At 37.3% G+C, this 72,089-nt stretch overlaps 1 protein-coding gene across 3 annotated transcripts; it reads right to left on the reverse strand.

Moving 5' to 3' along the window:
* Nucleotides 1-28,415: 28,415 nt before the first annotated feature.
* LOC6049223 (chondroitin sulfate synthase 1) lies at nt 28,416-58,156 on the reverse strand. 3 transcript variants are annotated; one of them, XM_038266793.1, is made up of 9 exons: nt 57,289-58,156; nt 44,150-44,644; nt 33,349-33,537; nt 32,755-33,069; nt 32,582-32,694; nt 32,210-32,522; nt 31,994-32,139; nt 31,586-31,931; nt 28,416-29,523 (listed from the first exon to the last, which is right to left on the reverse strand). In XM_038266793.1, the coding sequence occupies exons 2-9, from the start codon at nt 44,283-44,285 to the stop codon at nt 28,451-28,453; spliced, it is 2,631 nt and encodes an 876-aa protein (XP_038122721.1). In that variant the 5' UTR covers nt 44,286-44,644; nt 57,289-58,156; the 3' UTR covers nt 28,416-28,450. The 3 variants fall into 3 exon arrangements, with proteins under 3 accessions (XP_038122721.1, XP_038122719.1, XP_038122720.1); XM_038266791.1 differs by having other exon boundaries at nt 31,994-32,151; nt 57,289-58,155; XM_038266792.1 differs by lacking the exon at nt 57,289-58,156 and adding an exon at nt 45,086-45,106 and having other exon boundaries at nt 28,451-29,523; nt 31,994-32,151.
* Between the last annotated feature and the right edge of the window lie 13,933 nt (nt 58,157-72,089).

The following is a 72,089-nucleotide window of genomic DNA, read 5'->3' on the forward strand; positions in this document are numbered from 1 at the left end:
GGAATCGATTCCTCAGATAATTTTACATAAAAGTCTCCATATTGACCATTGTCTTAAGTCCAATCCTTGGGAAGATACAGCGGTTTTAAAAATAAAAATGTTGAAAAAACGGGATTTTTTGTGGTTTTTGGCATTTTCTATATGACAGACTTGGTTTTTCAGTCTCGTAAATATTTTTACCGGAAAGCTCGTCCGATTTCCCATAAGTTTGCCTTTGACAGCTTTTTTATTTATATCGTTTTTATATTTACGTAATCAAATTTACTATCCTGGTTTCTACCACACTGAAAAAAATATTCTCTTTTCAGTTATAAGCAATGTAATTTAGCTTATATCTGAAAGCCCTTACATCCAATTGAAATGCTGTCAAAGGCTTTCTGTTAAAAATATTTACGGACTGAAAAACCAAGTCTGTCATATACAAATTGTCAAAAACCACCAAAAATCCCGTTTTTTTTAACATTTTTATTTTTAAAACCGTTGTATCTTCCCAAGGATTGGACATAGGACCAGGGGCGCCGACTAGTCCAAAATGTTGGGGGGGCATGGTTATTTTCCGAAATCGATAGGTAAGAGTGGCGATTAGATGTTAAAGTTTCTTGTATATCACGAATTTTAATAATTTTATTACGATGTGATACGATTTTTTTTTTCATCCGGAATCCATTTTTTTTAAGAAAAAGATTGATAAATTATCGTGATTGAGAATGTTAATTTGGGGGAATTTTTTATATGTTTGGAAGGCAAATTCCTTTTCGTTGGCATATTTTCACTTATTTTCTAGAAGTAACATTGAATAATAAAAATAATCAGATATTTAAAAATTCAACAATACAAATATTTTAAAAATAAAAACAAAAGTAAAAAGCAAAAGTTTAAAACATCATAAATTTAAAAATACAAATACATGTATTTAAGAATTTAAGAATTTAAGAATTTAAGAATTTAAGAATTTAAGAATTTAAGAATTTAAGAATTTAAGAATTTAAGAATTTAAGAATTTAAGAATTTAAGAATTTAAGAATTTAAGAATTTAAGAATTTAAGAATTTAAGAATTTAAGAATTTAAGAATTTAAGAATTTAAGAATTTAAGAATTTAAGAATTTAAGAATTTAAGAATTCAAGAATTTAAGAATTTAAGAATTTAAGAATTTAAGAATTCAAGAATTCAAGAATTTAAGAATTCAAGAATTTAAGAATCCAAGAACTCAAGAATCCCAAGAATCCTAAGAACCCAAGAATCTAAGAATCAAGAATCCCAAGAACTCAAGAACTCAAGAACTCCAAGAATCCCAAGAACTCAAGAACTCCAAGAACTCCAAGAACTCAAGAACTCAAGAACTCAAGAACTCAAGAATCTCCAAGAACTAGAATCCCAAGAACTCTAAGAACTCCAAGAACTCAAGAACTCAAGAACTCCAAGAACTCAAGAACTCCAAGAACTCAAGAACTCCAAGAACTCCAAGAACTCAAGAACTCAAGAACCCAAGAACTCCAAGAACTCAAGAACTCAAGAACTAAGAACTTCAAGAACTCAAGAATCCTAAGAACCCAAGAACCCAAGAACTTCAAGAACTCAAGAACCTAAGAATCCTAAGAACTCAAGAACCTAAGAACTCAAGAATCCCAAGAACCTAAGAACTCCAAGAACTCCAAGAATCCCAAGAACTCCAAGAACCTAAGAACTCAAGAACCTAAGAACTCCAAGAACTCAAGAACTCCAAGAACTCCAAGAACTCCAAGAACTCCAAGAACTCCAAGAACTCAAGAATCCCAAGAACCTAAGAATCCCAAGAACCCAAGAACTCCAAGAATCAAGAACCTAAGAATCCCAAGAACTCCAAGAACTCCAAGAACCTAAGAACCCAAGAACTCCAAGAACTCCAAGAACCCAAGAACTCCAAGAACTCCAAGAACTCAAGAACCCAAGAACTCCAAGAACTCAAGAACCCAAGAACTCCAAGAACTCAAGAACTCCAAGAACCCAAGAACTCAAGAACTCAAGAACTCAAGAACTCAAGAACCTCAAGAACTCCAAGAACTCCAAGAACCTAAGAACTCCAAGAACTCAAAGAACTCAAGAACCCAAGAACTCAAGAACTCAAGAATCCCAAGAATCCTAAGAACTCAAGAATCAACCTAAGAACCCAAGAACTCCAAGAACCTAAGAACTCAAGAACCCAAGAACTCAAGAACTCAAGAACCTAAGAACTCAAGAATCCCAAGAACTCAAGAACTCAAGAACTCAAGAATCCTAAGAACCTAAGAATCCCAAGAATCTAAGAACTCAAGAACTCAAGAACCTAAGAATCCTAAGAATCCAAGAACCTAAGAACTCAAGAATCCCAAGAACTCAAGAACTCAAGAACTCAAGAACTCAAGAACTCCAAGAACTCAAGAACTCCAAGAATCAAGAATCCCAAGAACTCCAAGAACTCAAGAATCCCAAGAATCCTAAGAATCCTAAGAACTCAAGAACTAAGAATCCTAAGAACCTAAGAACCTAAGAACCCAAGAATCCTAAGAATCCCAAGAATCCCAAGAATCCCAAGAACTCAAGAACTCCAAGAATCCTAAGAACTCAAGAACCCAAGAACTCAAGAACTCAAGAACTCAAGAACTCAAGAACTCCAAGAACCTAAGAATCCCAAGAACCTAAGAATCCCAAGAACTCAAGAACTCAAGAATCCCAAGAACTCAAGAACCTCAAGAACTCAAGAATCCCAAGAACTCAAGAACCTAAGAACTCAAGAACCTCTGAATCCCAATAAGAACTCAAGAACTCAAGAACCTAAGAACCTAAGAACTCCAAGAACCTAAGAATCCTAAGAACTCAAGAACTCAAGAACTCAAGAACTCAAGAACTCAAGAATCCCAAGAATCCCAAGAACTCCAAGAATCCTAAGAACCTAAGAATCCTAAGAACTCCAAGAATCCAAGAATCCTAAGAATCCTTAAGAATCCTAAGAACTCAAGAACTCAAGAATCCTAAGAACCCAAGAATCCTAAGAATCCTAAGAACCCAAGAATCCCAAGAACTCTAAGAATCCCAAGAATCCCAAGAATCCTAAGAATCCCAAGAACTCAAGAATCCTAAGAACCCAAGAATCCTAAGAATCCTAAGAATCCTAAGAATCCTAAGAATCCTAAGAACCCAAGAACTCAAGAACTCAAGAATCCAAGAACTCCAAGAATCCTAAGAATCCAAGAATCCCAAGAACCCAAGAATCCTAAGAATTCAAGAACCTAAGAATCCCAAGAATCCCAAGAACTCAAGAACTCAAGAATCCCAAGAACCCAAGAACTCAAGAACTCAAGAATCCAAGAACTCAAGAATCCCAAGAATCCAAGAATCCTAAGAATCCCAAGAACTCAAGAACTCCAAGAACCAAGAACTCTAAGAACTCAAGAACTCAAGAATCCCAAGAATCCCAAGAATCCCAAGAACCCAAGAACTCCAAGAATCCCAAGAACTCCAAGAACTCAAGAACCTAAGAACTCAAGAACTCAAGAAGAATCTCAAGAACTCCAAGAACTCCAAGAACTCAAGAACTCCAAGAACTCAAGAATCCCAAGAACTCCAAGAACCTAAGAACTCCAAGAACTCTAAGAACTCAAGAACTCAAGAATCCCAAGAACTCCAAGAACTCAAGAACCTTAAGAATCCCAAGAACTCCAAGAATCCTAAGAATCCTAAGAACTCAAGAATCCCAAGAACTCAAGAACTCAAGAACCCAAGAATCCCAATAAGAACCTAAGAATCCCAAGAATCTAAGAACTCCAAGAACTCAAGAATCCCAAGAACCCAAGAATCCCAAGAACCCAAGAACTCAAGAACCTAAGAACTCCAAGAATTAAGAACTCAAGAACTCAAGAACCTAAGAACTCTAAGAACCCAAGAATCCTAAGAACCCAAGAATCCCAAGAATCCAAGAATCCCAAGAATCCCAAGAACTCAAGAACTCTAAGAACTCCAAGAATCAAGAACCCAAGAATCCTTAAGAACTCCAAGAACCTAAGAACTCAAGAACTCCAAGAACTCCAAGAATCTAAGAATCCCAAGAACTCCAAGAACTCAAGAACTCAAGAACTCAAGAATCCCAAGAACTTAAGAACCTAAGAATCCCAAGAATCCTAAGAACCTAAAAGAACTCTAAGAACTCCAAGAACTCAAGAATCCCAAGAACTCCAAGAATCCCAAGAATCCCAAGAATCCCAAGAATCCCAAGAATCTAAGAATCCCAAGAACTCCAAGAACTCAAGAACCTTAAGAATCCCAAGAACTTCCAAGAACCTAAGAACTCAAGAACTAAGAATCCCAAGAACTCAAGAACTCCAAGAACTCCAAGAATCCCAAGAATCCCAAGAACTCCAAGAACTCCAAGAACCTTAAGAATTTAAGAATTTAAGAATTTAATTTAAGAATTTAAGAATTTAAGAATTTAAGAATTTAAGAATTTAAGAATTTAAGAATTTAAGAAAACCAAAAACGTTTTAAAATGGATTCCCAATACTCAATAATGCTGATTTCCTGAAAATTTTCTGTTTTTAGTATTATTCTCTACTCCCTGATTTTTGGCATATTTTGAGCCTTTTTTGAGGGTGCAGTTAAAATTTTTTTAGCCTTTATTTAAATCGATCATAGCTTGTGTTTTTTAAAGATTATAATGTGGAATTGCCTCAGATTAGGTTTTAATTTGTCGGTTTTTCAGTAAAGCGGCGCGCTAGTTTTCAAAAATTTACCTTTTTTGAAACAATTGGATTTTTCGGCAAAAATTGGTATATAATGGTTAATGGTTAACAAATGTATTCGAAAGCTTTTCAAATCTTTTCTAAAATTACCCAAAAAATTATCGAATTTATCAGCATTTTTGTAAATGCCAAGCAGTCAACAAATGACCATTTTGAAATGTTTCAGTTTATATTCGCTAAATCCTGATCTACAATGGCAAATCGCAGAATGTTGCGTTTGAAAACTTGATGATTGTTTTCGCAAGAGTTTGCGTAAGTTTGATTGTAGATGAAGTGCTATGGAAAAAGTACATTGGTTTTGTTTTTGGAACAACATGTACAGATAGAAATCTTATGAGCAAATCCGTTAAATCTATGTTGACGACATCTCTCAAATCATTTACCGATGCCTCTGTGCTCTTGTACTAAGCTTACTGATTTTCCTATAGAGCACAGCGGTATAGATAAAACGTTGTCGATTTAGAAAAAAATGCATCTAAATCCAGAAAATTGTAAATGATTTTGTTCAAAAAATTTCAGCGATTTCGGAAACAACAAATGTTTTTGAACTATTTTACGGATTCGCTTACAAAAATTCTATGCGTGTGTACAAGCAATGTTCCGTTTAAGTTTTAGATATTTTTTTCAATTATTTCTGTGATTTTTTTATATTTGATATAAGAATATTTTCCTTCCAAAATTTCTGGGGGGGGCACAATGTATGGGCTGCCCCCCCAGCCAAATTTTAGGGGGGGGCAAAAAGTACCGTGCCCCCCCAAAGTCGGCGCCCCTGCATAGGACAATGGTCAATACGGAGACTTTTATGTAAAGTTGTCTAGTGAATCGATTCCCACTACCGGTTTTTGAAATTTTTGACGTTTAGACCACTTTTCAAAAAAACAGTTTTAGTAAATGATTTTTGTATTTTTTAGGAGAGACATACCATCCTGCATTTTTCGTCAGTCTTTTAGTAACATTTTAGGCTACTTCCTCAAAAAATTTGAACGAAAAAAAATCGTGACAACAACTTCAAATTTAAGTTTTAGACTTAAAAATCAAAAAATCTCATAGATGTGGCTTGTATTTTTGTTTCAGTGTATTTTTTCAGAAAGCCCGTCCAATTTCTTACAAGTTTGTCTTTGATCACTTTTTGATACGACGCAACGGCTTCGAGATACAGTAATTTTTTAAATTACAGAATACAAAAATATTTAAATACCTTACGCCATTCTCAAATGTTATTCTCGAGTACTATTTGCTCCATATGCACAAAAATGGCTTATATAGGCCTAGGATAATATGTCTACAAAGTTTCATTGAAATCGGAGAGGGTCGGGTACAAAAGTATCAGAAAAATTCCTGATTTGAGCTGGAATTGCTCTATATAAAGAGTGATAGCAATTCACGGAATGGGGAAATCTGTAAAAGTCAAAAGATGAGGCATTGAGAGCTGCACAAAATAGCGTTCTCAACTCAATTTTGCTCAAAATGCACGTGCGACAAGAAGACGACTTGACGAATTGTGCAACATATTTTGAAGAATCTATTGGTTGATTGTGGAACATTTTTTTGAGGGATTTCAAAATACTGACTTGAGTGACATTGGCATCACTTGCAGATTTTACAACATTTCAAACCGAGTGACTTGTCCAAATTGCTTCCACGGAACGGTTCCCCAGCATTTCTCCATCGGCTCCAATCCTCCTTCATCCCTTCGGCCCGAGAAGGATAACACATCTAATCTTTTCCGCATTTATAATATTTTCCGGCTGGGTGCGTATCAACACCACAATTTCGTACGACCCCCTCAAGCAGGGTTGGAGGTGTGAAAATTGACCACTAAAAGCCTCGAGACTTGGGCCTCTTTTGTCCGCAGCCGGAATCCAATAGCATTTTCCGGAACATCTAACGAGATTGGTCATTTTGGGATGCAGGCAGGCGCCTTCGAATTTCACTTGCACCCGCACAATGGCCCGGGTGACTATGCAGCAATTTAGGAACCGATTAAGGTGCAATCGTCTTGCAGAATTGATGTGGGGTAGGGGAAGTGGGGAGAAATTGGAAATGGAAATTGAAAGCGATTAAGGCGATGTGCACCACAGGGAGTATCTTTGCGTCTAGTGAGCTGGCACTAATGCAACTGTCGAAAAGGATTAGGAACGTCTGGGAAAGCAACAGGAGATGTTGGGATACCTTAAACGGGGTTTATAGAAGGACATTTGCTAAATTGATTTTAAGTTGGTTCAGGATGCAAGATTTTGTACTCGTTTAACATCACTAAAATAAGAAAATAACAGTAATTTGACATGGTCTAACCCATTGTTCACAGCTTGTTCGAAATTTTTAACCCTTTTCGATCGAAACAGCCCCTCCTAACAACTCCTAAGCACATGCTTCAGCCACCACCAATTATCGTCGCCAAAAGGCCCATATTGCGACCGATATGTTCGCTTTTCCTCGCCAAAACTTGCGTTAAGGACATCAATAAACGATTCATCCCCTTGCCTAATCGCACTGTAAAGTGCCCTTTTTTTGCTACTCCGCACGCACTTGCGTGCAAAAATAGCAAAATACTTTAAAATCTTTTCTCCCCCCTCAAATTTTAAAAATGTTCACCTTGATTTATGGCCACTGCTTTTTTCCCCTCAGCCGCTGAATCAATTTAGGACCGATTTTGGCCTCGCGCGACATTTGTAACAATAATAATTAATTTTAGCGTTTGGCACTTTACGCGATCAGCACACACACAAATCAAACAATAAAATTGCAATCCATTGAAAAAATATCTGGAAGATGAAAAAAAAAAAATCACGCGTTATTTGGAAGAGGGCGAAATGTGTTGTTGAGGTCAGGGGCTGGAAAACACTTAAGAAAACAGTGTGCCAAATATGGTGGCAAATTTAAATTTGACGATTTATGGGTGCTGTTATTATGTGTGAGTTTTTCTTTCAATTTTTTCTAAGTGGAAGGTTAGATGGCTTTTGATAGGGGGTAAGTTTTTTGTTCGTGTTTGATACTTGGGTGTTGAAATGTATGTTTTTGCAATTCCGTCGTGAAACTACTCACTTTTCCTGTCATTCTTGAACGACGAAATAGCCTACTTTTCTGTACCAAAAATAAAAGAATCGAATAGCAACACATTCCATAATAAATGCTGAAAAGTTCTAATTTTCAGCACTCAAATGGGTGCTGAAAAGTTGAACTTTTTAGCACTTGTTTCGAAAAGTAACATTTTCAACATTTTTTGATTTAAACAATTTATTGACAAAATACATGAAAATTTAACATAAAATTTCACTCAGTGTGTGTTGTTTGGAATTGCAAAAAATGTTGTATGAAACTCGTTGAAAAACTTGATTTTTTCAGCACTCTTCGTATTTATCCAACTCGGTGAACCTCGTTGGATAAATGTACGACTCGTGCTGAAAAAATCCTATTTTTGCAACTTGTTGCATAAATTACTACTATGTGGGTAAATTTATTGGTTTCTCGCTTTTGTTATTTAAGTAGGACCAATTCAAGAAAAAAAGTTTATTTTTGCCTGGTAGTCCTTCACTGAAGTTGAGAGGAGAGGAGAATTAATTTTATTTAGGAATAACCTGTTGATGGTAAAATAACTACCATAAACTTATTATTAAACTTATTTTATTTATGTAAAAGTATATTTCTTAAATATAAAATTGAGAGCAACATTTGAAAAAGGCGGCAATTTAACAAAACTCGAATATTATAGCCGGGACCGTGGTGTAGGGGAAAGCATGGTTGCTTCTCACCCAGTCGGCTTGGATTCGATCCCAGACGGTCCCGGTGGCATTTTTCGAAACGAGATTTGTCTGACCACGCCTTCCGTCGGACGGGGAAGTAAATGTTGGTTCCGGTCTAACCCAAAAGGTTAGGTCGTTAGCTCCGTCCAGGTGCAGGAGTCGTCTCCCTGGGTCCCGTCTCGGTGGAGTCGCTGCACAGCTAAAAAAGTAGTAATGCAGCTGCGTGTAAAAGTGCCGGGTGTAAAATAAATTTTGCATTATTTTATGCAATTTTATGTAATTTTACGCCCTGAAATATGTAGACCATCAGTATGGGAAACCTACTTGACCGAAATGTCAAGCTGATATATGCGTTTATCCTAACAGCTTTTCATCGGTCTGATGGCCGAGTGGGCTATGACGCCAGTCCATATTGATGGTGCTGGGTTTGAATCCCGTCGGTTGCAACTTTTTTTTGTGTGTTGCAACAATTGTACATGCAGTGTGTAATATTAAGTGTTTATTTTGACGAAGGTGATGTGCATGCTTTTGCATGCGATTTTACCATCTGATTTTTTGCTGTGTGGCAGTTGGCAGTTGGACTCACAATCCAAAGGTCGTCAGTTCGAATCCCGGGGTGGATAGAAGCTAAAGTGTAAAAAGAGGTTTGCAATTGCCTCAACAATCAAGCCTTCGGACCCCAGTTTCGAGTAGGAATCTCACAATCGAGAACGCCGTTAAATAACTGTTCAAAGAAACCATTTTGGAAAAAAATATTTTTATACATGTTTTAGATTACAAAAGTGCCATCTTTTGAGCTGTGGTTGACAAATTGTTTAAAATAAATTTGGCACACCCAAAACTGGCAGCGCTAGTCCGAGAGAATGATGGTCTCGAGTCGAGAGAATAGTGGTACCATTCACGGACGCAGAGAACACAGCTCGAGATGGGCGATAGAACTATTCTCTCGAGGTTCATTTGCAAAAAAAGTTCATCCGTCAAACAAAAAACCAAAAGTGTCGACAACGGGAATCGAACCAGAGACCTTTGACAAACCAATCGAATGACTTAGCTGCCTCGGCCACCACAGCTTGGTGACCATGGAGAAGTCAGAAGTCGATGTATGACACTTGTTGGAGATTTATTGATTCAACTAACGAATGAACTCATTTGTTATGATGGTGTGAGTTGGTACCATTATTCTATCGATTTTGGCACTGAGCCCTCAATAAATTTTGAGAGAACGATTATCTCGATTCTGAATTTTGGGTGCAGTGTTGTAAATTTTTCAAAAAAACATAATTTTTGGAAACGTAAAATTTGATATCGAGCACCGTGTTAAAAACATGATTTTTTACCTTTAGAAGGTGTCACCTATCTTGAACTCCCCTGAAAAAAAAATCAAAAAATTCAGAAAATGTCTTACATTTTCGATTAAAAGTCATTGAAGTTTGAACCAATGCACAGTGGGCGAGATCGCAAAATCAAACGGGCACTTTGAGCTCTTAAAGCTCTAAAAATCGAACATTTTTGTTTTATGACAAAAAAGAGGGAAATTTGAAACATAAGTATCTCGAAAAAAGCGCAGGTCAAATTTTGCATTCGAAAAGCGATAGGGATATTTTTCTTTAAATTCGTAATATTGTGCATTTAGCTCGTAACTGGATTTTTTGGCATCTTCTCACGGTCATTGGAAACGGTCGTGGATAGACCTAGGGGTTCCCAGTTGGAGTGCAAAAGTTCAATTTATACACACCCAAAATTCAGAATCGAGATAATCGTTCTCTCAAAATTCTCACTATTCTCTCGACTCGAGACCATCATTCTCTCGGACTAGCGCTGCCAGTTTTGGGTGTAGAAAAATTATGGATTAAAATTTTTGTTTTTATCACTTCAAGCAAAACAATGAGCCAATGTGGATATGTAAACAAGCAGGCTGTCCTGCTCATGTCAGTGGATGTTTATATTTGATATGAGCAGGACAGCCTGCTTGTTTACAAATCCACATTGGCCTATTTACATTGTTTTGCTTGACTTCTCCGACATCTGGAATAATTGTTTGAACATGCTCGCAATTCTTTTATTCGGTTGGAAAAATATTATTTTTCTTGAAAAAACATGAAACATGATCATCCCTAATTCTTGCTCGATGCTGCCATCATGCGACCGCGTGTTCCGTTTGTTTGTCAACAATGCTGCAGCTGGATGGTGAGACGAAGTGAGGGGGGGAGACGACGGTCGTTTCCAACGACCGAGTCCATCTAGGAACTGATCGTACAATATCTGAAAAAATCAAATTTTCAAGAGAAAGTTAGAGACAACCCTAACAAAATTCGGAAATTGTCCAACTATTTTTTTTCATGTGAGGTTACCCGTTGAATCCGAATCTGCCATCAGAATTGAGCCAATGTGTCAAAATATCGATGTTTGGTCATGTTTGTTTTATAGAGCTCTTAAAGTGTCTGGAACATCACTTTTCTCTAAAATTCGACGCTGAATTTCTATGTCCAAAAACTGATTTTAAAAGGATTGCTCAGATGCTTACTCCAAATGTGATCGTAGTAGGCGTAGATTGCGAGATTAAATGTTGATGTATTCAACAAAATTGCTTGGATTGGCAAGGCCAAAAAAACTTTCCAAAAGACAAAAAAAAAACAAAAATATTCTCGAAAAGTTGGATTTTTGAAATCATTCATAAACCATGTTAATTTTCAACAAATCCAAAAGTTGTCCTTTTCCATTTGCAACAACTCTTCTGAAGATACTAAAGCTCCACATCTTTTTTTTCGGAACATCCATTTTCTACTTTATTTTAAGATCTGGACCACTGTGCAATGGTTGCTGAGATACAGGTTAAAATTAACCTTCTGAAAGGGATAAAAACACTTATTTTTGACTTTTCTAAAATTGGGCTCAATTTTCAAATGTCGTATAAAAGCTGACGTTTGAGCTTCGATCTTTCGATTTTCAGAAGTCTGATATGATCGGTCGATAATTGATCGATTGTTGTACTCACAAAATTCGACTAGAAGAACTCTTTTCAGACGAGTACTTTTGAAAATGACTCTTAGACAAAATAAAGTACACTCTTGCAGAGTCTTCTGGAGCTGCATTTTAGGCCGTGAGTTCTTCAGCAAATGAATAAACACTCAAATAAATCTACAAAATGATCTTGGAATTGTTTCCCACGGTTGTAGGGGAAATTCTGTTATGTTTAGCAGGTTAAGTACTCCATCCAATTAGCTCGTTTTTTTTTTACACTGGAGTAAAAATGGCAGAGGTTTATAAACTATTTTTTGTATTCTTTTTCTATTAAAATTACGATTTTTTCCAAAGTACGCCATCAAATTGAGCGACACTAATTTAAATAGTTTAAAAATCATCACCATTTCAAGCTGTAAATCATGGAAAATCAAGTATTTTTTGGAATTTTCAAAAATGCAAAAAGGGGTTGTACCGTCCCTCCGTAACATTATATTGAAAAATGGAACTCGCACTTGTGATCAGGGACTAAAATTACCGCTTAGGACAAAGTTTAACGCTTATCGATGATGGGTCGAGGGGTACGTTGGCCCATTTCAGAAACATCATAAAGTTTTTCTTATTCGATCAAGCATAATTTATTGCTCTTCTTTCAAACAGAAAAAAATCCTTTCCGCTTGAGATGTTATGAAGGTTTACTAAATTTGTCGAACGACATCGACTTAAAATATAATGTGTCTTCCATCTATGTCATGTTCAAGAACACATTCCAACAAAACTCTCAATTTGCTCTATTCAAGTCAATCAATTAGAGGTGCGTAGCCACACATTTCAGGTCACATCTTAACTCTCATTTGTTTCAACACGCCACAAATCCCAAATCAACCAAATGGACCACCCGTGACGACTACTGATATGCGGTGAAAATCCCCCGCCGAGATTGATCAACCAACTGGCCAACCAAACATCCCTCGGCACGATGTCAAATGAGATGGCATTAAGGTACGCTATCGTTAAGGGGAAATCTAATCCGCTGTCCAATTTTTGAGTTCGATGTTTTTAAACGTAAACATATTGGTCATGTTTTGAGTTGCTGCTGACATGTTCTACTTTACGACGAAAACGACGAAAATCACAGAAGCGTATCAATTTAAAAGGATCAATCACCATGGGGTGAAGGGATAATCAAACAGGACTTGGGAAGAAGAAGAATCAGTTCAAGAGCAACCTTCCACGCGTCTAATGACCATTATTGGATACCTTATTTTTCTGGTTTCTTTATCTCTCTCTTGAGATTTGATTGGTCCACCCCGGTTGATGAATTTCGATTTCGATCTGACAGGTGATATTACATCATTAAACCTGCCGAACACGGTTCAGCCTCTAATCAATCATCATTTGTCCTGGTCACCCTGGTGACGATTGGTCTTTCTTGCGTTATCTTCTTTGGAAAAAAAACTTTTGGTACAATCATCTCCTCACGTTCGTGGTTAAGGGATTAGGTTACAAAAGCGTTCCCGGTTTGAAAAAAATATGGAGAAAGAGGACATAAATCAGCCCTTTATGAAGTGCTAAGAGGCCACCAAATTGGCAAATAAATTACTAGTCGGGCCTATTCATATTTTCGGCGAGTGACTCTATTTAGAGCAGAACACCACTTTCCGTGCAAACGTTCTGCCATCGTCGCTCGGTTAGATTTATTGGTTTCGGTTCGAAAACGAAGGGATTTCGCACAATTTTTGCATATGCCAGCATGGGGTGGCACAGACGGGAGTTTGGCTGACTTTTTCAACTGTTGTGAATCAGGACGAAAAGGGAAGTGGAGTCTATTAGCTATGCAAAATCTGTTCAAATTCAAATTCGGTGAAGTTTTTTTTTTTCAATTTTGGAAAGTAACAATGTTATTTGGAGGGAACGAATTAGATTTGGTTTGTGATTGAATATTTTTTATCCTGCTACTACATTGTTAACTGATACAAAAGTTTGATTTTTGACTTATTACAGCCTTGAAATAAAATAAAAATCCAACTAAGCAATTCACTGAGATTTCGGTCATTCGATATATATATTTTTTTGATCCGGCTAAAACTTGTTTGGTGCTTTCGTTATACCCTGAGAAGTTTTTTTTGCGTCATGAGTTTGTACAAATTTGACAGATTTGGTGTCTTCGGCAAAGTTGTAGGTATGGAACTATGGATAAGAACCACACTGAAAAAAATTAAGCACGGTAAAAAAAATTTGGTGATTTTTTATTTCACTTTTTGTCACTGAAACTTGATTTGCAAAAAAAAAACACTATATTTATTTATTTTTCATTTTCTAATATGTTTTAGGGGACATCAAATGCCAAATTTACAGAAATTTCCCGAACGGGCAACAAAACTTTGACCGAGTTATGAAGTTTTGAAAATAATACTGATTTTTTGAAAAAATCGAAATATTGGTCGCAAAAATTTGTCAACATCATTTTTCGATGTATAATCGAATTTGCAATTAAAAAGTACTTAAGTAAAATTTTGATAAAGTGCACTGTTTTCAAGTTATGGACATTTTAGGTAACTTTTTTGAAAATAGTCGCAGTTGCTCATTTTTTTAGATAAGTGCCCATGTTTGCTCACCTTTGAAAAAATAGTTTTGAAGAGCTAATAAAATTCTCTATATTTTGCTTTTTAGAACTTTGTTGATACGACCCTAAGTTGCTGAGACATTGCCATGCAAAGATTTTAAAATAGGAAAATTGAAACATTCGTGAAATTTTTCGATCTCTCGAAAACAATATTTTCATTTTTTTTTTTTTTTGTAAATCAAGTTTAACATTTCAAAAGCCAAACATTCAATATTACGCCGGTCGTATCAACAAAGTTCAAAAAAGCAAAATATAGAGAATTTTCTCAGCTCTTCAAAAATATCTTTTTCAAAGGTGAGCAAACATGGGCACTTATCTAAAAAAAATGAGCAACTGCGACTATTTTCAAAAAAGTTACCTATAATGGCTATTATTTGAAAACGGTGCACTTTATCAAAATTTTACTAAAGTTCTTTTAAATTGCAAATTGGGCAGTAATCTAAAAAAATTAACAACTGCGACTTTAAAAAAAAATACCTAAAATGGCTATAACTTGAAAACAGTGCACTTTATCAATATGTCACTAAAGTACTTTTTAAAATTGCAAATTTGATTTTACATCGAAAAATGAAGTTGACAAATTTTTGCGACCAATATTTCGATTTTTTCAAAAAATCAGTGTTGATTCAAAAATTCATAACTCGGTCAAAGATTGTTTGCACAACCTGGAAAAAGTTGCCATTTGATTTCTCCTAAAACATATCAAAAAATAAAAAAAAAAATCTAAATAGTGTTTTTTTTGCAAATCAAGTTTTAGTCACAAAAAGTGAAATTAAAAATCACCAAAAAAAATATAAACAACTTTGCCGAAGACACCAAATCGATCAAAAAATTGCTTAAAAGATGCAGATTTTTGAATTTTCATATATCATTTAAATAATATGGATAAACTAATATTGCAAAATGGCTTCTTTGGGCATACTGAAGGCACTTAAAAAAGTTTCAGCCGGATTAAAAAATGCAAAAAAAAATCTGATGACCGAAATCTTCAACTTGGCTATTGTTTCAAATTGAATAGAACCTTCCTGATTGAAATCAACTTTTATTTACATCATGATTATTTTCTATTTGTTTCATTGCTCCCAGTTGGTCTATTTAGCTCCGAGATGACATCAATCGCAAAAGTGACCACCTTTCCACCCAAAAATCTTGCTGGAGGGCGGTGTCTCCATAGTAAGGTTCTCATAAAAATCCCTGGAAAACAACAGCCAGCGACGACGACGACGTTTTACTTTCAATTGCACGTCAATCACCAAATTGTGTAGACTAGTGGACATCAGGTGCCGACTTCCTGAATGTAATATGAGAGAGTTCGTCATAAAATCCCGGTCCAATCTGTCATAAACCAAATCCCCTCCTTGGTCAGATTGGCAAAGACTACGAAATTGTAAGGTTAGAGACATCTCGATTGTTTGAATCACTTTGTACAAAAAAATCTCGATCTTTTCACAAAATTGAAGTTAAATAGTGGTGGACTGACATCGTTTTACAACTATTTACAAATTTTGGATGAACAAATTTCAACCTTTTCAACAGTCTCGAAGAACGACCACGTCTTTGATGGCGATGTCCGAAAGGTGAACACGCCACTTGGGACACTAGAAACTAGTGTACGGTGGCCACTTGCAAGTGGGCAATAAATCTCATCTGTGGACTGGGCGACACTCACAAAAGAAGCTTCCAGGATTGAAACCGACGGAGGTGGTGCCATAAAGCAAAACGCTCACGTCACTTCTGGTTTATTGAACGCTCCGAGCAATCTAATGAGTCCTTGTGTGACCTTTTACGGCGTCCACTCCTTGATGGCCACAATTGGGCAAGTGTCCAGAAGGGGCAAACTCGCACTCACTGCGGGGCAGGGTGGTCAGCCTTAATATCGCTACCGAAGGTTTCTTTTGACTCTGGCCAAGAAACAAAAAGGGCAGGGCCAGGGCTAGGGGATCAATTATCATTAGGGAGGCCAGCAGGATTCGTCATAAGCTGACCGGGTATCATCTGGTAGGCACACTTGTCGGAGGTTTGTTGCGCAGTGTGTTGGAAGGGTATGGTTCTTGATGGTCAGCGTGATACTTGAGTGATGTAAAGATGGATAACAGTTTGCTAGGAAAAGAACTACGCCAGGGAATGAAGATTGACAAAGAGGCAGGGTGTAACCTAAAATTGATACATGATGAAGAAGTAAATTACCATGGTCACAACAAACTTTTGTTTTCACAATTGATCTACAAATTTACTGCAGCTTTGAAAAAAAACTCATAATGCAATTTAAACAACTTTTGCAAAAACATAAAGCAAGATACCGAAATGAACACAGCAAAAAATCCGATTTCCGAATCCGAAAATCGCATGCAAAAGCATGCACATCACCTTCGTCAAAATAAACACTTAATATTACACACTGCATGTACATTTTTTTGCAAAAACAAAAAAAAAAGTAGCAACCGACGAGAATCAAACCCAGCACCAACAGTGAGGACAGGCGCCTTAGCCCATTCGGCCATCAGACCGATGAAACGCTGTAGGGATAAACGCATATATGAGCTTGACATTTCGTTCAAGTAGGTTTCCCATACTGATGGGCTACATATTTTAGGTTAAAAATTACACAAAATGGCATAAAATAATGCAATATTTATTTTACACCCAGGCCTTTTACACGCAGCTGGATTACTACTTTTTTAGCTGTGTAATCCATTTTTTTTTAATATTATGGTCAATTTGAAAGAAAAGCATTAAACTATCTAGGGGAACTATACCCTTTCTCAGCCTATTTCTATTATCGGCCTATCAGCACTTTGATCATGAATTACAGCTTTCATAAAGTGTTTTTGACTGTTCCAAAGTAATGAATAGCTCAAATAAAAGTGAGCAAGCAACTCTCCATTGTTGAAACATCTGAAAATGTTGATTTAATTGCGGAAAACGGAAAAGTGATGAGAATTGGTCGAACGGCTTAGAGTGATTAGAATGGGTATATTTCCCCTAGAAATACTTTTTCAGAAAACGAAAAAAACTAAAGATCCTATTCAAATCTTCTGTCTATATATATATAAAATTTCGACGGTTTTGTTCGAACGCGAATCAGTTCAATACGGAGCGTCGGATCGAGGTGCTATTTGTTGCGTTGGGTTCGTATAAGCCCAAGGAAGGTTTATACGCAAACTAATTGACACTTTGGCCACTCTGGAACCGATTCCGGAGCATCGGCAAATTGTATGGAGAAAGTTACGTAAAATCAAATTTGATCATAGGAGGGTGAATCAGAAAATAAGCTAAAAATGTCAACAAACGAAAAAAGGCAGAACGAAGTTTGTCGGGTAAGGCTTGTAAATCAAGACTTAAACATTGCGTAGAAGTTTATCTAATAGGATTGAAGATAAACTCCAACACTCCAACCTAATTTTCCTTAGTGAGTTTTATTGTTTAATGTTACTGCACACAGATCAGAGATTTTAAATCAAAACATGAACTTATAATTATTAAAAAGTTCCAGAAAAACCATACAAAATGTGTCTGTTAATTTCTAAATTGATCATAAATCTGCGGAAAGCAAAAACTACGATTCAGCAAATATTTTTAAAAGGAAATAGTGATGGAACATTATTGTACCATCTTAAATTGTTGAACTCCTGATTATCACTGTTATTTATATCATTTATTTATTTATTATCATACAAATAATAAAAGTACAGTACCATCCCGTTTTTGGCATCATTTTATGTTGAAAAAACAGGGATGTTGCCAAATCGAAATACTATTTTATATTTGTGTGGGAACCATCCATAAAAAACGCTTTCCCTTCTGAATTATAGTGAGGGTTTAAGGGACTATCGATAAATCACAAAATGTACGAAAGAGAAGACTTTTTACAAGTAAAAGTTAGTTATGTTTTGAGTTTTGAGTAAAAAATGATTAATCTATAATATGAAATCTTTAGGACACCAGAATATCAAATAAATTTGGTTGTTGCCAAAAACGGGTGTTGCCGAAATCGGAGGAAGACAAAATCGGATGTTGCCAAAAACTGGATGGCACTGTATAACAAAGCTTCAGTTGCAGTGGTTTCAACGCCGGAAGTCATATTTTTTAATGTACACTCCTAAAGAGAGCCAAAGTTTGTAAACATCTGTTAGTATTATTTGGATTTCAAGGGTCAATGTTTTTTTTACAAAAACATGGATCAAAACGAAAAAAATGCAGATGGTCAATACATCATTCAAAAAATCACAAAAAAGCTCTAAATTGAAGATGAAACGAATCATCAATCAAAAATCAACAACTTTTGAGCCATAGAGAAGTATGGTCAACAAATCCCCCGCCTAGTTATTTTTTTTAAATTGTGATTTTTGAAAAAAAAATTATACAAAAAAATTTTTGACTTAATTTTTTTATGTAAAATAAAATTTGCAATCGAAAAGTGCTCTACATTTTTTTTAAAGTGCTCCACTTTCAAGATATAGCCATCGAAAGTTTGATTTTGGCTAAATATTTGCAGTTTTTTGATATTGAAAAATAGAGACCATTTCTAAAAATATTTTTTTTTCAAAAAGTTCAGAAAATTTGCTATAAAATTGTCTAAAAGACATTAACGATTGGATATCTGGTAGCTGGGATACAACCGCTTAAAGAAAAATAAACACGAAAATTGAAGTTTTCTAAGTCTCACCAAAACAACCCAACATTTTCTAATGACGATATCTCAGCAACTAATAGTCCGATTTTCAATGTTAAAACATGAAACATTCGTGAAATTTTCCGATCGTTTTGAAATTTTAAATCAAGACCAACATTTTCCATTCCATTCCCATTTAAAATGCTAGTCTTAATATTTTTTTTCAAAATATTTTTTTCGAAATAGTTCGGAAAATTTTACGAATTTTTCATGTGTAAAAATTGAAAATCGGATCATTATTTGCTGAAATATGGTCATTAGAAAATGGTGGGTGGTGGTGAGATTAAGAAAACTTCAATTTTCGTGTTTCTTTTTCTTAAAGCGGCTCTATCTCAGCAACCCGAGGTCCAATCTTCAATGTCTCTTAGACAATTTTATGGCAAATTTTCTGAACTTTTCAAAAAAAAAAATTAGAAACGGTCACTCATGGTCACTATTTTTAAAAATTGAAAAACTGCAAATATTTCACTAAAATCAAACTTTCGGTGGCTATATCTTGAAAACAGAGCCCTTTATCAAAAAATCTGTGAAGTTCTTTTCGATTTCAAATTCAATTTTACATAAAAAATTGAGGTAACTTTTTTTTGGTATAAAATTTCGATTTTTCCAAAACTCACTATTTTTTCAAAAAATTATAAATAATCCAAAATAACACGATATTGCTTAAAGATCCTTCAAATCATAGCTAAACACCATGTATTCTGGGTCAGTTCCACTGGGAGCCAACAAGGGAAAAATTAATGAAAAAGCTTCCCGGAAAGAAAAAGACAAATTTGATCGCTCGTTTAAGAACCCCTTTTGCGATGCCTTCATGAATCTGGGTAGGTTACATGAAAAAGGTCAGTTGGGGAGTGGGGTGTGGTTGGCTTGGAAAATTAAACACAGCAAATCGTATGAATCTGCACATCAGGAAGAGACTTTACTAATGAGTCGGAGGGGGATGGGGGAGAACGAAACTGATGAGAGCTGATGTTCTGATGTATGGAGAGCAGTAATAAGAGGCTAAGGGATGATAGTAATATGTTTGCCAAGGTTTTTTTTTTGCTTCCTTCTACGTTGCATCGTTGGGGCTGTTTATCGAGCAGAAAGAATCATCATCAGGGATTAGTTAATAGGAACACGTGAGCAGTGTTGAGGGGAGAGCGAGGGAATCCTTTACACTAAACGGTATTACGAGGATTTGCAATGAAGAGTCGAGCTAACTTTTAATCATTAATCTGAGTTGTATTTATAATTTGAGAAGCGAAAATAGATAATGAGATAAATATGAAATATGTTGAAAGATGAGTCTCAAACCGTAAATTATAAAACTCAAAAAGGAATGCTTGAAATTAACTAATAAGACTAGTTTTTGAGTCATAAAGTATTTACACAGCTACGAAGTTGTTATTTCCCGAGGGTTTAAGAATATCACCTTTAAGAACAAACAATTCCCCCTCATTGGTATGAAAAAAGCCATCAAACTTTCTCTAATTAATATCTGCTCTTCACTTGGACGCTTTTCCTCAATCTGGTCTCAAAGACAAAGAACCAACGGCTTTTTCCCTTCGGTTTTATCAAAAGAAATAAGAAAAATAAAAATGTGTGTGACAACTCTTGCATGTTCAATCCCCAACACCCAGAGTTGTTTCCTTATTTCCAAGGGGATCGAGAAATCGAGAATTCCGATGGCGTCTCTCCTCCACCTTATGTAAATGTCAACAAAGCAGCTTCGACTAATGGCTGTTGGTTTGCTTGGCTGGGCTAGTACCAGTACGTGTTCAAGCCACCCAGTGCCCTATTTACCCAGTAACCCTCATTTTCTGTGCCTGACAAAACACTTGGCAAAAACCCCTTCTTTTCCTTAGAAGAGCCCTCTCATCCCCAACATCCGATAAAAACCCTTTGGACTTTTTGCACAAAAGCAAGGGTCCAGCGAAAGGAGGGCTGATTTTTAATCTTTGGGACAAATGAATTTGTTGCTCTTCGTATGCCTCGAGGAGGGAGATGGAGAGAAAAATATTTATAAAAAGTGGGAAAATACATAAATGAGTGTGTGTCTTTCCGACTTGATCCAGGCTCCCTCCTGCACTGCAGCACAATGTGCATCGAAAAGTGCAACGACCTCGGTTCTGCTTGCGCAGTCGGCATTTGCAAAGAATTTTCTTTCAAGGATTAAAGGTATGTTTGGCTTACACCCAAAGTTAAAGAACGAGAGGATAGTCCTCACGAAAAGAAACGTGAGGAAAGTGCTATTTTGCGAGAGTATAGTCCTCTTGCGTGTTCATTCGTTCATTGGAACATTTCATCCTCTTGAGTGGCTTATATGGACAAATGACCGCCACTTAGTCACCGAACCGTGGTAGCCCATACGGCAAAGGCACGGTTCAATATGCCGAAGGTCTTGGGTTCGAGTCTCGGTACCGGTACTTTTTTTTTTGATAGATGAACTTTTTTTGAAGATGAACTCATGAGTAAAGTACTCTCGGTAATTTCGGGATTTATCCTCTCAGTCCGCACACAGTACCATTTTACTACCGAATCGTGCTCTTTATCCTCTCGTATGCCGATGTCCAGTTCTGGGTGTACTTACTGGAAAGGATAACCCATTCAAATCGGTTGGATTGAAATATAGTTTGAATTATTGAATGAGTAATTTTTGAGGTTTTTGCAAATAATTTTTCTATTACATGAAAACACAATGTTCTAGACAAGGTTATTTGAAAGATAAAAAATAGTGGTATTGACATTTTTTTGCATACAAATATTTAATGTAGGAAATGCACCTCAAGAAAAGATTATCAAACATTAGTTTGATTTTGATTGATTCGATTTTTTTAATCGGTAGGAAAAGCCACCAAAGCAGTAGCACCAAAAACCAAATAATTGTGTCGGAAAACTAAACTTTTAATCTTAGTTTTAGAAGGAAGCAAAAGTGAACAAAATAAAAGAAAGAAGATTGAAAATCAAAATAGGCTCCTTTGAGCAATTCCAGCTCAAATCAGGAATTTTCTGATACTTTTGTACCCGACCCTCTCCGATTTCAATGAAACTTTGTAGACATGTTATCCTAGGCCTATTTAAGCCATTTTTGTGCATATGGAGCAAATAGTACTCGAGAATAACATTTGAGAAGGGCGTAAAGTATTTAAATATTTTTGTATTCTGTAATTTAAAAATTACTGTATCTCGAAGCCGTAGTGTCGTATCAAAAAGTGGTCAAAGAAAAACTTGTAGGAAATTGAACGGGCTTTCTGAAAAAAATACACTGAAACAAAAATACACGCCACATCTATGAGATTTTTTGATTTTTAAGTCTAAAACTTAAATTTGAAGGTGATGTCACGATTTTTTTTCGTTCAAAATTTTTAAGGAAATAGCCTAAAATGTTACTAAAAGATTGATGAAAAATGCAGGATAGTATGTCTCTCCTAAAAAATGCAAAAATCATTTACTAAAACTGTTTTTTTGAAAAGTGGTCTAAACGTCAAAATTTTTAAAAACCGGTAGTGGGAATCGATTCTCCAGATAATTTTACATAAAAGTCTTCATATTGACCATTGTCCTATGTCCAATCCTTGGGAAGATACAGCGGTTTTAAAAATAAAAATGTTGAAAAAACGGGATTTTTGGTGCTTTTTGACATTTTCTATATGACAGACTTGGTTTTTCAGTCTCGTAAATATTTTTAACGGAAAGCTCGTCCAATTTTCCATAAGTTTGCCTTTGACAGCATTTCAATTGGATGTAAGGGCTTACAGATATAAGCTTAATTACATTGCTTATAACTGAAAATAGAATATTTTTTTCAGTGTGGTAGAAACCAGGATAGTAAATTTGATTACGTAAATATAAAAACGATATAAATCAAAAAGCTGTCCAATTTCCTACAAGGTTGTCTTTGACCACTTTTTGATACGATGCAACGGCTTCGAGATACAGTAAATTTTAAATTGCAAAATACTAAAATATTTAAATACTCAAATGTTATTCTCGAGTACTATTGGCTCCATATACACAAAAATGACTTATATAGGCCTAGGATAACATGTCTACAAAGTTTCATTGAAATCGGAGAGGGTCGTGTACAAAAGTACCAGAAAAAATCCTGATTTGAGCTGGAATTGCTCCTTTGTAACAAAAAACTCAAAGGATTTAAAGCCAGTTTTCATCCTGTTTTTTTTTAACTGTGTATTTGGAGCTAAAAAAATAAGTAACTGATCATTACTAAAATTTACGTGAAATCCCGGGCACCAATACTTAAAAAATAAACTGTTGAGATTCTTTTTTTTCAACAGATATAATATACCATCTTAATTTGAATAAAGTCCAGACTCGATTTTCCGAAGGCCTCGAAAAAAAAATCACATCGTATAATCGAAACTTCGAATAATCGAATCACGATTTTTTTTCGTTGTCTTATTTTTGATTGATTGATTTTGACCCCTAAACTACGCTAAATTGATATAAAAAATTTAAATCCGAGATGGCGGCCAACATGACGGTGAAAAAATAATGAAACAATTCATTTTATTATTTAATAGGCAATCAACGTTTCAAATTTTACTACAATGGGCGAGTTCTGCGAATTAAATGTTTAAAACGAGAAAAAGAAAAAAAACCGAAAAGCATTTTTTTTGTGATTCGATTATCCGACGTCTTATACAAACTTTCGGATAATCGAGTCTGGACTGTATCCTGAAATCCTTACGATAAACTTCACTTAAAATCAGAGATTACAATTTGTCGGGGTTGTAAAAATTCCAGTAAATTATTAACAATATTACGTATACATCAAAAGGATTGCTGAAAACTTGAAAATTACTGGAAGTTGTTTTGATTTTTTGAATATTTTTGAAGCATTTTATCTAACTTTTTTTACTCAACACTCCACAACCTACAATGAAATCGTAACTCATTCTATTTTTTGCATATTGTGTGTATCTTACTGAAAAGTTAAATATTTGAATATAAAAAGTTCCTCAATGTTTTAATGTTTATATTTTGGTATTTGTTGTTTGCATAAATTTCCAGATACAAGCAATCGATTTTTTCTTTATTAAGCCATGAAGCATAAAAAAATTCTCAACAAATAAGTTATTCCCAGTATTTGAAACTGTCCATTCTATCAAATTTGTCAATACATTATCAAAATATCGCCTCAAAGTAGAGTATTTGGAGTTTTTTTAAATGGTCTAATAAACAAAATTTGCTTGATTTTTTCGATCCCTGTTTCAATGCAGTTTCAAAAAAAGTTTTGTTTATTGACGTAAAAATCTCCTATTTGTAATAAAGAAAATTTTTAAATCATGTTTTTGTAACAAATAAAACCAAGGGCTACAAAAAGTTCTAAAAAATGTTATTTAGAATTGAAAAGACATGTACAATTGACAGTTGACTATTTAAAATATATTGTAAAACTCGTCGCAATTTTTTTTTATATCAAATAGGCACTCTGACTTTTTGCAAATTTTTAAAATATAGGGTCACAGATTGAAAAACTTGAAGAAAAAATCGATGATTTGAAAATTATCGGTTGTAACATAATTGTAATAATGTATACAGCATTTGTGATACTTTTTGTTTCAAAATGATGCAATTTGGGCTTAAATTTGAAACATAGTTTTTTTTTATTTTTTTTAATTAACACGACATACACTGAACAAAATTAATTTGAAAATGGACTACAGCAATCGATTCTACTTCAATTTTCTTCAAAATGAATGCTGGCTTAACTTTGTAGACCAAATTTAAGCTATAAAATCCACCAGAAAATTAAGTTTCTTAATAAAAATTTTCAATATTTGTAACCAATGAAATCTGATTACTTCTAACTAATCTTTTCGAAGATATTAAAAAATACCGTTTTAAGAAAACCGTCCCTAAAGGGCCAACTCACGCACAATCTCTCGGCCGGCCGCCATATTGATTCCTTTGTCTTCACTCGCTAGCGCTCACGCACAGTGCAACTCAGCATCCCGAAGCCTTCAATCTGCTCTCTTTGCTGCGAGGGGATTAAAAACGCAGCAAGAATTTACGCAAACACTCGAGTGCAGTTGCTGCATATCCCTGTGTGTTTGTGGGTGTATGTTACAACGGAAAATTCACAGTGCAATGCACTGTAATGACTTACTTTTCCCTTTCTTTTCCGCTTAAATTCCCTTGCGAACTTCTCCCTCCCCAACTAGTTCATTATTTGCGAAAGTGTAGTGTGCGGAAAGATTAAGATTTTATCATTACAATTAAAAATCGAGCCGCTTTTGTTCAATCCGCAGTAATGTAATTGTTCAAATGAACCAGCTGGTTCGCATTTCCAGTGCGTTTAATTGCGAACCATCGTACCGCACCTGTGCGTTAATTAATCGCTGCGACTAAATTTAACTCCCCTTCGGGAAAATCTTCTTTTATTTCCAAAGAAAGGGACCAGGTGTGATCAGCAGAGAACTCCTTCAACGAGTTTCTTTTTCCAGATAATTCAAATTATGGGTCAAGTGGACCGTGAATCGTTCTTTGCGAGAACAATTGTAAAAGATTAGAAATCTAGGTTTCCTTGCGCTTAAAAGAGCTATAAAATTCAGAACTGCTCGAAATTCTACCAAAGCCAATATCAGCCAATTTAAACCAGAAAGAAGAGCTAATTTAAGCTGGAGCGAGCGTGTTATACTGGTTGCCGCATGACAGCAGTAAAAGACTTAGCTTAAGTGTTCGCCACGAGGCAGCGCTGCAGTCGTTGAAGGGTGAAGGCGTGATTATATGAATAAAGTATTTTAACCATTAGTGGACCCCCTAGTAGAGCCGAAGCACATTTTTCACAAATTTTCAATATTTTAAGCACTTTTTCATAACCCTTTGTACAAAACAATGAAAACTGAAGTCTTTCGAACAATTTCGACTATTTGTTTCATCAGTTACTTGTTTTTGAGCAGAAAAATAGCCAATTGAAAAAAAGTTTTTTTTGCCTGTTGTGGACCCCCTTTTCCTATAGTGGACCCGGGTCCATAATCTGGTTGTGGACCCGGGTCCACTATAGGCAAACTGTTATTTTTATACCAAATTTAACCAATATTTGATGTTTTGATGCATGGTGTAGGTCTAATGATAGATATTAGGGTGGGTACGGATTTCGAAAAGTTCTCAGATCAAGTTCTGGTGTGGTTCCCCTTGTAGGGCATACCCATAGGGACTCTCACGCCAAATTTCAGCTCATTTGGTTGAAAACTGGCTTGTCTCAAGCGGGTTCAAGTTTACATGGAAATTACTATGGGAAATTTTGAATTTTCGTTCATTCGCTCTTACAGGCCTGGGGAAAACAAGTAGAAACTTCTAGGATGGCCAGAAATGAGCGGAATCGTCTGGAGAACAACTTTCCCTAAGAGACCAGGTCAATTCGTCCAACCCCCATCGAGCTCAACGGCAATATATCCGGGGTTTTTGGGACCAACCGTTTTCCACAGAAAAGCATCAAATTTTCCTTAGCATGCTATGAATGCTTGATGAACACCGCGACGCTACATGTCAAACAGCTACCACGTGATTGTAAAATTTTCAACATAATTTTTTTTTCTTATTTGGAGGTTTAGAATACAGCTAAATAGTATCAGGATCACCATAAATGATAATTCTATAGTTCAAAAAGGTAATAAAAAGTAATTTTTTATAGGCGATGCTAGTCCACGTGGTAGCTGTTTGACATGTAGCGTCGCGGTGTTCATCAAGCATTCATAGCATGCTAAGGAAAATTTGATGCTTTTCTGTGGAAAACGGTTGGTCCCAAAAACCCCGGATATATTGCCGTTGAGCTCGATGGGGGTTGGACGAATTGACCTGGTCTCTTAGGGAAAGTTGTTCTCCAGACGATTCCGCTCATTTCTGGCCATCCTAGAAGTTTCTACTTGTTTTCCCCAGGCCTGTAGGAGCGAATGAACGAAAATTCAAAATTTCCCATAGTAATTTCCATGTAAACTTGAACCCGCTTGAGACAAGCCAGTTTTCAACCAAATGAGCTGAAATTTGGCGTGAGAGTCCCTATGGGTATGCCCTACAAGGGGAACCACACCAGAACTTGATCTGAGAACTTTTCGAAATCCGTACCCACCCTAATAGATATAATGAATAAAAGATAGATTTTGCTCACTTTTCATCATAAACAAATATTTTTTGTTAACAAATTTGGCTTTAAACAACAAAATAACAAACAGACATTTAAACACATTTATTTCCGAAAAAGATCAGAGAAAACGTCTCAAAAACCACTGTAAACATAAAAATAATTTTAAAAAAGTAATCTTGATGCAAATTTTTCCATATTAATTACATAAATGGTTGACCGATACTAAACAATAGAATTGTTTACAGTTGCTGATAAAACCACGCATGTTTATTGGAAAAAAAAGTTTTGTTATTGATTTATTATTATAAAATATTATTTCAAACTGCAATTATGGTGCTTCAGTTAAGTACAATTAACTATAGTTTTGATTGATTGTAAATTCTTACGGCTTCAGCATTATTGGTACTTTTAACATGAAAACAGCTATATTTATACTCATCATTGAAAAAATATGCGTTTAGGGTGGTAACAACAAGCATTTATTGTATGTTTTAGAGAAACTTTTGCTTGAATACATAGTTTTCATCATTTTTGAAGGTTTAATTAACAGGGGTCCACTTTTGGAAAAGTTTGGATTTTTGTTGTCCTATATTGGACCCCCATAATTTTTGCTAGAAAATTGCATTTCTTCGCTTTATTTTAGTAAATATCCTTAAACTTACATTACTTCGACTTGCTGAAGTTAAATAATCAGTCAAAAAATGATCAGATGGTTAAATCAATCATAAAATATAAATGCAGTTTTTTTGTGAAAATGCTAGTGGCCATGGCTGATTTCACATGTCGAACTCAAAACACTTTTTTTGGTGAAAAGGACAATTCAATGTCAGTCAACATTGTTCTAAATGATGCTGAACATGCCAAATAAAAGACTTGTAGACAACAACACGCTTGAAATTGTGATTTTATTGAATTTTCCATTAAAACCCTTCAGAGGGTCCATTATAGGAAAGGGGTCCACTAATGGATAACGTACCCTATGTCGAAGATAGAGGACTCATTTTTTAGTTTTATCGTTTCATATGAAAGATGTTTTAATCTGGTCGTGCTGTCTTGACACAGCCAGAAAATTGATGTAAGTGCGACAAAGGGATTTCAGGTCAGATCACTTTTGACACAAGTAGGCACTCGACTACCGTAAACATTTGTAATTATAACTCGGGACTCCAGCAACCAACTTCAACCAAACTTTGGGACAATGCACAGAATGGTCACTGGTCAGCCTTGCGAGATGGACCAACTATGGTCTCAGCAGTCGTATGACAGAAACAAAAAAAAAAGAATGGTCAGCCAAACAAAATGTGTTTGTTATTGTTTACATTGCGAGCTCTAGTTTTTGTTTGTTTAAGGTCAAACATTAAAACGCGTTTTTCTCGAACGTCGAAAAGCGACGTACGACAAGATAGCAAGGTATCAAATTTAAATCAAAGAGTTGTTCTTGGCAACAACTTCAAATTTTGGACAGTATGATCTTGGTTTATTGCCCCGGGATTTTTTTCTTCGACATGTGAGGTAAAAAATGCAAAATTATTCTACAATTGTACAATTTATTTTTATTAGTTTTCTCTTAATCACCTACCCCTTCATCCCCCCAATTTAATCTCCCTCACCTCCTCCCCCTCCCCCTCCTCCCGTACAGCAATAGCTCCCGATCCCTCACGAAACGTTCCTCCAGCACCTGGAAGCTTCCCAACGTGTTCGCCTTCGTCCCGAGGCACATCCGGTACTGCGCCTCCTCCAGGTTTCTATCACAGCTGATGGGGTGGAAGATGTGCACCAGCGACGGATCCGGCGCCCGGAACACCGTCAACTCCTGCGGCAGTTGCTGGTGCTGCTGCAGACTCAGCGGATCCTGGAACGGATCCACCTTCCCGTCGGCCACGTCCAGCAGGCGCGCACTGCCCTTCACGTTGGCCGCGATAATGTTCTCGAGAAACTTGACGTCCTCGAGGCCCCACCCGTTGATGTCGGTGTTGAAGCCACCGATGTCGGGCCGCAGGATGTCCGCCTTGTAGATTCCGGCCAGGCCGTACCCGAACTGGCGGAAGTAACCGTTCGAGTTGGACACCGGATAGGGCGCGGTAAAGTTCCGGAAGGAACTGGAGGAACTTCGATGGTGCTCCGTTGTGATTAGTTTGGCGGAACGGCCCACCTCCGGCTGCGGGTCGTACTCGCTGAACACGATCGGCAGGTACACCTGCCGGTTCCGGATCACGTTCGTGCGTATCCGGTCCAGCGTGCGCTGGGTGAAGATCATATCGACGTCTATGAAGAACAGAATGTCCCCCGGCTTGCAGAACGGACTCTTGATGGCACGATCGAGGGCGACCCCGCGGGAAAAGTTCCCGTACAGCTGCAGGTAGTTGATGCGATTCCGCGGATATTGCGCCCGCAGCTGGTCCAGCAGTCCCGTCACGAGTGGCGATTCCGCCGGATCGACGTACATCGACACCAGCAGGTCGGTCCGCCCGTCTCGGCCCAGCGCGATTTCCTCAAAGTTTCGCAAAAAGCGCATAAACGTTTCCGATCGGCCCGCGAGCGGAATCACGAATACTATGCGGTCTTTGGCGGGGGTGAGGGATGGGCCGCGGAAGTCGGATCTGGCGGCCACGGGGAACTGGCTGGCGAGTGTGTCCGAAAGGCGCTCCCAGCCACTGTTGAGGATGGAGCGCATGCGGTCTGAAAATGAAGATAACATTAGTAGAGTAAAATGAAGTTCTATATTGAAGATTTTTAGGCTGAATCGAAAACAAAACATTAAATTAAATTAAATACTACCAAGCATTTTTTTTTTTTAAATAAATTTTGAGACAATTTTGTTTAAATGTATGTTTTTCTTTCAACTCTTCCCATAGTTTTTATCACGCTTTTCAATTTACATAAAAAGATTTTTGTATACCCAAAGGAAAAATATATCTCAAAATCTGCAACATTGGATTTGCTGCAGAAAATGTCATACTTTATAACATTTTTTGCAGCAAGCCCGTAGATCATTTTTGCCCGCGTGTAAAAAATTCAGCGATCTGCAGTTCTCACCAACACATATAAAGCTGGCCCGTCCCCGAGCAACACTCCAAAGAGAAGCATATCTTGGTGCTCTTTCACTCACTTTTCATCAAGCGTCCATGGCGCGGTGGTAGCGTGTCGGATCAATAACCAAGAAGTTGGTGGTTCAATCCTCGTTCTGCTAAGTGTTTTTTTTGTGAAATACAATCAAAAAGCCGTCGGTAATGTCGATAATTGTCGGTAACGGGCAAAAATGTCATACTCCTATATCGCAAAAAATGCATGAGGACAGATTTCATGCAGATTCTGATATACTTTCATGCCGCCATGCATCACAATCATGCGACTGCCAGTTGGGTGTATGAAAAAAAAATGATTTAACAAAAATGTTAAATTTCACGGGATTTCACGTAAATTTTAAAATTTCACGAATTTCACACTATCCGCAAAAAATTACTAACCCTTGTTCTAACCTTAGAGAAATTTGGTTGAACATGTTGGGTTAAAAATAAAAAGTTGATTTTTGAAATAAACAATAGATGGCGGCACAAAACATTACCCTCTGTAATCCAACTGTAATTAGATTCTTAGGGTGGATTTTCATGGATTTTTCGATGACCGACATCGAAAGCGGCTTTCGATGCTCGTGGTCATATTTTGCCGAAAACTCGTTTTTGTCAATCAGGTTAAATCGCAAAATAGTTTAGACTGATATTTTATGGTAGTATAAGCGCAAAAAAACACATACCCATCGCCGGAAAGTTGCGAAAATGCGGTTTTCCGACTTTTCATTGTCGATGCCCGAGCATCTTCCCCCAGTCACGAAATATTCTAGCAGGGCTGGTTCTGTCAGAATCCTGCTAGAACGGTAGAACATTTCTGCTAGAATGCTGTAAGAATATCCAGCTCTGTAAGAACTCTGCTAGAATCCTGCTAGAACGTCGTGACTGGGCCGCATTGAAACTCGATGCTCGTCCAGTGCGTTTTCCTACCACAGCGGCACCCTAGAAACAATCCTAAATAACGCTTTGAAACGGTTGAAATGCTTGGTGCGTGATGAGAATGAAACTTGACGAAACAGATTCTATCGGTCAAACCAGACCTTGTCAAACAGCTGATTCTATTGTCACGATCGTCGAAAAGAAAAATCTAGGCATGGTGAAATAAGGTTAATCTTCTGGGCATTGTTTTGCATGTTACTCCATTGAGTCAAAGGATAGAGTCGCAAAAGGAGATGTTCAATTTCTAAGCATACCAAAAATGTTTTCAAATTCTCGTAACAATAAAGCAACCAAAGTTTATAGCATAGATATTTAAACATTTGCAAATCCCAATTGAAGATCTTTGTGGAGTGCTATTTCACCAAAGCTATCTGGAGAATTATTGTGGTTAGCAATCTGACATTCTGTGAGATTCTTATGCAAGATATAGTGGACAAATTTACACTTCTTTTCATCGGATTCCATAACCAATGGAAGGATATTGATAGAACAATTCAAAATGAATTCAGTTTCTAAGCAATCGTGAAGTTCCCAACATTATCATTTTACGTGAAGGGTGACCCCAGACTACTGTATTTGCTTGAGGAACATGTTTACTACCTTCTTAAAATAGACGTCCGTGTCAGAGATGTTCACGGTACAAGAACATGTTCGAATTTCCAACAAGAATCAACGTTTTTCGAATCGAAACAATACCGTCTAAGCTTCAAATCTCAAATTCCTTTTGAACTCACCTAATCCCGTTGTATTGCCCCCAGTGCCCATCATCCTGGACACCTCCGCGCTACCACCGCCACCTCCCGCTATCCGCCGTCGATCCAACGCCGTCACGGCGTGGGCCGGCACCACCCCACCGGTAATCTCCCGCACCCGAATGTCCGTAAAGGAGCGCTGAATGTACAGGTGCCTCCGCACCGGCACCGTCATCTTCTTCCCGCGGTACTTTTTGTACACCAACAGCAGGTCCAGTATCAGATCCTGCCCGTACAGGCTGTTGACCCGCATGTACCCGTACAGCAGCTCGCGGAACTCGATGACGCGACCCCGCTGCCGCGAGAAGTTGTTGATGTGCTCCATGATCTTGAAACGAGAAACGCGAGTTAATTTTTGAGGATATTTCTTGTTTGTCAGACATAACTCACCTCCCTCACCACATCGTTGAGACCCTCCTTGAGCGAGGACTCGATCTTCCGCTTCGGGTTCGGGTGCATCGCCGAGTACAAACTCTTCGCGATAAAGTCCCACTCGATGAGCTCGCCCAGGTGGGCCGGTCGGTGCCGGTTCAGGTCTGGCGTTGAACCTGCAAGTAAAATAGTCAATGTTGCCTTCCGAGCCGCACCCAGCCTGACCCTACGAACCTAGCACGTTGTGATCGCCGAGGTAGGCCGGGCTGGTTTCGTCCTGGGGGAAGATCGGGACGCCCGGGGCGAGGTTTTTGTTGATCTTTGGAATTTGCAGCAGCGTCGTCATCTGGGCAATGTCCCGGTGGAGGAGAAGCGACTGCTGGCGGAACTCTTGGGCCTTGAGGCCGAGGGTGTACGCGTGCAGGCGGTACATGAGGGCGGGCCGCTTGACCGGATGGAGCGTGATGGCACTGTGGACCTCCTTGTTTTTGAGGTTCCCGGAGAAGGCACGGTTGCCGCTGGAGTTGTGGTGCAGGATGGATTGCATCTGTTGGAGGAGAGAGATCATCAATGATCCAAACCCAAAGAACTTCCTTCAGGACCTACCTCGTAATTCCAGGTACAGGGAATCCCGGCAAACTTCTGCACACACCGTCCCACCTCGACGTCCTCGTGTGTACTATAAAGATTCTTGAGGCAGGTTGGAATGTGGGGCGCCACTGAAACAACAACCAAGATTAGTAACCACCCAAAAACCTTCCCATTCCCCTCGTTCCCACCTCTTCGCAGCGTTTCCCGGCTCATGATGACCCCCGGACCGCCCATGCAAAAGTTCTCGTCAAACTCCAGCGACAGCAGCCCGAACTCTTCGCTGTTGCCGCGGCCAGCTTGGCCGATAAACTGCGGCTTCGAGCTGTCAATGGACCGCAGGAACTGCTCCAGCTTGTCGGTGCGCACAAACACGTCATCGTCGGCCCGGGCGAACCACTCGAACCGGTCGATGTAGTGCTCGTACATGTAGTGCAGCATCATGAAGCTCTTCTTCTGCGGGGGGTAGCGATCGTCAACGCCGCGGAGCGCCACCAGTGGGAGGTCTGCAAAGGAGTGAGTTGGTGAGTGAGTAAGTGAGTGAGTAAGTGAGTGAGTAAGTGAGTGAGTAAGTGAGTGAGTAAGTGAGTGAGTAAGTGAGTGAGTAAGTGAGTGAGTAAGTGAGTGAGTAAGTGAGTGAGTAAGTGAGTGAGTAAGTGAGTGAGTAAGTGAGTGAGTAAGTGAGTGAGTAAGTGAGTGAGTAAGTGAGTGAGTAAGTGAATGAGTAAGTGAGTCATCAAGTCACTAAGTGTGGAATATATGAAACTTTTTGAAATTCCACTCACTATCGGCGACCGATTCCTCCGAGCTGAAGAACGCGATCCGTCCCGGGATGTTCTTGCCCCACGTGTCGTAGACGGCCTTGGCCCGGCTCTGCAGAAAGTCCTTCGCGGTCATGACCCCGACAAAGACCAGATTGCGCTGCGAGTTGTCCGGCATCTCGGACGGATGCAGGCCGATGATCTCGAGGGCGGCTGGAAGGGAAAAGAAAATGTTTAAAATACACCAAATTTCCTCAGAACTAGATCCGCAGACAACAGCCGGTGAAATTGCTGCTCTGTTTGGGTTTCGCTTTCTGCAGAAACTTTTACTCATTGGCCCGTTAATCAGGAAAGTGCGGAAAGCCCCGAGTGTGAAACCGTTTTCATCGCCCGGCTGTACGCAAATAATGCGGTAATCGTGCTGCTTTGCATCGAATTGGGTGCGTTTGCGGGTATTTGCGTCAGCTGCGCATGTGGAGGCCGGTCCAGAAATCAAAATAGAGACAGTCAACCGTTATACAGCCCAGACTCGATTATCCGAAGTCTCCGAAGTGGAATTTCGATTAAACGCATAAAGTACAAATTCGGTTGAATTCAAATTATAAATAAATAGAAAAAAAAAACGAAAAAAAAATTTTGTTCATGATTCGATTATCCGAAGTCCCATCCCAAGTAACATTTTGTTCCAGGAGTTCTACAAGAGCTCTTCAAGATAGCTACTGCATAGCAGTTTGGACCGCGGTAGGATAAAATTCTCTTCAAAACTTCTTCAGGAGTTTGGAAGAGTACTTGAAGAGAGTTTTATCCTACCGCGGTCCAAACTGCTATGCTGTAGCTATCTTGAAGAGCTCTTGTAGAACTCCTGGAACAAAATGTTACTTGGGACTAACCTTCGGCTAATCGAACTCCAGATAATCGAAACTTTGGATAATCGAGGCTTCGGACAGCCGAGTCTGGAGTATATAAGAATTTCAATATTGTCAACTAATAAAATTGCTTGAAATCCAGTCAACATATTTTCTCAATCGATTTAAACAACCCCCTTCTCGTTTCATTAAATTTCAACGAGATTCATCACGATCATCACTAAATCACGAAATTTGGCTCCGACTCTCGGCGTGACAAGTGCAAGAACCGGCATAAAATTTGCTCTGCACTTGAAATCTCATCCCGTCTTCCTTTCCCAATTCACGTTTCGTCTGCTTCAGTCTTCAGAGCACATCTTAGCAAACGAGCGCGCGAAAGAGCAAAGATCGGCTGAGATTTGTCGGAGGCCGAACTGAACTCGTGCGATGCGATGCGAGGTTAAGTTCAAACGTGTTTAACCTTCCCTTGGTATTAAAAAAAAATCACACATAAGGTATTGGGGTCCTTTTCGACCCCAAACTTTAAAAAATCGCCAAAAATCCAGTTTTTGACCGATTCCGGTTCTTTTGGTCACAAATGAAAGCTTAGAACATCCCCTTTCCGAAACCGACCTGGAAAACCGGATTTGGTCACTGTGGCCACCGGGAATCGACTACAACCGAAAAAAGGCCTTTTTGAGACCCCAACTTTGACGACCTGTATCTCCGGCAAATTTTAACCAATCAGGATGCTCCAGGTTGCATTCGACAGGTACTTTGACCAAAAATATTAATATCAGAGCCAGGTGACCTACCGGTTCCGGAAATCCGGAATATCCGAAAAGTTCATATTTTCCTGTTTTTCACGAGTCATCCTGACCAATCTGATACCAATACTGTCATGATAGTTGAAATTGATCCATAAAACTTACTAAAAACACAATACACGATTGCCAGAACCACTCTGGAGTGTTGGTGGCCACTTCCGGGTAACCTGGAACCGGTTCCCGGGTACCCGATGAACGGCCAATTTGAATTTTTTGTTGAAAACCCATCATGTTGCATATCAAACTTCATGAAATTGAAAGATATGTCCATCTTTGATAATGCCGTTAATCTCTGAGTCATCCTGGCCAATCTGGAACCGGTTACCGGTGGAGCCTTGGGGACACTTCCGGAATATGAGATAAACCCTATCATCCGACTTATCAAACTTCATGAAATTGAAAGATATGTCAATCTACGGTCATGCCGTTGTTCGTTGACCCATCTTGGCCAATTTGGACCCGGTTACCGGTGGCCCCTTGGGGACACTTCCGGAATATGAGATAAACCCTATCATCCGACGTATCAAACTTCATGAAATTGAAAGATATGTCTATTTACGGTCATGCCGTTGTTCGCTGACCCATTGTGGCCAATCTGGAACCGGTTACCGGTGGCCCTTTGGGGACACTCCCGGAAAATGAGAGAAACCCTATCATCCGACATATCAAACTTCATGAAATTGAAAGATATGTCCATCTTTGATAATGCCGTTAATCTCTGAGTCATCCTGGCCAATCTGGAACCGGTTACCGGTGGAGCCTTGGGGACACTTCCGGAATATGAGATAAACCCTATCATCCGACTTATCAAACTTCATGAAATTGAAAGATATGTCAATCTACGGTCATGCCGTTGTTCGTTGACCCAACCTGGTCAATCTGGAACCAGTTACCGATGGCCCCTTGGGGACACTTCCGGAATATGAGATAAACCCTATCATCCGACGTATCAAACTTCATGAAATTGAAAGATACGTCTATTTTCGGTCATGCCGTTTTTCGCTGACCCATTGTGGCCAATCTGGAACCGGTTACCGGTGGCGCCTTGAGGACACTTCCGGAATATGAGAGAAACCCTATCATCCGACATATCAAACTTCATGAAATTGAAAGATATGTCAATCTACGGTCATGCCGTTGTTCGTTGACCCATCTTGGCCAATTTGGAACCGGTTACCGGTGGCCCCTTGGGGACACTTCCGGAATATGAGAGAAACCCTATCACCCGACATATCAAACTTCATGAAATTGAAAGATATGTCAATTTACGGTCATGCCAATGTTCGCTGCCCCTTTCTGGCCAATCTGGAACCGGTTACCAGTGGCGCCTTGAGGACACTTCCGAAATATGAGAGAACCCCTATCATCCACCATATCAAACTTCATGAAATTGAAAGACATGTTTATTTACGGTCATGCCGTTGTTCGCTGAAACATTGTGGCCAATCTGAAACAGGTTACCGGTGGCCCCTTGGGGACATTCCAGGAATATGAGAGAAACTTTATCATCCGACGCATCAAACTTCATAAAATTGATAGATATGTCAACCAACGGTCAGCGAACAACGGCATGACCGTAGATTGAAATATATTTCAATTTCATGAAGTTTGATATGTGTCCCCAAAGGGCCACAGGGAACCGGTTCCAGAATGGATCAGCGAACAACGGCATGACCGTAGATTGACATATCTTTCAATTTCATGAAGTTTGATATGTAAGATGATAGGGTTTCTATCATATTCCAGGAGTGTCCCCAAAGGGCCACCGGTAACCTGTTTCAGATTGGCCACAATGTTTCAGCGAACAACGGCATGACCGTAAATAAACATATCTTTCAATTTCATGAAGTTTGATATGGCGGATGATAGGGTTTCTCTCATATTTCGGAAGTGTCCCCAAGGGGCCATCGGTAACTGGTTCCAGATTGACCAGGATGGGTCAACGAACAACGGCATGACCGTAGATTGACATATCTTTCAATTTCATGAAGTTTGATAAGTCGGATGATAGGGTTTATCTCATATTCCGGAAGTGTCCCCAAGGCTCCACCGGTAACCGGTTCCAGATTGGCCAGGATGACTCAGAGATTAACGGCATTATCAAAGATGGACATATCTTTCAATTTCATGAAGTTTGATATGTCGGATGATAGGGTTTATCTCATATTCCGGAAGTGTCCCCAAGGGGCCACCGGTAACCGGTTCCAAATTGGCCAAGATGGGTCAACGAACAACGGCATGACCGTAGATTGACATATCTTTCAATTTCATGAAGTTTGATAAGTCGGATGATAGGGTTTATCTCATATTCCGGAAGTGTCCCCAAGGCTCCACCGGTAACCGGTTCCAGATTGGCCAGGATGACTCAGAGATTAACGGCATTATCAAAGATGGACATATCTTTCAATTTCATGGAGTTTGATGTGCAACATGATGGGTTTTCAACAAAAAATTCAAATTGGCCGTTCATCGGGTACCCGGGAACCGGTTCCAGGTTACCCGGAAGTGGCCACCAACACTCCAGAGTGGTTCTGGCAATCGTGTATTGTGTTTTTAGTAAGTTTTATGGATCAATTTCAACTATCATGACAGTATTGGTATCAGATTGGTCAGGATGACTCGTGAAAACAGGAAAATATGAACTTTCGGATATTCCGGATTTCCGGAACCGGTAGGTCACCTGGCTCTGATATTAATATTTGTGGTCAAAGTACAGGTAAATACCTGTCGAATGCAACCTGGAGCATCCTGATGGTTAAAATTTGCCGGAGATACAGGTCGTCAAGTTGGGGTCTCAAAAAGGCCTTTTTCGGTTGTAGTCGATTCAGTGGCCACAGCGACCAAATCCGGTTTTCCAGGTCGGTTTCGAAAAGGGACGTTCTAAGCTTTCATTTGTGACCAAAGAACCGGAAACGGTCAAAACTGGATTTTTGGCGATTTTAAAGTTTGGGGTCGAACCCCAATACTTTAAAGTAACTTTTGTTATGGACGCTCCCCTAGGGGTCGTCCAAGGTTTATTTGTTTTGTGAAATGTGTATTTATACTATAAATTTAATGTCAGAAAATTTCAAGGCTCTAGCATGTATATAGCAAAAGTTATGGCAAATTTAATTTTCAAAAAGGCCGAAAAGGACCCCAATACCGTAGGAAGGTTAAGTTTGGGGCACACAGTGGGATAAGTTTCGCGAATTTTTGGAAGATTTGGTAGTGGGGAGGGAGGTGTATGATGAAAAGCCACGAAGGACAGGAGGGGTTTTAAAATTTCAAATTAAAAGGCCACGTGGTTTATGCAAGCTTCCTAAGGCGTGAGGAGGATACACTCACTGTTTTTTGGTGTTTTTGAAAAGGTCCAATAAACAAAACTATTTTTTTGGCAATAGAGCTATCAAAACCGGAAATGGATTTATTTGATTTTTTTGATTTTGCTAGAAAGAAGCTATTTTGTGTCATTGGTTCACCCATGCAATTTTCCATACAATTTTGGCAGCTGTCCATACAAAAATGGTACGTAAATATTCTAAAATCTGTAACTTTTGAATGAATTTTCTGATCGATTTGGTGTCTTTGGCAAAGTTGTAAGTATAGAAGAAAAATATTGAGGGATTTTGTCCCCTATAACATATCAAAATATCTCGAAAATAAAAAAATATGTTCAGCCATGCCTCGGTTTTGCACTGCCCCGGCTTTGATTCGTTCATCAGCCTCGGTTTAGCACGGCTCAGTGCTTTACTGAAGCACAGGCTTATGGGATTTGGGCTATATGGGAGACATTGGCTATAATCCTATGAAAAATCATCATATCATCATAAATCATATTTTAAAATTTCAGTTTTTTACAATATGGGTAAATATATGGGTATCAAATGATTGAAAGTTTTTCATACATTTCGAAATCATAGCACAAATTTTAAAAAACTCAAAATTTTCACAAAACTACATGTTTTCAAAAATACTCAAAATTTTAGTTTTAAAGTATTAGTATCAAAAAAGGCTCGAAATTTTCACAAAACTACGTATTTTTGAAAAAATACTCAAAACTTCAGTTTTGTTACAATATGGATATCAAATAAGAATGTTGATTACGGAAGAAATCCTGTGCAAAAACTTGAAACATTTGGGTTCCAATATCGTCAACATTTTCGATTTTAAACAACAAAGTTATCGATTTTGAAAACTTTTCGTTCAAAATTGTAACGATTTTGAAAACATTTCCAAATTTCAGAGTTTCGGATTGGACTAGAACATCCCAGGTGTTCCAAAATAAATGTTTTAATTTTTGAAATATGAGTATTTAAAAAAAAATCTTTGTGTAAATATGGGTATTCGGCGCCGTCGCTCCGTGCCATACTTTCATACACTTAGGAGCCCAGGGCGGCGAAGTCCTTGTAGATAAAAGGAAGACACTAATGGTTGGTACTAGCAACTTCGTTTTTTCGTATTTAAAAAAATGTGTTATAACTTTCGAAATGCATGAAAATAAACCCGATAATTTGATACGCATATAGCAAAAATCTTAAATTTTTAGTGTTTTTTTCGAAAATACGTAGTTTTGAGAAAATATTGACCAATTGCAAAAAAAATAATATGATGCTAACATGTATGCAAAATCCCTGATCATTTGATATCATTTAATGATTTTTTTTAATATTTTAAAATATGTAAAAACTTTGAAATGTTTGAAAAATCCCGAAGTTAATAAAAAATCGGCAATTTTTTTCCGTTTATCTATTTTTCTGAATATTCCTCAACAATACCTATAACTTTGCCGAAGACACCAAATTGATCAGAAAATTCTTCAAAAGTTACATGTTTTCGAATATTTACGTACCATCTGTGTATGGAAAGCTGCCAAAATTGTATGGAGACTTGTATGAGACTTAACTTGACACAAAATAGCTTCTTTGATCAAAGGGAAAGTCCCCACAAAGTTTGAGCCAAATTAAAAAATACAAATAAAATCCATTTCCAGTTTTGGTGGAGAATTTCTCTGGAAGAAATCGGCCGACTTTTTAGAGAATTGCTCACTGTTTTAGTTTTAGCTGATCAAACACACTAGATTAAGGAATTGAACGTTTCACAAAAAAAAAATCAAATTTAAAAGGGATTTTTTCGGAATTACTAATAAAATGTTGCAAGACTCGATTTTTTCAGCACTCGTCGTACTAATCCAACTCGGCAGAGCGACGTTAGATATGTGTACTACTCGTGCTGGAAAAACCATCATTTTGGATTTTTTTGCACAAACTTCTATACTTTGGACCCCGAAGGTGGCAGTGCGTGGCCGAATGGTTACGCTGTCCGCTTTGTAAGCGGATGATACTGGGTTCGATTCCCATCTGCTGCAACCTTCCATCGGATGAGGAAGTAAAATGTCGGTCCCGGCCTTGGTTGTTAGGCCGTTAAGTCATTCCAGGTGTAGGAGTCGTCTCCATGCCATAAGTACAAACAACACACCAAACCAAGCCTACTCCGGTGGAATCGCTGGCGGCGGTTGGACTCGCAATCCAAAGGTCGTTAGTTCAAACACTGGGGTGGAAGATTCCTTGGAGTTGAAAGAGGTTTGGGTGCTCTGCCCATTCAAGCCTTCGGACTCCTAGGTTCGAGCAGAAACTTGCAATAGAGACCACAAAAGACCCGGGGGTCGTTAATGTGGATGGTTTGATTTTTTTTTGTTTTTTGGACCCCGAAGGTGATTATTTTGAAAACACTGATTTCTCTTTCATTGCACTAAAATATTTTCTTTTTATAATTTTCATCGTTCGCAAATTATTTAGCAATGACCCACAGTGAATGTCCGCCAATTTCGAGCACGATGGCAATGATCCATTAGGGTTTAAACAATTCAACTGCCGCCAAGGCTCCAGCGAATCCCATCTTCAGCAAATTTCATGTTAATAGCCAAGCCCAAAGAGACACTTGGCGAATTATGCACACACATGTTTGAGAAGCAACAAAAAAACGCCAGGAAGAGCAGAGATCAGATTAAAGTTTTGGGGCCCGGCAGACATCAGCAGACTTCGTGGAAGTAGATACTTGTGCGACCAACAACATCGCCGGCCAACAACACAGTCGGCAATTTTCTCATCACCTACAATTTAAGCAATCATAAGTGGGGTAAAACCGTATCTAGACATTGGGAGGAGCAGCATTCTAAGGAGAAGCTTAGCTGCTCGAGGGCATCGTCGGATCGGTCAGTTGGCGGCGGAATATCTAAGCCAGACGGGAGTGTCAGACTGATGGGGCCAATTTTCTCATCAAGTTGCGCGCGGTAAAACAGTCTTGATTTTATTTTTTTTCGGGAGCTCAATGTCTTGCCCCCTTCGGGAAGAGCAACGAATTGTAATTGAAGGTTGGCGTGTGGTTTGGGTGACGACCAGTTGCCAACCTGCCAGTTGGGATTATCAAGAGTTTCGATTGAAATTTAAGGGATTGTGCTTTTAAACGGTTTTTTTTTGCATAAAACTACCTGTATGGAAGATAAAAAAATAGATTGTTTTACAAACACACTAACGTTGCCTCAGCAGAGGTTTCTTGCATGGAAGTATACGTAAACAGTTCACAGATATAAATAAAGCAGGTGTAGGATACGTTACGTTAGCGTAGAGCACAATGGAATAATTGATTTTGGCACGTGTCTACCGTAACGCTAATGAGAGGAATTACGCCACACATCGACTAAACTTAGACGCCAGTTGCTCAACAACAAAAAAACGGTGTGTTTGTTTCTTAAAACAAATCTCTCGAGCTGATTTATGTTCCATTGCATAGTTACAACTTCAGCAGGGAATGTCTCAATATCCAAGAAGAAAATCTGTTCCAACGACAGTTACATCAACATCGCCGACTTAAGGGAAGACCCCCTGCAGTATTCATTATGCAACTACTGGAATAGATAAGTTAATCGACTGGAGTCAATTTAAGCCGAAGCCGGCTGCACATGTGGCCTGGACCTGCTTTTTGTTGCTTCTCTAGTTCTTCTCCAGTGTACAAAGCAGCCCCTTGAAGTCTAGAACATCGGTTGTAGGTACTTCAGCTAAAAATACCCAGCTTTTGAAGTTTGCTGGAGAAGTCTCAAAGGGTGCAACCTCGAAAAAACAACGACGAAGATGTCGACGCCAACCGGGGGTCTGTGAATGGAACTAATTCTGAAGTTTGCCTCTAATACATTGTGTCTGTGGCTGAGATTGAGTCACTATTAAGTGCATTCCATTATCCAATCAGGCTCAACCAAGTCAGGCTCGACGCATAACACTGCGCTGCTTTGCGCTGAAGATCCGTCAGTACAGATGTACGACGATGTGACGTCTACGGCGTAGACTGGTTCAAAGTTGAAGCGTTTCAATCTTCAACCGCTACTTGTAAACTTTGTCAAAGATTGCAAAATTGTAGGATTTGACTGAGCAGATTTGCAAGTGAAAAAAGTGTTTGAGAATTTACTGGTGACACCGTATCGATTTGCGATCTTCGGCAAAGCTGTTCAATTACCTTCTGTTCGAAAGCAAATCAGGCACGTTGAACCAGCCTAATCCCCCCCTTGCGAAGACTGATCCGGAAAGTGCAAGTGGCGTGCAGGTTTCAATCGCGTTCCGTGTGTGTTGTACTGTTTGAACACTGCTGTTTGACGATCTAATTACGAGCAATCGCGCTGACGGGACTTGGCTTGCCCGCGCGCGATTGATCTCTGAGTGCCACATGTGGCGTGGTTGTTGCTGTGGCTTCCGAGAAGATCTTGACTCGCAGCATTGGTTCTCAAGGGATCGAATTACCCTGCTTCTAGTCGCTGGGAGGTCTTCACAGGCTAACCTCGGAAGATGTGTTACATTCTACAAGCGCAATATTTATAGACTCGTGCAACACCAGAGAACGAGCAAAAATTGCTCTTCAAAGAAATCAAAATAATCTCGAAGAGAGCGAACACAGTCGGAAAAACTGCAACTTCCGATAAACATTGACGGGAATGTAAACAGTCGAAAGTCACAAATCGGCGACGGCGGCGACGACGGCCAGGGCAGTAAATTTGTCGTGTACACTAATTAGCGCTGATTTATGTGCCATTTGAGGTTGATCCCCGTCCGACCAAAATTGGCGCGGTGGAGGCTTGGCTCGAATTTGATTCGAATACCTACGTTGTTGTCAAAAGAAAAAGAGATTTGACAATTTTGACAATTTTGACAATTTTGACAATTTTGACAATTTTGACAATTTTGACAATTTTGACAATTTTGACAATTTTGACAATTTTGACAATTTTGACAATTTTGACAATTTTGACAATTTTAACAATTTTGACAATTTTGACAATTTTGACAATTTTGACAATTTTGACAATTTTGACAATTTTGACAATTTTGACAATTTTGACAATTTTGACAATTTTGACAATTTTGACAATTTTGACAATTTTGACAATTTTGACAATTTTGACAATTTTGACAATTTTGACAATTTTGACAATTTTGACAATTTTGACAATTTTGACAATTTCGACAATTTTGACAATTTTGACAATTTTGACAATTTTGACAATTTTGACAATTTTGACAATTTTGACAATTTTGACAATTTTGACAATTTTGACAATTTTGACAATTTTGACAATTTTGACAATTTTGACAATTTTGACAATTTTGACAATTTTGACAATTTTGACAATTTTGACAATTTTGACAATTTTGACAATTTTGACAATTTTGACAATTTTGACAATTTTGACAATTTTGACAATTTTGACAATTTTGACAATTTCGACAATTTTGACAATTTTGACAATTTTGACAATTTTGACAATTTTGACAATTTTGACAATTTTGACAATTTTGACAATTTTGACAATTTTGACAATTTTGACAATTTTGACAATTTTGACAATTTTGACAATTTTGACAATTTTGACAATTTTGACAATTTTGACAATTTTGACAATTTTGACAATTTTGACAATTTTGACAATTTTGACAATTTTGACAATTTTGACAATTTTGACAATTTTGACAATTTTGAAAATTTTGACAATTTTGACAATTTTGACAATTTTGACAATTTTGACAATTTTGAAAATTTTGAAAATTTTGACAATATTGACAATTTTGTCCTCAGTGAAGTTGGCAAACAATTTAAAAATCAGTTTATAAGGCGTTTAAATAAAATACTCACTCTTCTGCTTTATGCTGTTGATCGAGTTGCACATGCTGACGATCTCCAGCGTGCGGTAGTTCCGGAACAGCGCCCCCACGCACAGCCCGATTATGATCCCGAACAGCCCGTACAGAATCTTCTTTCGTTGAGACATTTTTTTCCGGTTTTTTCCCGTATACTCTTTTCTTCCTTAAATTTTAAACAACTAACTAACTCTAAACCACCCACTTTTCGCTCATTCACACTGGCAATTTCTTCGAACACTTGGTTTTGTTACACTTCTTCTTCTTACTAACTAAGCTGAGTAATAGCACTTCGAGTGGGTCCGACCGTGCAGATCGGAGCTTGATAATCTCCTTTCGATAGCAGCAACCGCTCAGCGAGGTCCATTTGCGGGCCAGTTCCGTCACCGGGCTCGGCTGACCGTTGGCCGTCGCTGAGGAGCGGAGCGCTGAGGACGTTCGGCGTTGTCTTCGTTGAGCAAGTGCTGCGATGCGTTGTGGCATGTTAAATCTGGGGAGTTGAAAATGGAAGTTGGATTAGCTATTTGAACAGTAAAGGGTTAAATCGACGACCTTGACGTGATCGCGAGATCGTCAGACGTCACGACAGGTTGGGAGTTTGTCTATAATTAAGAACGTATTTTTCATAATTATGTTTTGTTTTGCGACGCGGGCTGTCAGGTTGAGCTAATATACCCACGTTGATGGGCGCTAGATCTCTGACCTAAGGCCGACGGCGGCGACGACGCTTCGAGCTAATAGCAGCAGGTATAATTGCGAGCTCTCTTCAAAGTTCAGCAGCAGAGCTACCGAAGTGAGCTGGAGCTGATCAGTGTCATTTGAAATTCAAAGTGAGTAGATAAATTTTTTAGCACGTGGTTTCAAAACTTTCCCGATTTTTTGTTTTAAAAGCATATTTAAAAAAAATCAATGGTGCAGTGTTGCCAGCGACCTCTGATTGCACACATGGTTCCACATCGGCGATTGAAACGGAACTGCCGTTATCTCATCATCACATTTTGACCCACGTTAAATTCTTATCAGCAGGGGTGGGGCGCCACCTCCAACCCATTCGTCCATCAATACTTAGTAAACAGTGTTATTAGTACGGTGGTGGTGCCATCTGCTCTCTAATCTCCGTCACCAAACTGTGCTGTGATTGCTCAACACGTCACGTTGATAACGCGAGTTTCGCAGAATTTGACAGTCGACATTGTAAGTCGACTTACGGCGCTCCGTCATCGATCTAATAATCGGTATTAAGTGAAACTTCCCCTTAACAGCACCTATTGACCTTTACTTAGCCTGTGCAGCAGTGCAAGTTATTTACTGTTTACATATTTGATTAATTTGCGGGTATATTTGCCGCCATAAGCAACGGTGACTTATCAGTGTTGCCGACCAATAGTAAATTGAACCCAGTCAGGTGGGTCTCGTGGCGCAGGGGTAGCGGCTTCGGCTGCCGATCCCGATGATGCTATGAGACGCGGGTTCGATTCCCGCCTTATCCACTGAGCTTCTATCGGATGGTGAAGTAAAACGTCGGTCCCGGTTTCTCCTGTCTCGTCAGAGGCGCTGGAGCAGAAATCCCACGTTAGAGGAAGGCCATGCCCCGGGGGGCGTAGTGCCAATAGTTTCGTTTTCAGTGTTTTGAAAAACAAATCGATTCGGCTGCATTTGATTAAGCCGGCGCTGTCCACTTAGTGAGAGTCACGAGTGTTTGCGTTACGATGCAGCAGTGGCGGCACGGGTTAGCCGCTTGAATTAGGGTGTGATTAGCGATGAGCCGTAGACAAGTGGCTTTAGACAATGTCGAAGGAGATTAGCCGTCGAAAAACGATGTACACAGAGAGACTTAACGCCAAATCAAGTCAAGGTCTGCAAACGTGGTTCTGTTTTGGCAGAAGTCGTAAATCTCTTGAAAATGCTCAAGTGGACTGCGTGTACTCTGATATGTTTGTCGACCTGTAGTGTAAACACTCCAAAAAGCAGCGCTTCGAAGAACCTCCGAAGAAGTCGCCGCGTAATCGCACCGAAAGGTTCGCTAATTGAGTTGCATTGGTTGAACTTCTCGTCAGCCCACACGTCACGCGGAGTTGGCCCGGTATTTGCCGATGAGGAGTACACACGCTTTTGAAAACGTAAACATTATTGCATCACTCGGTAACCCAATTTGTACAGCTCTTCAAGGCAGTCAGTGATTCCAGCGAGGTAGGTGACCTGGGGAGACCTGCTGCGGCGATTGCTGTGAGCTAGGGAACCTGACAGAGAGAAGCGTAATGCTTGATCCGTTAGTCGACTCTGTAATCATTGCAAAAAAATATTGATTTTCTACAGGACTGCGGAGCCGGAGTCGCAGTTGGAGTCGGAATTAGAATCGCTTAATTTTCAGAGTCCAGAATCGGAATCGTAGTCGGCCAATTTTCAACAACTTTGTATGGAATTTGCTGTTGGAGTCTGAGCTTGGTCCGAGTCTACGTGGATGGAATCGGGTCTTTTGGAGAGCTGGAATCGGAGTCGAAAGTCGAAGTTGGAATCGCTTCGAATGCTACCAGACTCCACAGCCCTGATTTTGAGAAACCGGAGTCGAAGTCGATTTTTTTGAGACGCTTGTGTCAAGGTCAGAGTCAGAGGAGTCTGGAGTAGAGAGCCTATATGAAGAGGTGAAATGTCATTCTCAGGGTTCCATCGAACTGTCAAATCGGGCCTAATCCAGCAACAAGATCATGCAAGAACAAGGTCGGAATCAATTTAAAATAATTTTGGCAAAAAAACGAAACTTATAACAATCACAAGTATTGTAAAACTGTCGTTGATAATATTCTGGTAGTTTTTGTTATGTTTAAGCTTGTTCGATACAAGAAAAGTGCCAGCACCAAAGAAAATCTAAAAGTATTTCAACCTTAAATTTGAATGACTTTGGGTGTTTGAAATTTCCCCAAAACTTCATTTCCCTATTAAGGTCCCTAGTCTGGAGATCTGGAGTCGAAGTTGGAGTTGGAGTCTATGAAACGATGTAACTAATTGTTCCGACAATTTAGCCGGAGTTCGAGTCACTCTTAGAAGTTATTGACTTTTTCGTGGGATTCGGAGTTGGCATTTTTTGAGGGTCGAAGTTGACAAAATTCTGAGCAGTCAGTGGAGTCTGGTATGGAGATTGAGTCGGGAACAGAATAGCTGAATCTCTAGAAGCCGAAATGGAGGTTAGAGACGCCAAAAATGCATAAGCTTGAGTAGCTGAAGTGAAAGAAAAAGTTGGTGTCGAACTCGCTATTCATTTAGCAGCTAGAGTCAGTAAATATTCAGCAACTTTGTTTGGGAGTTGCTGTTAGATTCAGTGGAGTTCAGTCTTTTTGGAGAGTGAGAGTCGGTATCGGGAGATGTTAAATCTTCAGCGACCGGAATCGGAATTCCTGATGAAGATTCCCGCACGGAGAAAAATGAGCTCCTAAAATCGTGAACAAGCGTTCATGAAAGTTCATTGAAAACGTACCATGGAATTTTAACACTTTGTTCGTGGTTACCATTTTCATAAACGTTTTTTCACGATTTTCGGAACTCATTTTTCACCGTGCGACTTAACTTACTTTTCGGTTCCTTCATAAAGGCTCCCTACTGTCAGAGAAGTGGTACGACACAGGCAAAAAAGGATATGAATGAAATTTTTGGTTGCTACCGGAAGTGTCAAATCACACCTGGTGTAACTGTGGGTACCACCGAGTCGTTGCGTCATGCTGATATTGAGAAGTTATGTGTTGACAAGGTGAACACTTTATCTATTTGCAATATTTGACCGCTTGCTGCAAGCAGATGTTAGCAAAACCTGCTAAGGAAGTAATAAAAAATTATTCAAGCTGTGGTTGCTTAATTCATATACCTTCTTGTAAGTCGGTTGAACAAATGTGATCTATGATAGTTTCGAATGCAGATAACATTGGCCGGTTTAGTTTTACCGATTTGTGATCTTCGACAATTCGACTCGTTTGACATTCGCGATGTTATAGTCAATATTTTCAGAAGATTCAAGAGTATCGTTAGGCAAAATACGTCAAAGAACCTTGCCACAATGCATTCAAGCGATGACCAACAATGCATGACGCAGAAGACCGTCACATTCTTGGAAGTCATCTTCCTTCCAACGTTTGTCAAAGTCTTGCCAATCCCAAAAAAAGAGAGAGAGACACACATTGTAACAACTTTTTTCCTTCTTTTATTTTCTGCTGGCCTCACCTAATTTTGCACACATTTTTTTTTGCTGTTCCCGATTTTGTCTCTCTTCCTGTCGTTGCAGCATAATTGTTGCCATATTGCTTGGGCTTTTGGCTCAGATTTCAGACGACGGCGACGTCATGGTCAGACCATGTCAGGCTGTTGCTTGGGGGGCTGGGAAGACCGGGCCAGGCCCCTGCTGCCTGTGGTGCAAACCCCAACAGCACTGATTGTCATTATTGAACGGTCGGTCACACATGGCAGGCAAATACTTCTTACGAAAGAAGAAGAAGCCAAACGCAGCGACGTAATTTTTGCAGTACTGCTTTTTTGCTGCTCTTTTCAAAGTAAAATTATCGGACGACCTACTAAAACTGCTGAAGGTGAGCAGTTTTGCAGGTTTTTTTCTACAATGATTATTTTTGTCAAAGGTGATAATTCGAGTGAGTATCGAACGATTTTGGTGATGTAGGTCTTGCCATTGGCGTTTACCATCAGTCTCGAACATTTTAATTACAAAAGTTTTGTTCTAAACTTTAAATTTTGGTATCGTCAGCAAGGCAATTTGAAGAGATTTGTTTGACCCAATCTCACTCCACACCCAATTGTGCTACCTTGAGTTCTGTTTGGGAGTTATTTGCATACCTAATAAAAGTTAATAAAAGTCAGTGAAATTTTTGTATTTTTTTTATTTTTGTATTTCTGTATTTTTGTATTTTTGTATTTTTGTATTTTTGTATTTTTGTATTTTTGTATTTTTGTATTTTTGTATTTTTGTATTTTTGTATTTTTGTATTTTTGTATTTTTGTATTTTTGTATTTTTGTATTTTTGTATTTTTGTATTTTTGTATTTTTGTATTTTTGTATTTTTGTATTTTTGTATTTTTGTATTTTTGTATTTTTGTATTTTTGTATTTTTGTATTTTTGTATTTTGTATTTTTGTATTTTTATTTTTGTATTTTTGTATTTTTGTATTTTTGTATTTTTGTATTTTTGTATTTTTGTATTTTTGTATTTTTGTATTTTTGTATTTTTGTATTTTTGTATTTTTGTATTTTTGTATTTTTGTAATTTTGTAATTTTGTATTTTTGTATTTTTGTATTTTTGTATTTTTGTATTTTTGTATTTTTGTATTTTTGTATTTTTGTATTTTTGTATTTTTGTATTTTTGTATTTTTGTATTTTTGTATTTTTGTATTTTTGTATTTTTGTATTTTTGTATTTTGTATTTTTTGTATTTTGTATTTTTGTATTTTTGTATTTTTGTATTTTTGTATTTTTGTATTTTTGTATTTTTGTATTTTTGTATTTTTGTATTTTTGTATTTTTGTATTTTTGTATTTTTGTATTTTTGTATTTTTGTATTTTTGTATTTTTGTATTTTTGTATTTTTGTATTTTTGTATTTTTGTATTTTTGTATTTTTGTATTTTTGTATTTTTGTATTTTTGTATTTTTGTATTTTTGTATTTTTGTATTTTTGTATTTTCGTATTTTTGTATTTTTGTATTTTTGTATTTTTGTATTTTTGTATTTTTGTATTTTTGTATTTTTGTATTTTTGTATTTTTGTATTTTTGTATTTTTGTATTTTTGTATTTTTGTATTTTTGTATTTTTGTATTTTTGTATTTTTGTATTTTTGTATTTTTGTATTTTTGTATTTTTGTATTTTTGTATTTTTGTATTTTTGTATTTTGTATTTTTGTATTTTGTATTTTTGTATTTTTGTATTTTTGTATTTTTGTATTTTTGTATTTTTGTATTTTTGTATTTTTGTATTTTTGTATTTTGTATTTTGTATTTTTGTATTTTGTATTTTTGTATTTTGTATTTTGTATTTTTGTATTTTTGTATTTTTGTATTTTTGTATTTTGTATTTTGTATTTTGTATTTTTGTATTTTTGTATTTTTGTATTTTGTATTTTGTATTTTTGTATTTTTGTATTTTTGTATTTTTGTATTTTGTATTTTTGTATTTTGTATTTTTGTATTTTTGTATTTTTGTATTTTTGTATTTTTGTATTTTTGTATTTTGTATTTTTGTATTTTGTATTTTTGTATTTTTGTATTTTTGTATTTTGTATTTTGTATTTTTGTATTTTTGTATTTTTGTATTTTTGTATTTTTGTATTTTTGTATTTTGTATTTTTGTATTTTTGTATTTTGTATTTTGTATTTTTGTATTTTGTATTTTTGTATTTTTGTATTTTTGTATTTTGTATTTTTGTATTTTTGTATTTTTGTATTTTGTATTTTTGTATTTTTGTATTTTGTATTTTTGTATTTTTGTATTTTTGTATTTTGTATTTTTGTATTTTTGTATTTTTGTATTTTTGTATTTTTGTATTTTTGTATTTTTGTATTTTTGTATTTTGTATTTTTGTATTTTTGTATTTTTGTATTTTTGTATTTTGTATTTTTGTATTTTTGTATTTTGTATTTTTGTATTTTTGTATTTTGTATTTTTGTATTTTTGTATTTTTGTATTTTTGTATTTTTGTATTTTTGTATTTTTGTATTTTTGTATTTTTGTATTTTTGTATTTTTGTATTTTTGTATTTTTGTATTTTTGTATTTTTGTATTTTTGTATTTTTGTATTTTTGTATTTTTGTATTTTTGTATTTTTGTTTTTTCAACCGAAGGTCAGCACACAATCACCTCATACGCACAACCAACAAGCCCTGTTTATCACTAAACGCACTACCTTGAATTCGCATTACCCGAGCAGACGGAAATAACTTGGGAAGGTCAGTTTTTGATATTGTGAGAAGATCGAAATATGTTATTGGGATGATCGGATTAGTTGTTAAAATAACAAAAATCAATAACAAAGATTTGTTCGAAGAATAACATAAACTGTTATTATGTTGTTATTGCAATAACAAACCAATAACACAGAAGGAATCATGAAGGAATAACAAGATTTGTTATTTTGTGCGGAGAGGTGGAGCAGCATAATAACAACAAAAATGTTATTGAACTGGTATGTCTCCATAACAAAAGTTATTGTTTTGGTTTATTTGTTATTTGCAAATAAACCTGCAGTTGCCATAACTCCTCCTAGTCAGGGCTGCAGAGTCGGGTACCTCCAAGCGACTTTGAATCCATACTTTGAAGACAACTCCGACTCTGGATGTAGGATATGACGTCAACGCCGACTTCAGCTCTCAAAAATACCCGACTTCACAGATTCCGACTCCAAGTAAAAGTTGCTGAAAATTTGCTGAATCCGATGCAGTCTCGAGGTCTCACTCCAGCTCGAACTTCAACGTCAGCTCCGACTTCCTGGCTCTGTGAAAATAATAACAGTTTTTGTTATTCACACATCAAAAATTCTCATTAAATAAATCAATTCCGTTAGGGAATAAAACAAAATTAAAAAAAAATGAACTCAGAAAAGTTAATTTTATCGGATTAATTTTAGCTTGAAACCCCATTTCATGGTGAAATAAAATTGGTCAAAATTATTTCATAGTTCTAGCCAATTTTAGTAAAATCCCTTAGGGGGTATATCAAATAATTAAAAAATATCCACTTTCAAAATTTCAACTTTTCAGAATAATATTAGCTTAAGGACCTCATTTCGTGGCCAAAATAATGATCCCGACGAAATGGGTCAAAATTATCCCATAGTTCTAACCAATTTTAGCAAAGTCCCTTAGGGGGTATATCAAATAATTAAAAAAATTAACTTTCAAAATTTCAACTTTTTAGAATAATTTTAGCTTAAGGACCCCATTCATGGCCAAAATAATGACCCTGACGAAATTGGTCAAAATTATCCCATAGTTCTAGCCAATTTTAGCAAAGTCCCTAAGGGGTATATCATAATAAAAAAATCAACTTTTAAAATTTCAACTTTTCACAATAATTAAGGACCCCATTTCATGGCCAAAATAATGACCCTGACGAAATTGGTCAAAATTATCCCATAGTTCTAACCATTTTAAACAAAGTCCTTTAGGTGGTATATCAAATAATTAAAAAAAATCAACTTTCAAAATTTCAACTTTTCAGAATAATTTTAGCTTAAGGACCCCATTTCATGGCCAAAATAATGACCCCGACGAAATTAGACAAAATTATCCCAAAAATTTAAACATGTTTAACAAAAGAAAAATAATAACAGATTGTGTTATGGACACTTAGAAACTTTTCCATTTGTGCGATTTATGGTAATTTTATTTCTAAGTCAGTATACCGAACGAATACCAAATTTTGTTATGAGGAGAGTTTTTGAAATGTATAACATTTCCTCTTATTAGCGTGTTATTAAACATTTTCAATATAATATCACTTCAATACCAAATTTTGTTATTTTATCAGAAACTGTTATTATTTTTTCTTCTTGAAGTTGAACTTCAGGATAAAATAATAACACTTTTTGTTATTTTAACAGGATTTGTTATTGAAATATTATTAATTTTGTTATTACCGTCTGCCCGGGTAGAAAATGATTGATGACCACGTGCTGGCGTTATCAACGAATGCACCCTAAACATTGAAAAGGGGGTTCGTATCATTCCACAGCCATCACCTTCCAGACGAGTTAAGCCAGCTAACTCAGCATTCAAAGGTCGTCGCGACGACGCCATCCCATACGACACTTTTTGAGCACCGCGCATCCATCCTTAATTGAAATTTATGAAAATAGAACACGGCTCGCGAATCGTCGCCAGCGGAAACAGATTAGAAATGCGACACTGCCATCTCTCTCTCTCGACTGAACGCGTGCCACAGTTTCTGCGGGTCTAATCTTCGCTCGCCAGAGTGAAGAGTGTAGAGTAGAGAATAGTTAATCCCCCGTGGCCGGTCTAAAGTGTTGCTAATGACAGGAAGTTCCGGTGTTTGAAGCGTGGGTGGTGGATTTTGCACCGTGTTTAAGTGCTGACTAAATTACAAAGTATGAATGGCAATAAGTGCAGTGCAACAAGTGTAGTAGCACTTGACGATCTGAAGTGGTGGAGCGCATTGATTCACGGAAATCTAAACACTTTTTGAAGTGATTGAAAACTCAGTTGTGTCTTATACAGTTGAAGATCATCTTTCAAAAGGGTTTAATTCCAAATAAAATAAACCGAAACCAGTTTTTTGTTCAAAACAGACTCTACAAGACCAACAGAACAACTTTGTCGAAGATCGTAGATTGTTTAGACTTAATCTAGCAAAGTTAAGGAGGTATTAGACTATGACAAACAAACAAACTTGCACTTTTAATGTTTGACAGTTTGACAATCTCGCAAACTTGTTTCTGCAAACAAATGCCGGCAAACAATCAAACTGTCAACAAGTACGAGTTTTTTTTTCCATAGTCTAATACGTCCTTCACAAGCAAAACAAATGTTTGAATCTTTAGTTTCAAGTTCAATAATCGACTTATTTCGATGGAAGCATAAAATTTAAAAACTTCTCGAATGAATTCACGGTCAACTTCACATTATCGATTGTGTTGGAAATCACAGTCATGATTCCATTAAAACATTTAACATTTCTTTATACTGCTCATAAATGAGCGCCCTCAAGGTATCACAATCCGGCGGTTATTTTTCCACCAATTAGCTATCCAGGAGGTCGGAACGTAAGTGAGGCTCTTACACGACGACGACGATTTATGAGGTTTCTTGTGTGCTCGAGATCCAATTACATGTCTTGGCTGTAAAATTTTTAGTTTTTCCACATAATCGAGCAGCGCCTTTTAAGAGGTTTGGTGCCCTCAGGGGCCGTTAGAAACTGATTTAGGGGTTTTTTTGCACGAATTTTGCTGATGAGCACTCTCAATGTGGCAAGAAACGAAGGAAAAGGTGGAGCAACTAACTGGAAAAGGTTTTAGAGTAGAGATATAATTGGCATTTGGATTTGCAAGTGAAGAAGTGAAGAAGTGAAGAAGTGAAGAAGCAGAGAAGTGAAGAAGTGAAGAAGTGAAGAAGTGAAGAAGTGAAGAAGTGAAGAAGTAGAGAAGTGAAGAAGTGAAGAAGTGAAGAAGTGAAGAAGTGAAGAAGTGAAGAAGTGAAGAAGTGAAGAAGTGAAGAAGTGAAGAAGTGAAGAAGTGAAGAAGTGAAGAAGTGAAGAAGTGAAGAAGTGAAGAAGTGAAGAAGTGAAGAAGTGAAGAAGTGAAGAAGTGAAGAAGTGAAGAAGTGAAGAAGTGAAGAAGTGAAGAAGTGAAGAAGTGAAGAAGTGAAGAAGTGAAGAAGTGAAGAAGTGAAGAAGTGAAGAAGTGAAGAAGTGAAGTAGTATAAAAACGAAAACTTGGCACCATAATTCTCTACAATTGTCTGAAACAAATCGTGGTCACCCAACAAACTTTTTGTATCTCTGCCTCTTGTCGACTTTCGTCGACCGTTTGTTTACTAATTCTTCAGATATTTTATTTACATTTCGTCTCGTGAAATAAATGTGTTTCCTGCTAGTGAAAACATACTGTTTAGTTTATACCTGACCTTGAAACATTCTGAACAATCCAACAATAAATTCCAGGGAATTTCCCGCGCAAAAAACGCATAAATTTCTCCCAAAAATCCAAAATCGACTTAAAATTGCCAGTTATTAGCCTATATCCGACATTCAAAAAGCATTTGCGCCGACAATAAAAGAAGAGCGCCGACGAGCTCATAACGCACACGCGCAGCTCCTCGTATTTTAGCTCTTCCACCACCACCCACCGAAAAAAAAACATTTCCTTTTCAATGAACCGATAAAATATTTGCAGAAAAACCACCGCAGAAAGCCGGGCCCCGGCTGACTGGTTTTCGCCAACCCACCGACATTCTCGCATGCTCACACACTCCCACAAACAATGTAAGCTCGCGAAATGCGTGTTTTCATTTGTTTTAATTTTTCGAGTCACTTTTTCTCCTCTTTTATTGCTATTTGTAGTTGTACCATAACGCACCAGTGACGATTGTCGAAGATTTGTTTATTTTATTGTTTTTTCTTTGATAATAAATAGTACAGTTGAAATTTTTTTTGAGAAAAACGATCTTAAAAAAAAAGATGAGAAATCACAAATTTAATAAAAGAGATAGTACAATACGATATTTCATTGCTTCGATATCTCATTCAAGAGTGAGAAGAAAATTCCCTGTCTTTCAACACTAGATATGCTGTCATTTTGCTAAAAGAACTGATGTTTGAGTGATAGAAAAAACTATCATTCGATGATTCCTGCTCGGAATAACTTTTATCTCGTGATCACGGCATGAGCATTCTATTTCTATCATGCCTTCTCTATTCCTCGTTCACGTATACTCGCTGAAGATTTTTTTTTGTTATTTATTGTTTTTTGGTGGCTTTTGTGGCCACGCTCTGTTGAGGGGGAATGATTGTGAATGCGGAAATGAGAGAGAAATTGAAAATATCACACGGGATTGTGTAAACACGAGACAAAGACAGGTAGGTAATTCTTTTTGCTGAGAATGTTGCAACGGAAAGATCAGATTTTGGGCATGGTAATTGTAGTAGCAGTGAACTGAAAACTCGGTTTCTTCATTTTTATCAATGGGCAAGGTTCATCAGAGAAAATTTTTTTTTTAAATTTCACAGCTGATAACGATTTTTGAATCAATTTACAATGTTTTAACATTTGAAACTAGGCTAATACAACAATTCTGAGTAAATTTCATCATTAGTAGCATCGATTAGCACCGTGAGTCAAACCAAAGAACCGCTTTCAAATCTCGCAAATATCCAGGTGTTACTTTTTAGCTCGCTTATCTCACCAAGATCATGAGCTCATTATAGCTAACATCTCGTTCCCATTTTATGGAGGGCCTATAAAACTGTTTTCTTATAAATTTCCATTCCTTTCTTACGATCATTTCACTAATTTAGACTGTCCTTCTGGTGCTAAATCTTCTCGTAAACTCCCGTGGAGCAAGAAAAAAAACCAAACACACATCTGACGCAGCGCGAAGCTGTGTGTATTTTCATTTGTTTTTCTTTTCTTTTTGCTGAGCTTGAACTAAATTTTATTCGCGAATTGCGCTCCCCACTCTCAGTTTCTCACTTCTCACCTCTCTTTAGCCGGCACTTTCGTCTCTAACCGCGCGCGGAAGTAAGAAGAGGAAGCCCCCAAGGTGAGCGTGGTTTAGACTTGGTCTTGGTGGAGAAAGGTTGGGTGAGAGAGGGGAAAGGTGAAAAAATGCTCACATGTGAGACGAGACATGAGAAGGAAAAAAACGCTGGGAAGATCGCGAATTGGAGAAAGATGCAGCGCGACTTGGACGCACTTTGAAGTATAAGAAAGAGAAAAGGTGAAGTAACTTTTTATTTCTTCTTACTTCTTACTTCTTACTTCTTACTTCTTATTTCTTATTTCTTACTTCTTACTTCTTACTTCTTACTTCTTACTTCTTACTTCTTACTTCTTACTTCTTACTTCTTACTTCTTACTTCTTACTTCTTACTTCTTACTTCTTACTTCTTACTTCTTACTTCTTACTCTTACTTCTTACTTCTTACTTCTTACTTCTTACTTCTTACTTCTTACTTCTTACTTCTTACTTCTTACTTCTTACTTCTTACTTCTTACTTCTTACTTCTTACTTCTTACTTCTTACTTCTTACTTCTTACTTCTTACTTCTTACTTCTTACTTCTTACTTTACTTCTTACTTCTTACTTCTTACTTCTTACTTTACTTCTTACTTCTTACTTACTTACTTCTTACTTCTTACTTCTTACTTCTTACTTACTTCTTACTTACTTTACTTCTTACTTACTTCTTACTTTACTTACTTCTTACTTTACTTACTTCTTACTTCTTACTTCTTACTTCTTACTTCTTACTTCTTACTTCTTACTTCTTACTTCTTACTTCTTACTTCCACGCAAATTCACTTTCCCTCATGGCGCCACAATGGTCATAATCAGATCAAGACTCCAAAATTCCAGGTAATCCCCCAATAATCAATTCCTCCCCCAATCAATCGCTGCTCACTCACTCACCTCCCACATCGTCTAGCTGCTGCTGCTGCTGCTGCTGTTACAAATCTCCAGCGCTCGACTCGAGGCCAAACTCGCCGGACTTTCCATGACTCACGTCCGAGCCGCAAGTTCCCTCTAGTTTCCTCGTTTGCTCTCGATTCGTTGCGTTAACCGGCTTAACTTCCACAGCCTTGATTCGGCCTCTCTGCCGAACTTCCACCTGATACGCGGGCTCTTCTTATCACTGCGCGTCGACTATTTTCGGAGCACGGTACCGACCGAGTTTTGATTATTATCGACTTTCGATAAGGGGGACACCAGTATGCAGTACGTACGCAGTACTGAATTGCTGCTTCCTCGTCGAAAAACCGGTATATTTAGTCGCGATTCTTCGCGCGTTTGCACAGAGACATTCGGATTCTTGCCCTGCTGCTGGGTTTTCTTAAGATATTCGACCACTTCTTCACCAAATTCCAACCCCTGAATCTCAGCCGTTCAGCAATCCTCAGCCGACTTTGCTCACAATCACTTCCTCTCAATTCCGTTCAATTATTCACTTAGTTTTCACTTGAAACCAGCCTCAGCGCATCAGCAAGAAACCTTCCGACGACGACGACGCCACGGAACAACGGGAAGATCAGCGAAGAAGAGATGAGCCCCGACAGACTTTGCTCAGCTCAACACACTACCGGCTGTTCCGACCGCGGCGGCTCAAGATCAAGTACTGCAGCATCTTCGCGCGAACGGCTTAACCAAGTCAAATGACGAGAGAGAGCGGCTAAGCCAGAGAGCGAGAGTCGACTTAAGTCGACCAAGAGAGAGTGGAGGAATTCCGCGCGCGCGATCGATGTGCGTGTTTCCAAACCGGTTTCTTGAGCTCAACTGATTCACATGATACGGCGGCGGCGGCGACGACGGAATGGTTTTGGTGCGAGAGAGTTCATTGAGGAGGTTCCTACTGGCTGTCCCTGCAAGAGGCCGTTTGATTGCTGACGACACGTATCGGAGCGTACGACGACGCGCGCGATGTAAGCAGAACGTAATGTGCTCGGCGCGGTGGAGTTTTTGGTGGAGCCGAGGGGTCCAACGATCAGCGGCGTAGGTCCGATTTCCTGTTGAAAAATTTGACCTTGAGTGAAAAATCCGAAACTTCTAAAAAAAAAATTCAGATAATGGAATCTGCGGATAACCTTATCACTAACGGCCAAAATTTCATCGCCAAAAATAACAGTTCTAATAGTAGTTTATGCAACAAGTTGCAAAAAGAGGATTTTTTCAGCACGAGTCGTACATGTGGGTCTCGTGGCGCAGGGGTAGCGGCTTCGGCTGCCGATCCCGATGATGCTATGAGACGCGGGTTCGATTCCCGCTTTATCCACTGAGCTTCTATCGGATGGTGAAGTAAAACGTCGGTCCCGGTTTCTCCTGTCTCGTCAGAGGCGCTGGAGCAGAAATCCCACGTTAGAGGAAGGCCATGCCCCGGGGGGCGTAGTGCCAATAGTTTCGTTTTTTAGTTTCGTACATTTAACCAACGAGGTTCGCCGAGTTGGATAAATACGAAGAGTGCTGAAAAAATCAAGTTTTGCAACGAGTTCCATACAACATTTTTTGCAATTCCAAAAAACACACACTGAGTGAAATTTTATGTCAAATTTTCATTTTTTTTTTTTGTCAATAAATTGTTTAAATCAGAAAAATGTTGAAAAGTGTTACTTTTCGAAACAAGTGCTGAAAAGAAGAACTTTTCAGTATTTATTTTGAAAAGTGTTGCTATTCGATTCTGTTATTTTTGGTACAAAAAAGTAGGCTATTGCGTCGTTCTAGAATGACAGGAAAAGTAAGTTGTTTTACGACGGAATCGCAAAAAAGAAGTTTTCAGCATCAATTGGAGTGCTGAAAAGTTCAACTCATTCACAGCATTAATTATTGGTCATTTTCGTAAGATTTTAATTTTTGTATTTTTGTTATTTGGCTGAAACGTTTTAGCGGGCTTCGTTATTACCAAAGAAACAATTTAGCAACATTGGTTTGGCCATTCAAGACTTCATAAATTTTGGCAGCATTTTGGCATACAAAAATGATATGTAAATTAGCATGGCATGTAACAAAAATTACTTTTTTGTGGGAATTCTGGGGCTTGTTCCAGTGAGCATACTGAGCTCCTGTTACCTCCCATCGTATTTGTAATTTAGGCTCAGTACACCCACCGGAACAAGCTCCTAAATGTCCGCAAAAGAATCATGTTTGTTACATTCTAATGTAGACATTTGAAAATCTATAACTTGTTATCTTGGGTTAAGATGAAAATATTGATTTGGACCATTTAGAAAAAACAGTTACTCTGATTTTTACAATTCTTATTTTATGAAAGAAAGTTGAATTCTCAAAATCGTTATTTAAGGATTTTAATTTTTTATTGGTTTTTTTCCAATGGGCTGAGACAATTTCTCATACATTCGTCTAAGAAACATGGATGATTGGTACTTTCATTTCTGATTAATAAATAAGAAAACAGTAAAATTAATGTTTCTTATGTGTCACCCAAGTACTACCCAATTTTCAAATGTCAACACCAAAAAGGTCAGAAATGCATGGCATTAAATAATGCTGGCGTAACATTGTACTTTTGGCCCTTTTGAAATAATGGCCTCGATTTGAAAATTTTCAAAATGTTTTTTTTTAGAATGGATCAGGAATATTACGATTTTTACTATTGAAAATAGTATCATTAGTTTCTAAGTAACCAGCCTTTGTAAATTTAGCAATGTTTAAGAAACCTGAATGTTATTTTTTCTGTTTTTAAGTTGCTTAAGCTCAGGAACGAAAAGGCCAATCTTCTATGTTTACAGACGAATTTTCAAGAAATTTCCTAAGATTTATAAAAAAATATATAATCAGTAATGGACACTCATGGGCTTTAAATAAAAAAAAAGATGATTTTTATGTTCTAAATTGAACTTAGGTCGTTTCAAAATATTTCAAGGTTTATGATTATTATGAGTCGTCTCAACATCATTTGCAAATTTGAAATTGAATTATTATATATAAATAAGTCTTGATCTAAAAAAAAATCAGAAAGATAAGAAAGTCCACAAATGTTTTTTTGTCAACATTGAAATTGGACCATATTGGCATTAGAAAAAAGGAGCTGTTTTGAGTAAGACCTGGGTTGGACTTTGAAAACTTCAATTTTCCTTCTGTTTTTCTTTTTACAGCTTTATCTCAGCAAGTAGAGGTCCAATCTTTAATTTGAGATGAAATTTTAGCAAATTTTCGTAACTATTTGAAACAAAAAAAATCAAAAAACAGCAATTTTTGTTAAAATCAAAAAAGCCTTAACTCGAACACTACGATCAAATTTTCTTGTTAGTACTTTTCGATTGCAAATTTCCACTTTTTTTTAAAAAAGACAATTCAAAAAATCATGTCTCTTTGGCTCAAATGTTACAGGTTTTTGTCTTCTAGAACACAAAAAAATAAAAATTAAAAATTAAAAAAAAATAATTTTCGAGGCTTAATCGTTAGTACTATTTTTAATGCCTGCACCAAGAATATATTTTTTGAAAAGTGTTTCCAAATATAAATATTCTAAATTATTCACAAAATACCATGTTTCACTGTATTAGAGTTTTTTTTGTAAAAAAACTAAAGTTTTCACAAAATACCGCATTTTCCAAAAATATAGTCCAGACTCGACTATCCTAAGCCTCCATTATCCGAAGTTTCGATTATCCGAAGTTCGATTATCCGAATCTCGATTATCAAATTCGAGTTATTAGACCCCTTTTTGGTCAAATTTTCGTCATTATGGACGCCATCTTGGATTTAAAATTTCTAAATAACTTCAGAGTAGTTTACAGTTCAGGGGTAATTTGAAGCTCAACAATGAAAAATTAGGCATCAAAAATATTTTTTTTTCGTGATCCGATTGTCCGAAGTGAAATTATGTTAAGGCCTTCGTTTAATCGAGTTCACAAAATTCCGTATTTTTTCGGAAGTACTGAAATTTTTATAATTTGTAATATGGATCAAACGACGCGAAGTTTTGTATGCTTTTTACTATAATGGAGTATTTTTTTTTCAAAATACTAAAATTTTCATAAAATAAAGGATTTTTGCCTTCCTCACTGAGGTAAGGCTATAATCCTGCTCTAAAAATGAACTTTTTATCAAAAGCTCGAAGACCCACCTTCATGTATACATATCGACTCAGAGTCGAAAACTGAACAAATGTCTGTGTGTGTGTGTGTGTGTGTGTGTGTGTGTGTGTGTGTGTGTGTGTGTGTGTGTGTGTGTGTGTGTGTGTGTGTGTGTGTGTGTGTGTGTGTGTGTGTGTGTGTGTGTGTGTGTGTGTATGTGTGTGTGTGTGTGTGTATGTATGTATGTGTCAAATATTGTTGCCAAGTTTTCTCAGCACTGGCTGAACCGATTTTCGAACCGGTTGCATTCAACTTGGTTTATGGTCCCATACATCGCTATTGAATAGTTTGAAGTTTCGATAAGTAGTTCAAAAGTTATGTATAAAACTGCGTTTTCACATATATCCGGATCTCATTTATATGCATGTAAACGATGTCCGGATCCATCATCCGACCCATCGTTGGTAAGGTAATCAAGAGACCTTTCCAACGAGTCCACAACATTGAAGATCTGGCAACCCTGTCTCGAGTTATGACCACTTAAGTGATATTTATGTACTTTTTTATAGCCGGATCTCACTTAAATGCATGTAAACGATGTCCGGATCCATCATCCGACCCATCGTTGGTTAGGTAATCGAAAATCCTTTCTAACGAGTCCACATAATTGATGAGACAGGGTTGTCGTCTCGTGTTCTGACCACTTAAGTTATATCTGTGTACTTATTTTTCTGGACCTAAAAAAAATAGCTGAAATATGTGTCTAAACCACTCATATTACCCATTTGGTAAAAAAAGAGGAAGGCATCAACCACATAGGTGGATTAAGTTAGTTTTTTTTCTAAATATTATGATTTTAATAATTTGCAATATGAACGTAGCGAAATTTGGTATGCATTTTCACTTTACTTGGCTTTTTTTGGAAAATACTCAAATTTTCACAAAATACAAAATATTTTTTTTGAAATTATTTCAATTATTTTAATTTGCAATATGTATATCAAACGAAGCGAATACTGTGTACTATCGAAAAATACGGTCTTTTTTTAAATCAAAAATTTAATAAAATATGGTTGAATTAATCGTTTTTTGAATGATTTTAAACATCGTTAAAATATCGTCCGTTATCGGCGATAATGTTATCGATTAACATCCTTCCTTTATAACTTTTGCGAATTTGTAATGTTTGAGCATTTTCCATCGATTTAGATTCAGATTTTTAGATTGATGGACCCCCCGACACCTCCGACCATTACACTTGCCGCATGGTCTTGGCTTTCATTATTATGGCTTTCAAGTCGACGCGCGTTCTGTCTGCTGCTTTCTTCGAGCATGTTTCCTACCGTGTACCGTGTGTTTGTGTTTATTTAACATTCTCAGTGTGCTTTATTTACAATCAACAAAAACCCCAACTCTCTTGGAAAACCGTGATTTGACTCGCGCGATCCAACTCGCGAGGGAGAGACTTCTCACTGATGAGAGAGAGAGAGCGAGTCGACGGGTTTAAGTCGAACCGATTCGCTCATCCTTCGAAAAACTCTTTGCGATTACTGATAGCCGTAAAGTTACAGAAAATTGATGTACCGATTAGAAATATTCAAGTGCAGCACATGTTCTTGTGAGGTTTGAGTGCGCTGAGTCAAATTCCGGTGGAGAGAACTAGCCGGTTTAACTTGTATGGGTTCTCCCGAGAGAGATACCTCGATGAGAAAGTTAGATTCTCAGCTTATTTTTTGTTTGATGATTTTTTTATTGTTTCACTCGCGTCATATTCGCGAAAGGTGAGCACTGCTGAGGTAATAATAATGCCATTAGGTGTACGGTTTCTTGGCCTCGGGAACAGTTTTAGCGCCGCGCACCATTTTGGTCAATCAGTTTTTAATGGTTTATTTCTTATGTCTAGTCACGTTCGATTACTGATTGATGTACGATTAGAGTGACAGCTGTTTGGTACATGAATTGAGTGGAATATATTAGAATACCATTTTTACAACTTTTAAACTTTAAAAAAGTCAATCCCAAAAGTGCACATGGCGGTTCTCTTCAAACAACACTTCCGACACACTTTACTAACTAGACAGTCACGATCATGGTTTCTGACATTTCCTCTATTTGCCAGCATCTTCTCTCTTGACCGTTAGAACTTTCCGGCACGTCACACCAGTATTTATCTCGCGCGCGCCACTCTCTGTGTTGTAGCATCTCAATCTCATGAGGATTGTTACTACCACTTGCAGAAAAGTGCCAAACTGCACATGTTTTGTGCGCTTCCCTTTGGCCGGTTAAAAACTTTACGAAGGAGTTGAAACTTTGTTGCCACTCGGTCCGGTTTTCTGGGAGGAAGGGAAAAAGCAAACAACGCCGAAACAACTTGGAAATGCATTCGTGTATGATAATAAACCAACTTGTCCCTACATGGACAAACATTTTTTTTACGACTCTTTGGCAACAATCTGGTTGGTTCCTTTTGGAACGAGGAGTTTTTGTTTTCTTCGAAGGGACTATTGTTGCAGATTTGTAATGTGATATGAAATATGGATTGTTTAAATCTGTGTTTACTACCTTTTTCAATAAATATTTTTGCGTTGTAAAATTGTATTACTTATGAAAGGATTTTTTTGTATTCGGGCTGTTGAAATGATTTCTATATGTTATGTTATATTAATTTTGTTCACATTGAACAAGCTATTTTTAAACACCTTCGGAAGTCGCGTGTATTGGCGTTCTTACAAGATTATTTTCTTTTTATGGCTTTTGGTTTTTGAGTGTGTATAACATTTTTAAACTAATCCCAGAAGCATTTAAGGCCAATTAAAATCAAGCAAAACAATGTAAATAGGCCAATGTAGATTTGTAAACACACAGTCTATCCTGCGCACATCAGTGAATGTTTAAAATTAGAATGAGCAGAACAGACCGTTTGTTTGCAAATCAAACAAAAAATATTCGAAATTAATATCGAGTCTGGACTGTACTCAATCACACACTAGATAATAAATTTTTGAAATGAAGAGATATCTTAATGATTTAAATAAACAAAACCAAATTTGCAATTCCCACTCGACCACTCGACTAGTGTTCCGGAAAATTAAATTAAGTTGAAGTTGAAAAAAAAGGTTTTTGTAATTTAAAGACTGGAAGATCATCAATAACTCTGGAAAAAATGCTTATCTCAGGCTGGGATGGAATAATCGCGAAAAAATCAATTTCGCTTGTGAACTTCCTTCACCCGCGAAAGAGAGAGTAGGCAAATCTCGCAAAAGAAATTCGCTCCCGAAATCTGCTGATGATTTTTTATGAATTCCCTTGTCAGCACCACTCAAAAATATTTATATCACTTTGTTTACACATATTGTCCATCTACAAAATGTGACAGGTCGTTTTTCGACGTGTGACGATACACATGTAAGTGTAGTAGTGAAAAATATGTTCCGCCGAATATTCAAGATGATGATTTTTTAGATTCTTTACACCGATTTTTCGTACGCGAGAGAGGAGAGCCATGCTCCCTTCGAATTTTTATCTTGATGAACATCCAAAGATTTTCTATTGATGATGATTATTCCATCGCTGATCTCAGGGAAGAGAAGTTTGACGATTTTTTATCATGAAAATACAATGTTTCTTTGTAGAAATTTTTATCATTATTAATTCAATTTAAATAGCATTTTGAAAAAAAATTGACACCACGCCTTGGCGTTCTCGATTGTGAGATTCGAAACTAAGTGTCCGAAGGATTGTTGAGGCAATTGCAAACCACTTTTTACACCTTAGCTTCCATCCACACTGGGATTCGAACTGACGACCTTTGGATTGTTAGTCCAACTGCCTACCAGCGACTCCACCGAGGCAGAACCCAGGGAGACGACTCCTACACCTGGACCGAGCTAACGACCTAACTCTCTAGGTTAGTCCGGGAACAACATTTACTTCCCTCCGACAGAAGGCGTGATCAGACAAATTTCTTCTCGAAAAATGCCACTGGGACCTTCTGGGATCTAACTCAGGCCGACTGGGTGAGAGGCAACCACGCTTACACCTACACCACGAGTCCCGGCCAACTCTATTTGTTAATATTAAATTATTATTGTTTGATATTTGGATAAGAATCAAAATAGGTTTTGTGAAAATTTTTAAACATTCTTTTTTGATTTTTAGTAGAATTGTTGACAGGTTAATGAATATCAATTACAGCTGTAAGCTGTAATCGAGCTTTATAGTGCAGATACGTCAACATTAGTTGCTTTCCCTATAATTTCAACTAAAAAAATGTTAATCACAACTGTAACCATGTTTCACAAAAAGTTTGAAACATTTTCGAGAGTTGAAAAGAATAAGAAGAAAATCGGTTTATCGCAATACTAGAAACTTTTTTTTTAAATAAATGCTATACACTTTAAAAGTGCGTGCATCCTGGGAATTCCCGGTATAAAATTCCCTGGTTTACCCAAAACCGGGATTCTTTTTTATTCCTGAAATTAGGGAAAAGCAAATATTTGGTTTGGAAATCCAGGTTTTGTTGTGGAAGTAGATGAACAGTTTTTTTTCAGGTAGTTTATTTAACAACAGTTGTACAGATTCAATACTTAGTAATCGATAAGAATGTTATAGCATCAAAAATTTTTGTTCAACATGCATATTTTGTTTTTTAAGTCACAGATATTCATTTTTTCAAATTAGTGCTTGTGTTTGACCACTTTTGAAAATATATTTTTGAAAAGCTAAAATTCTCTATATTTTGAATTGTTGAACTATGTTGATACGACCCTTAACTGCTGAGATATAGCCATGCAAAGATTTTAAAACAGGAAAATGAGATTTTCTCAGTGTTGCCCAATAATCCCTCATTTTTTGATCACCAATATCTCAAACTGTTGGTCCGATTCTCAACTTTAAAAAATTCAACATTCGTGAAATTTTCTAATCTCTAAGAGAAAAATATTCCCAAATTCATCCCTACCGTTTGAAAAGGGATAACATAAAGATTTTCAACCTATACAGGTAAGTAACACGCCACATTTGAGGAAATTCAAAGTGTTTTTTGAACATTCTAGAAATATCAGAAAAGTTGTCATTTAATGTCCCCTAAAATTTATTTGAAAAATAAATTAAAAATTGTAAATAGTGTTTTTGCCAAATTAAGTTTTAGTGACAAAAAAAGAAATTAAAAATCACAAAAAATATACCGTGAATTTTTATTTTTTCAGTGTAGTCCTATCCATACCTAAAAATAAAGTTTCAGTCGGATTAAAAAATACATAAATTAAAATAAAAAAAAAGACTGATTCCGTTGTGAATTGATCTTATAGTATTGAGCTTATTCAATGATTTTTTGCTTGAAAAACATAACAAATATAATGAAATCATCGATTTATTACCTTTTTTAAATTTCCCGGGATTGCGGGAATTCCCGGGATTTGATATTATTTTTTCATTTCTTGAAAAATTCTAAACCCGGGAAAATTTTACGCCCTATACTTTAAAGTTAGTCATTTGTTGAAAAGTGCTAATATATTATTAATACATCAAGCTTCATAACATAATCTAATACATTTGAAACCATACGACCACTGTCAGCTCAACATCAACTCAAAACCAAAACCACACGGGATGTTGATAAACCACAAAAACGCATATTTAATCTTCCCTCTTTCGACATTTTTCATCCTGAAACCATATGACGAATTAGACTGTAAAAGATACGTCAAATCTTATACTCTCATCAGCTGATTTTCTGTTTCCCAAGACACAAGTTGAAACGGAACAGATAAACTTCGATTCTTGGTGGTGAGTGCGGAAATGAAAAGAAAACAAAAAATAAGGCGGATGAGATTTAAATTTTCAACGCTTTCTTCTGCGCGTTTCTTCGTTGAGCCACGTGCTTCAACGTTCTACGCGAGCAGCGAGTTTAGTTTGATCTTAAGTGATCGCAGTGACTCCTACTGGTGAGCACTTGACCTTGTTCGGTTTAACCCCCTTAATTCACACTATGAGCTAAATGAGCTAAACTAAAATATTCAAGAAGTTTAGCTGTATCTCAACTGCTCGAATTGTTAAAACCATATTTCATCCCGATTTTAATTGTAATATTTCAGCATATTTCGGCTGCATCAATAAATCCAACAAATTAATGAATTACGACCCGTCGAACACTTGTCCGGACGACCCAAATACACTTCCCTCGGGGGTCAGTAAATCATAATTATTGCATGTTCGGTTCCCTCCCCGGACAACATTTTGGGTGGGTGGATTTTCCGGTGGGTCATGTGCCGTGGATGAGCGTTGACCTGGAAAATCTATACGAGTGCGTGTGTGACGCCGCCGCCGGTGTCAATGGCATGGGTGAATGGACTGACACACTGGCGCTGCTGGACGATGAGGGTAAATGTCCGGCTGTTTTGAAAGAAATCGACTACAAACAACCATTGAGGAGTGTTTAGGGTTTAGAGATAGGATGGTTCATTCAGAATATTTGAATAAACATCCAGGATGTTGATAAATTAACAAATTAACAAATTGACAAATTAACAAATTAACAAGTTAACAAATTAACAAATTAACAAATTAACAAATTAACAAATTAACAAATTAACAAATTAACAAATTATCAAATTAACAAATTAACAAATTAACAAATTAACAAATTAACAAATTAACAAATTACCACATTAACAAATTATCAAATTAACAAATTAACAAATTAACAAATTAACAAATTAACAAATTAACAAATTAACAAATTAACAAATTAACAAATTAACAAATTAACAAATTAACAAATTAACAAATTAACAAATTAACAAATTAACAAATTAACAAATTAACAAATTAACAAATTAACAAATTAACAAATTAACAAATTAACAAATTAACAAATTAACAAATTAACAAATTAACAAATTAACAAATTAACAAATTAACAAATTAACAAATTAACAAATTAACAAATTAACAAATTAACAAATTAACAAATTAACAAATTAACAAATTAACAAATTAACAAATTAACAAATTAACAAATTAACAAATTAACAAATTAACAAATTAACAAATTAACAAATTAACAAATTAACAAATTAATAAATTAACAAATTAACAAATTAACAAATTAACAAATTAATAAATTAACAAATTAACAAATTAACAAATTAACAAATTAATAAATTAACAAATTAACAAATTAACAAATTAACAAATTAACAAATTAACAAATTAACAAATTAACAAATTAACAAATTAACAAATTAACAAATTAACAAATTAACAAATTAACAAATTAACAAATTAACAAATTAACAAATTAACAAATTAACAAATTAACAAATTAACAAATTAACAAATTAACAAATTAACAAATTAACAAATTAATAAATTAACAAATTAACAAATTAACAAATTAACAAATTAACAAATTAACAAATTAACAAATTAACAAATTAACAAATTAACAAATTAACAAATTAACAAATTAACAAATTAACAAATTAACAAATTAACAAATTAACAAATTAACAAATTAACAAATTAACAAATTAACAAATTAACAAATTAACAAATTAACAAATTAACAAATTAACAAATTAACAAATTAACAAATTAACAAATTAACAAATTAACAAATTAACAAATTAACAAATTAACAAATTAACAAATTAACAAATTAACAAATTAACAAATTAACAAATTAACAAATTAACAAATTAACAAATTAACAAATTAACAAATTAACAAATTAACAAATTAACAAATTAACAAATTAACAAATTAACAAATTAACAAATTAACAAATTAACAAATTAACAAATTAACAAATTAACAAATTAACAAATTAACAAATTAACAAATTAACAAATTAACAAATTAACAAATTAACAAATTAACAAATTAACAAATTAACAAATTAACAAATTAACAAATTAACAAATTAACAAATGAACGAGGTTTGACTGTAAAGGTTTATAGTTATACCAAGTCTTGAGTCTCGGATTAGTATCGCTTTTCTAGCGTAAATCGGATCGGTTCTCGAATAGTTTTCGTATCGGTCGAAGCATAAGTGAACGGACAATCGGTGGAATATCGAGTACAGCAGCAAAACTACGGATTAGTGCGAATATCGAGCAGAATCTGGATTGTTGATATTCGAACCGAACAGACGACGGAGCAAGTGCTAGATCAGCAGAGTGGTGTTACCAAGAGAGAGAGCGAAAGCTAGCACCGCAAGCTTGCCTCTTTAAACGTGCAGGCAAGCTTTCTACTGCTACATCTGCTAGCTTCTACTGGATCTCCATCATCAACAGCTCGTTTCATTGGAAACGCACCTGTCGTCCGTTGGTGGAGAAACGCACATCAACTGAACTGCAGTATACGGACTACACTAGCGTGTCCCAAAAAGTGAGAAGCTGAAATCGAACTACACGGCTGGACCTTCTAACGCTTGGTCGTTGTAGAGTGAATAGGGTAAAGCGTAGTCGTCTTCCGTTCCGACGGGGCCGCAAAACAGGCCACCTGGACCTTAACCCTTGGGTGGGTCTGAATTGAGGTAAAAGGGTAGTCGTCACTTGCTTAGGCGGTGTCGCAAAACCGATCACCTGGACCTTTAACCCTTGGGTGAATCTGGTGTGAAGGTGAAAGGGTAGTCGTTCCTTGTTCAGACAAGAACGCAACGCTGTACTGGTTCTAAAGTGAGCTGCAACGCTATTGCGGCCATGGCCGCGCTGAACCCACTCCTCCCGGGATCCTCCGGATGGGAATGCTGGACCTAGTGGTACAAACGTAAACGCGAGGACAATGCCGGAATGGATGGATCGACAAGGAATGTTTGGGCAACGTATTGTTCTGCTCCTGCAACCGACAGGAACAAGCATGCTACCAAACAACCCATTCGTAATCGGCAAATCGATCGAACAAACCTGCGGAAAAATCGAGTCAGCAAACACGGAAGAAAACGGTACAAAATACGCACTGAAAACTCGAAGCGTCGATCAAGCAAGAAAGCTGCTGGCGATGACGAAGCTCATAGATGGTACCAAAGTGGAAGTGGTTACCCACCCCAGACAAAACGTATGCAGGTGCGTCGTCGTTTGCAGAGAAGCTATCGAACTCAGCGAGGACGAATTGGTCACGGAACTTTCGGCACAAGGAGTGGTGAATGCGCGCAGATTCACAAAAAGAGAGGGTAATAACAGAGTGAACACCGCAACAGTCTGCCTAACTCTGAATGGTACTGTGGTCCCCAAACACATTTGGTTTGGACCGCTCAGAATAACTACAAGGTTGTTCTATCCATCACCGATGCTGTGCTTTAACTGCAGTGACTATGGACACACAAGCAAGAACTGTAAGAAAGAAGCCGTTTGCTTCAACTGCTCCTTGCAGCACACCGTTGAGCCGTCGGAAGGTGGACGATGCATTTTGGACCCATATTGCAAGCACTGTAAGGGGCTCATCCAGCTACCAGCAAGGAATGCCCTAAGTACAAAAAGGAGGTGGCAATAATCAAGATCCAGGTAGAAACGGGAGTCACGTTCGCGGAAGCGAGACGAGAGTATGAAAAGCGTAACCAAGCACATGGATTACCCACCCACGCTGAAGTTGTTGGCGCCCAGAAAAGACTGGAAGCCATTGGTAAAGATAACGAAAAGGACAACGAGATTCGCCTTCTCAAGGAAGAAATTGAGAAATTGAAGAACACTGCTATGGACAAAAACAAGGACGAAGTCATCACCTCTCTAAGGTATGAACTCGAGCAAACCAAGAGACTGTCAAGCGCCTTGATGAAGAAGTTGCGCGAAAACAAATTTGCCAAAAACGACAGCGAAATTGAATCGGATAAAGACAGCTCAGAAAAAGAAGGATCGCCAAAGCAAGCTAAATTCGCCAAAGGACAAGCAGGAAAACTGCAGGACAACATCAGCTCCCAGCCCGAGAAAACCCCCGCCGTGGTCGTGGAAGGCCACGGAAAACTCCAACACTTGAACCAGGAAAGTTTGATGCAGAAATGCACTCCACTTAACCATGGATTTAAGCACAACAAACAAAACCAAGGACAAAGAACCAGCTATGAACAAGAACTACTCGAACATTATTTCATGGAACACCCAAGGACTTAGAACCAGTAAACCAAATTTGAAAATACTATGCAGCAAAATCAACCCATCTGTACTATGCCTCCAAGAAACCATGTGCTCATCTAAGGACCAGGCGAACATCAACGGCTACAGCATATACTACCGACCGAGAGTTGGTGGCGACCGTGCAGCCGGAGGAGTTTTGGTTGAGTGAAACCTGAACTGGACAGTGAAGAAATCGACCTGGACACCAACCTGGAAGCCATCGCTGTTAAGGTAGGTCCCCCATTTAACCTGACCATTATCAATATATATCTGCCACCGGGGCAAGCCATACAAGCCTCGGAAATTGTACACCTGATAAACCAAGTCCCCAGCCACGCCTACTCGTGGGAGATATAAACGCCCACCACCCACTGTGGGGATCGGAAACGTTCAGCGCCCGAGGACTAATGTTCGAGGAAGTATTGAACGAATGCAACCTGGTGGTCCTGAATAAAACAGATCCAACCCACATTAGTGTTGCGACCGGAACTCTCACGAGTATTGACGTGGCATGCTGCTCAACAGAAATAATAGACCAACTAGATTTTTCTGTACTACAAGACGCCTACGG

Source organism: Culex quinquefasciatus, chromosome 1 (genome assembly GCF_015732765.1).
Source record: "Culex quinquefasciatus strain JHB chromosome 1, VPISU_Cqui_1.0_pri_paternal, whole genome shotgun sequence".
NCBI lineage: Eukaryota > Metazoa > Arthropoda > Insecta > Diptera > Culicidae > Culex > Culex quinquefasciatus.

Bases quoted from the DNA above. Each gene is read 5' to 3' on its own strand.
- LOC6049223 (XM_038266791.1), bottom strand. From the start codon at position 44,285: ATGTCTCAACGAAAGAAGATTCTGTACGGGCTGTTCGGGATCATAATC. The intron at 33,538-44,149 runs GTGAGTATTTTA...TTTCCCTTCCAG, and splicing joins CAACAGCATAAAGCAGAAGA to CCGCCCTCGAGATCATCGGC. The intron at 32,152-32,209 runs GTTCGTAGGGTC...TTTTACTTGCAG, and splicing joins CGGCGATCACAACGTGCTAG to GTTCAACGCCAGACCTGAAC.